A 51,734-nucleotide genomic window follows, 5' to 3' on the forward strand; every position below is an offset into this window, starting at 1 on the left:
AGTGGTGGAACCATAATAAAACGGTAGGGGTAATTTAAGAAAAATAGTGATGAAGGAAAAATATAGACATACATAATATATTTTTTAGGGAAATGTTAACCAGGGGCACTAGTTAAGGACATTAAATGGTAACTTATCATGAAAATATGTTTTATCAATGTATCGAAAATCGAAATATTTGTTTTTTTTTTATAAAATAATTTCTTCTTTTGGAATCCTTAAAGAGTGCCCCGGGAGTACTCGTTAACAAGACCCTATTTTTTTATCTTCTATTTTTTGTTTCATATGAAGTTATATATTTTATCATTTTCTACTCACTCAATTGGTAGTGATGCAGCTATCCAACATTGACTTGGCCAGCACACACCTTGCTTACCAGTTTTAATCAGTATAAGATTTTTTTTATTTTTTTAAGAATAAGAAGAAAATAAATTTATTATAATTAAAAAAGTAAGAAATATGATATTTATGGACAGACTTTCTATTTTTCATAAAAAAAAAATTAAAATATATTTTAATTATAAATTGATTTTTTTACTAAAAGTAGTAAAGATTCACGTTTAAAACTTTTTTGGAAGGTATATATTTTCTTTAAATTTACCAAAAGTGATAGAAGTTTGCCTTTGAACAACTGTTTAAAGGTCCATACCACATGGACCCCAATGTTCAAATGTTTAGATGTTGAAAATGTTAGCACTTTTTTTTTGAATAAGAAAATGTTAGCACATGTTAATCAATATATACCTTAATAGTTATCATCGATCTATTAGGCTACCTCTGAGAGTTTAGATAATATTGATTTTGTGACTAAACTATTGATGTTAAATATTCATTAACTTTGTCGATAACAGATCTTTGTTGGAGAACTTAATTGGTTGTAAGATTTAAACCCGATACATTGTTTGAGATATATGAGTCAAGTTCTACTTGAACCAATATAATTTTGGTAGTTTCAATTGGCAACACATAAACAAGACCACCTAACAGCGTACAAAAGAACTACTCCCTCCATTCCTTTTCTTTTGATGTTTTAGCTCTTGACACAAGTTTTAAGGAGTAATTAAAGTATATAAATATTCATGTGTTTTTGACTAAAATGTCCTTATTTATCATTAAATTCACATGTGATAAACAAAAGGTCACAACTACTTTAATAGTTTATGGTGTTTTCCAACAAGAGTAAACTTGAGAAAACGATAATAAATTCACTAAAACATCAAAATTTTTGAAATATAATTGAAACTCTAAAACATCAAAAGAAAAGGAATGAAGGGAGTACTAAATTAGAAGGTTAGCAACATGCCAAATTAAGCCTTCAGCTGTCATACAAACATGGTCAATAATAGAGTGAAATCGTACCGCCAATATTAATGAGATTAATTCTTGAGTATATATAGGATAGGATAGGATAAATCATTTTTTCTTGCTTAATAAGCATATATGATAAATCACTTAAACCATATCTTATTTTATAAAAAAACATTTTATAAATTTAGTTCTACATCCTGGATAAAAATAAAAGAAGAAAATTAAATATAATGTATTACTTAAATTTATTAAAAATAATATAGTCCATTTTTAAACTAATTTCATATTAGATGACCCTTAGTGTGTGTTTGGTTTGGCGGCGGCGAGAATTGATTTTGATAGAATTGAGTTTGACATAATTGATTTTAGTTAAAAGTGAGTTGAATGTAAATTGATTTATGTATCTATACACTAATTTAAATGTGATTCTTATGAGTTGATATTGTTTGGACTTTGGTTAGTTTGGATCAAAATTAATTTTAAATGTGAAATGACCAAATTATCCTTTTAATTGTATTTAACTAAATATTCCATTCACATTTTAGATAATTATTTCAACTTATGTAAAATTATTAATGGATTTCAACTTCTATATAAATTCTTTTCCCTCCAAAAAAAAAACTTCTATCTAAATTATAACCCTTTTTTAACATTATTTTATTTCTTTTTTCATGATTTTTTTTTTTAAAGAATTCATTAAGTTAATCTATGTTTTGTAACAATGATAATAAAAATAAAGATCCTCTCAACAAAAGTAAAATAAATAATAGAAATGGTACTCCCAGCAACACAGAAAGAACATGAGCGACCGCCATAAGAGAGTAACGAGAAGTTCAAATGTCTCTGATACATTTTATATGGTTCTACTTCTTTGATTAAATTCAATGTATTATGATTTTTTTCATCTTCTCTCTGTTTCAATTTATTATGATTTATAGTTGGTTTTGGAGGGGCAAATTTGTGAAATTAGGATATATCTGCTTTATCTCTTTATTTATAAAAAGTGTTTTGTGGAGAATCAATTTTGACCACCGCAGAAGCTACAAGGAGCAGCTTCGGATAGAATCGAGTTTGTGTGCCATAATTGATTTTGAATATAGTTACCCAAGCACTCCCTTTTTAGCATAATCGCGTTTAACGTACTCAAACTGGCGTTTGTACTTTGTAGCTTGCCACCGCACAACAAAACAAGTACTTAATTAAACTTTTTTTTTAAAGGAGAGTACTTAATTAATCTTGTTTTGAGGAAAGATGCCCCCGCATAACTTCTTGAAGTATTTCCCATATAATCGGTTCTTTTTCCCGTATTTTACTCTTAGCAACTCCTATGTTGATGAGCCCTTAGTCTTGTAGTTGCCAAATAAGGAAAAGGAAACTCTAGATTCATATAGAGCTATAGTACAAACAATTTGCGCCACTTAGATATATTCTTAAAATAGTATGGAAACACTCATTCAAAAAGAAGTATTTGGAAAGCCATTATAATAATCAATAATAAATAGGCAAGTAGCACCACTTGCCTCTTTAAGTTCTTGGAAGTTTACTATAAATATCCACTTTTTAGCCCAACATTCCCAACTCAAAACCTTAGAGTTGAAGAAAGAGAGCCACCTATAACTCTATTAATTAATTTCAAGCATGGCTCCCAAATCTGACTTGCATAGAAATGTTGCAGATTATAAACCTAGCGTTTGGGGAGATTATTTCCTTCGATATGCTTCAGAATCTATGGTACGTAAACATTTATAGATTTATATATGGTACACAAATATATTTCTATTTTGCGTGCATTTTATTATGTTTTGACCATGCATGCAAATATTGAACCATAAACATATAAAAGTAAGACCTTACTACTTTTGAAGAATCGTTGATAATTTATCCAACAATTAATAAGAAGTAACAACATGAGTAAATTTGTAAGTGACACTTACAAATTAAATTTTAATCTATTGGTTGTTGAGTAAATTATACACAATTCTTCTTGATATAAATAAGTTGATCGATCAACTTTTTACTTATATTTCGTATAAAAAATAAAAAATAACTATTCATTTATGCTTATGCACCTCAACACAACTTGAACAACGATTAGCACACCTCAATTTATTTTCACCATTCTTTTAGTTACTTGGTTAACTCTTTGTTCAACACTTTGCAGGAAGTTGATCAAAGTATTGCAGCACAAATTGAAACACTAAAAAACAATGTGAGGGACATGCTTGTCTCAAAGACTGAGAATCCCTTAGAAAAAGTGCACTTAATTGATTCAATATGTCGTTTGGGTGTGAGCTATCATTTTGAAAATGAGATTGAAGAGGTTTTGCAACATATTCATAAGAATTATGTTGAAAATGGAGAAATAATTATTTTTGAAGACAACCTTTGCTCTCTTGCTGTGCTATTTAGGTTGTTGAGGCAACAAGGACTTCACGTTTCTCCAAGTATGTCATCAACTTATTTACACTGATTTCTCTTTATACCAGTCTTCAAGTAATCTTATGTTTAATACAATTATTAGAAAATAAATTATCATATGCATTGATATATTGTAAATAGTTTTATACAGTCATCTAATCAAATCTCACCATAGGAAATAATTTTAGGGTATGATAAATCTTAATTGCTATATCTATAATTGGGCATATGTGTAAGTGCATACTAATCAAACACAAATAAGAGTTAAAAATGAGTCCAAAAGATTGTATGAGTGATTTTAGATAAATCGTACAAATTATTAACAAATTTAAACGTATATATAATATGGACTTGAAAAATATTAAAGGTAGATCCTTATTACCATTTTTCTTAAATTTGAATAAAATATTACATCTCTAGCTCAGTTTTTATTATTAAAAAATATAGCATTTTATTAAAAATGGTAAGAGTTTATCTTTGCAACTTTTTGAGAGGTTCAAATTAGACATTGATGTGCCTTTATCTATATTTTCTTAATGCCTACGGATTATTTAAAAGAGTTTAATAGTAGAAATAATCAAAGGAAGCTTAGTAGAGGACGATATGAACATCATGACAAAAGACTTGAATGTGCCTATATATGTATTTTTCTTGAACGAAGACCATAATTGGCCTCCATCATGACAAAAGACAAAAATACATTGAATTATTATGTTCATCGAAAGGTTACGTTCTTGCTTTAATTTTTTTAAAACCTATATCGATCTCTAAGAGTTTGTTCAATATCCTGGTTTACTAAAAAAAACACTAGATATATTCAACAAGTTCAAGGATGAGCAAGGAAAATTTAGTAAAAGAATCATTGTTGATGTTGAGGGGATGTTAAGCTTGTATGAAGCTACACATCTCATGGTTCGTGGAGAGGATATTTTGGAAGATGCCTTGGCTTTCACTACCACTCACCTGGACTTTGTTGCCAACGAATTGAGCCATCCTCGAGCAATACAAGTCAAACATAGCTTAAGGCAGGCTCTGCGCAAGAACTTGCCTAGGTTGGAGGCACGAAGCTACATTTCCATATACGAGAAGGATCCTTCGCATAATGAAAACTTACTTATTTTGGCGAAACTAGATTTCAACATGCTACAAAGTGTACATCAAAAGGAATTCGGCAACCTTTTCAAGTAAGGGCTTCAATCATACGTACACCGTAACTAGGAAAAAAAATTAATGAGATTTAATATAAATAGACTACTCCTTCTGATTATTATTTTTGTTTTTGGTCTTTGTAGATGGTGGAAGGAATTGGATGCAGCTAATAAACTACCGTTTGCAAGAGATAGGATGGTGGAAGGTAGTTTTTGGGCTATGGGGCTATTTTTTGAGCCTCAATATTCTGTCGGAAGAAAATTTATGTCGAAATTAATCATCATAATAACAGCCATTGATGATGCTTATGATGCATATGGAACAATTGATGAATTGGAACTTTTTACTAAAGCAATTGAAAGGTCAGTTAGCACATCATTTATATAAATATAAATATATACACCCTCTGGTCACTAATATAAGCAAAAATATACTATTTAGATACATTCAATTAATGATATATGTGGTCTTTATTATATGTCACATATATCATTAATTGAATGTATCTAAAAATTGAATTTTTGCTTATATTAGTGACCGGAGGGTGTATATGTGTATATATTTCATTTAAATTTTAATGAAAGTGGTTTTCAGGTGGGATATTAGCTGCTTGGATGATCTTCCAGATTATATGAAGTTTCTCTACAGAATAACCTTAGATCTTTACGAAGAAATAGAGCATGAAATGCAGAAAAGTGGAAGAGCATATGCCCTAAACTACTATAAAAATGCAGTATGGATTTTTGTCTTTTTTATTTATATAATTATTTTAAAGCTCCTACGTACGGTTCAATTGCTTTAGCCAAATTTTAATTTATATATATTTTTTTGAAAACTTATTTGTTAGAATTTAAAAGGTTAATTATAATTTTTTTGAAAATTTACTTGTGATTTGTGCATAATTTTGATGTATTCTATTACGTACTATTTATTATATCATTTTCAATACCAAATGTAGAAATATAGTATTTGAAGTTGTGCATTTAACATCTAAAAAGTTAAAAAAAAAAAATAGAAGGAAAAAAGTTTAAAAATTTATTTTCTCAATGCAAACTTTATTTTTCATTTCCTTTTTTAATTCTTAACTTATGCCTTAGAACACAAGTTAGCATGACCTTTTTTTACTCTAAGTTCAGTTGCCTATATAAAAAAAAAAAAAAAAAAAACTCCCTTAACATTAAATCCATTCAAAAACTACTAAACACTAAATGCTAATACAAATATATACTCCAAAATATAAAGAAAATTACTTATAATTATATTGCATTATGGTGGCAGTTCATACAATTCATTCAAGCTTATATGACTGAGGCCAGATGGTTAAACAATAATTATAAACCAACATTGGAAGAGTACATTTACCTATCAACAGAAACATGTGGTTACACATTGTTGATATGTACCAGTTTCATTGGTATGGGAGATATAACCACAGAGGAGATCATCAAATGGGTATCAAATGAAACAAAAATTGTCAATGCCGCTATCGTTATTGGCAGGATAATGGATGATATTGCGTCCAATGAGGTATAAATATAAAATTTTAATTTTTTCTTCAATATATTTGTTTTAATTCAATAGAAGTAAATACTTACTTGAATTATTATTCTTTGTATATAGTTTGAACAGAAAAGAGAACATATGTCCTCATTCTTGGAATGCTATATGAAGAAGTATAATGTCTCTAGGGAAGCTTCAATTCAAGAAGGTAGAAAGAGGATTGCCAATGCTTGGAAAGATATGAATAAGGAATGTCTTAGGCCAACGGAAATTCCAATGCCTTTTCTTACACGTATTTTAAACCTCTCACGTGTTATTGATGTGTTTTATAAAGATGAAGATAATTACACGAATCCTGAAGGAGAAATGAAAACATTCATTAAAGCTTTGCTTGTAGATCCAGTGGTGGTTTGAGCATTAACTTTAATCTTTCTATGCATTATTGTATTTCTAATTTGAATAAAGAAAACATGTCATGTGTGAACTTTCTTTTTTGTTGAATTGAAATTTCGTTTGAAGTTGTAAGCATATTGTTATGTATCTCTAAAAATTGATAAATTTTAATTGGAGTTAATTGTATATTTATTGCTTCTTGAATATGTAAACATATGTCACCATGACCATAACAGAGTTGGTAAAGTTTTTGCAATATATAACGGCCGAGGTTTAAACAGGAAGAAGTTCCTTTATGTGATGTTTTCTCTTGTTTTCATCTAAACCCTTAAATTTCTTTTAAAAAATAATAATATAAACCCTTAAATTATTTAAATGTCATGTTTTGAATATTAAATCTTGTAACTTAAATGACTAAGATCCAACTAGACCTTTTCATTTACTAACGAGGATCACGTTTCGGGTTTAAACTCAGAATTCTTCACTTATTCACCTTAACGCGTGAAATTCTAGTTACTAGGTTATTTGATAAAAAATGTAAATATCTATCTTTATATTTACCATATTTAGGTAAATCCATTTCTTTATAAGTGTAGTATTAGAATAATAATACCAAATTAAGAAAGTGGATGTTTGAAAAAAAATTCTTCCTATTCTACACTTATTTTAATCAACCAATAAAATTCATATTCTTTTGCACACATTTGTTTTATTTCCGATAAATTTAATGTGTTATCTTTCTCTTATAAAAATAATCGTTAGTGACTCTCTCTCTCTCTCTCTCTCTCTCTCTCTCTCTCTCTCTCTCTCTCTCTCTCTCTCTCTCTCCCCCCTCTCTCTCTCTCTAGCTCTACATAATTCCCAGTATCTCATGTAGAGACATGCTGCTTCTGAAAGAATACTCTAGTTCTATCTATCGACAAACAACTCTTGTCATAGAGGGTGATGTAGAATCATGTTTTATCTTGGTTTTTCGGGTGTCAAACATTGATTAAGTTTGAACCTTATTAACCTTTGATATCTCATTTTTTCTTGGGAAGGGAAAAATAAGAAAAACCCTTGAGAATCGAGGTCCGGGAGTTGTTTTCGTTACGGGAAGGTGTTAGGCACCCATAACGACTATAGTATCCTATAGGAACCGTCTTTATTTTCTACGCGCGCGCTTTATTTTTAAATGCTATTTGAAAATGTTATTCACACCTAAGAGTTTGCTAGGTTAAGAATTGGAGGGATAAGGATGTGTTTGAATTTTTTTTTATTGGACTTGGAGAAGTTTTGACTTCTTGCCTACATACCCTTTTAAGGGATCAAACTCCATGTAGTTCTCTTCCAAAAAAATGTTTTTGTTTTTGTTGGTTGATTTTAATTTTGAAAATGGAATTTTGAAGAATAAGAGAGAGAGGCCTCAAGGGCATAAGATTTGGAAAATGTGAGGTGAAAGGTTATTTGGCAAAATGAAGTCTAAGTATGATTAAAAATTCATTAAGGTTTTTGTTTAAGAAAATAAAGGGAAAATTCAATGGGATTTTGATCCCAAGGTTTCTTTGGAAAATTATTTGAATGAAGCTGTTCATGTTTTTTGGAAAAGAGAATTTTTCTAAGTATCGTGATTCCTAAGCATACATCTAAAGCGTACATTCCCAAAGCATTCATCTAAGGTATCCATGTGATGTGTGTGCATGTGTCGGTGGTTGTGTCGGTGTACATCATTAGAGTTCATTGTCCTTTACATATGCCCTAGTTTACATGCTATGGTCTTGCAAGAATTTAAATTGCATAAAAGAAATTACAAAGTCCCTAAGTTTTACATGCTAAGCCTTGGCAAAACTTAAAGTGCAAGAAACAAGAAACTAAAAATATAAGACGGAGGATGAGATGCTCATGGATGAATGGAACATGAAATGAAAGGGTTAGTAGCATAAGACATAATAGGAATTGAAATAGAAGCAAGTAAAATAGCATAGTAAAGCAATGAAACTTGACAAAGAAGTAACAAGTTCTTAGCACATAAAAGTGGTGAAATGTGCCTAAACTTTGTCATAAAACATAAGGCCTATAATTTTCATGCCATGACAATTTTCAAAGTATTTTATTTCAACTATGACATGAAAGTTATAAGACAATATCAAACCAAGAATTATGACACATTTCAAGCACATTTCACACTTTGTTTTCACATAGAAATATTCACATGACTTGTAAAACAAGAAACTAACAAATCAAACCTCAAAACAGTAAAGAATAGCACCAAATCAGAGGCATACACATTGTAAACTCACATATCAAGGATCAATAGATCATAGTGAGATTTTAGGATCAAGAACATGCAAAAAAAATCACAAAAAACTAACAAAAAGTAACACAAAAATCACAAGAAAGCTACACATATATTTTTATCAATTTTAACATGCCAAAATATCATAAGAAACAAGTTTTAAGTGTCAAAACTAATTGCAAGGAAATTCACAAAATTTTAGAAGTTTTTAACAAAATTTTTATCAAGAAATGAAAAAGAATTGAATCAACAAGGAACAAATTATTTTCATGTATTTTTTATCAAGATTAACATGTAAAACACATCAAAAATTATTGAAAATATCAAGAAAACATTGAACAAAATTTTTAGGAATTTTATAGTACAAAAACAAGCATGCAGGGGTTCAAACAGCAAGAAAACAAGTGTACATAGCAAGAAACCCAAGAAAAACAAAGAAACAGGCCCAAGCCCAAGGGAAAACGAATCCAAATCACCAGGGAACTACAGGAGCCGTCAGATCGATCCAGATGGGTCAGACCTAGATCTGACGGTGAAGATTGAGAGAAGAGTGAACCAGGAGTGAACCAGACCGGTCCACTGGTTATATAAAGGCTTGAAACCGGTCTGGTTTCATTTCCCTTTCTCTTTTCTCTCTCTAAGTGTTTTTAGAGAGAGAAGCTCTGCAACTTCTCTCTTCTTCTCCGTTCATCTTCACCGCCGGTTTCTGGAATGAAACGGCTGGAGAAGATGAAGATTCATCAGAATCTTCATCGTCATCGCCGTGAATTCTAGATTCCGGCGAGACCTTGCCAACTCCGATCTACATGGATCTAAACCCTAACTTGCTCTATTTTTCATGCTGATTACGAATCTGAACTTAGTTTTACAAAGTAAACGGTGAATCTTCGTAGATCTACATTTTAGGGTTCGGTTTTCAAATCTTTTTCAATCCTTTTCAATCTTTGAAAGAACAAGTCTCAGTACTTGTTAATCTGCTTTGATTCACCGTTTATTTGTGTTAATAGACCTTCGTTGAGCTTTTGCAATGAAAACGAAGAAGTTTTTGTGAAGTTACCTGAGTTAATCGGAGATTCGAACAAAGATTTCGCTAGAGAATTTCGTAACTGCTTCTGATTCTTCTGGTAAGTTTGAACCGAAAATAAATCGGTGTTCTTCTCTTCTTCTTCACTGGTTCAAAACTTGCTTTGATTCTTTCTTCTTCTCACTTCTCTCACTGTGATCGTACAAATTCGTTGAATTTGTGCTTGAATTGCAGTTATTCCAGTTCAATGATGAAGATTCACCTTCGAATCTCTGAGAACTGCAATGAATTTGCTTCAATTCGATTCAATTTTTGGTTCTGGAAATCTAGGGTTTGATGAATGTTCTTGGTGATTTTCTGAAACGGTTAGGGTTTTGATCTAACTGAATGGAGAGAGAAAGCTTCCTTCTGTTTCTATGATTTGATGAGTTGGCGTGTAATGAATGGTGTTGTTGGCACTGTGCATTGATGATGTGTCGTATTTATAGCTGACATGTGTGATATCTGAACCAATAGCTTGCTGACACCTGTACTGGACTTTTTTGGCTCGGCCTTGGACTAATTTTGGACTTGGGACCTTTTTGCAATTTTTGAAAGTTAAGGGACCAATCTGCAATTAACAAAAAATGGACTGGACTGCAATTTTTAAGACGAAAGGACTAAAATGTAAATTGAAAAAGACTTTAAAAGGAAAATAAAATGGAAGAAAGGACTAAAGTGCAATTTTTTAAAATCTTGAAGGACTGAAATGCAATTAATAATAAAATTGGAATAAAATTGGTAAATTGGAAAAAACGTAAAGTGAAACCAATAAAAAACACAAAAAGGACTAAAATGAACCAACTAGATAAATGAGGTACTTCAAAGTAACCTCTCTCTGTCAAAATTTTGTGTGAAATGACCAAAATGCCCCTAGGGACTAAAACGACATCAAAATGACTCAAATGCAATTTTTAAAATGGTCTTTAACAGGGAATTAAAGCAAGAGTTTATACAAGCAAATTAAAAAGACTCAGAGACAATTTTTTAGGGATTAAAAGGAGTTTTAACACAGGAAATGACTAAAATGCCCTCAGGGACTAAATTGGCCCAAAATGACTCTGATGCAATCTTTGAAATGGATTTTAACATGGAATAGAAACAAGGACTTATGCAAACAAATTAAAAAAACTCAGAGACAAACTTCAAGGACTAGAATAAGTTTGAATGTAGGAAATGACTAAAATACCCTTTTTATGAATTTTGCAAATAACATTGAAATAAAATGCAGAGAAAGATGCAATTGATCATAGACAATTTCAAATAACTTGGAATGCAAGAAAGACCCTTTGGATGGTTTAAAATGCAAGAAACAATAGACAAAGTTACAATTGAAATTTTTCAAAACAAAGGCAATAAAACATGCAGCTAAAACATAGTAAAGTATCAGGGTAAACAATATCAAATTGGCAATCTCTCAAGAGTAATAGACACATATCAGAGATGGAAAAATATTTTGAGCAAGTATTTTTAGGTCCAAAATTAGGGTATAACAAATCAATATCCTTTAGGTTCTTTTAGGGTACCATCACAAATATACATTCATCCAATTTGAAATTAAGTTTATCTAATAAAGTCAAACTTAGTTCCTATTACCTCCATATCAAATATGATGTTTTTATTATTACTTCAATTGGAATTTTGTTGTAGGTAATGAATAACTGTAATTTAAGTAATTACTTGAAAGTCATAGAGTTATAATCGAACTATTTTAGATCAAAACATGTTAAACACGACGAGATATAAATAATAAATAATTATTATAATCTTTGCTCTAGTAGTTACCATCATGACCCATTCATATGGTTTTTATACCTTTTAGATCGTGTTACATGTTCTTCTAATGTTTATGTGCACCATTTAGTTAAATTTGATTTAAATTCTGTAGACTAGATCGGGATTGAAGATTGTCCTCCTTGTATTGTCTATTTTCTTTCGGTCGATAAGATTTTCCTCAAAAAATTAACTAGCAAGCAAGCAAAGATATGAAACACTTCTCCTTGAAAGAGTAAAAAGGATAATAAACTCTTAATATTACTATTGAGAAATCACACATTTTTTTCCCTTTAAAAATCTTAAAAAGTTACAACCCAATCAAGAAAGACAAAAACAACAAGTAATCCCAATTGACCTTGGTACAATTATGGACCTTGAAACATCACAAAAAGAAATACAATCTATATGGTAAGTATTTATAAAGAGCAATAATTGAGTAACATAATTGAGTGACATATAATTTAGGATTAATGATGCTTTTATTTTAGCATTGAGGTAGATCTGGTGGTGGAGGTATCACTGACTGTAATGGGCCAACTCCATTTTCTACCAAAAGTGCTGTTGCCAAACCCCAATTGAGATGTGAATCTATGTGACAATGCAAGAACCAAATTCCTGATTCACAACAATGAATTCAAAAATCAACATTTGGTTAGTATACATACAATGCTAAGAGCCTAGTATAAATTATGCAAGAGAGAGATATCGGACACCGCGACCATGATTTAAAAACATTCACATGACCTATAAAACACTGACACAAACATCGGACATGATACTGATACGTTGACATCAGTAATAATTTAAAAAAAATATGAATTAATTGAACGTTATCACATATGCCAGTGTCGTATCGGTTCTATAGCTAGAGCACATGGCATCTTTGTATATGAGTAACATAAATGCATTATACCTGGATTATCGGCCTTGAAACGAATGGCGACCCATCCACCAGGAGGTGTTCCAATAGTATTCCTCACAGGTGGATCGACAAGGTTGAACGTAGCAGGATCAGTTCTTGGATTAAAATTTCCAAAACCTGAACCAACTATAAAGAAATGGAACCCATGAACATGCATAGGGTGATCCTCAATTGTTACTATACTAGTATCCTGCAAAACAATTTGAACATTGGAACCATATTTCAACTTGAACAACTTTGTTCCTTTTCTAGGTGTCCACAAACCCCTAGGAACATTTCCTGTGTAATTGAACTGTATAGGAGGAACAGGAGGAAAATCTGTGGTAAAAACACCAGGAACACCATTGTAGTAAGCTTGCATTAAGGAAGTTGTTCTAGGAAGAACAAAAGAGTTGTTGTTTATACTAGCTGCAAATCTTGTTCCATTTGGTCCTTGACACCTTGGACTATTAGGATTTGTGCAGTTTATTAATCCTAACCCTACAGTGAACAATAAACTCACATCAACATTTCGAAACACTTTAATTTTGGAAAGTCCTCTAATCCTTGATGTGAATGCAGTTGCAGTGGCCGTGTCGTTAAAAAATGGTAAAGCCGGCAAAATAGGTCTCGAAGGTGGTCTATTTTGGTATTCAAGAATTGCAGTTGTCGTCGTGTTGTCAAATGCAGCATTCATGGCGGTTTGGTAAGCGCGTGCTGCCATGTAGTATTGGCCAGGTGGTTGATCGGCTGTGACAAGGACATTGATTGTTTGACCTGGTCCTATCATGAGGACTCTAGTGTTGGAAGGTTTTGTGTAAGCAGCATCCGTAGCAACAACAGTCATTCTGTGGTTAGCAATTGAAAAGAAGAGTTCTTGATTGAGTGCACTGTTGATGATTCTTAAGAGAATTGTTTCTCCGACATATACTTGAAAACGTACGGTTCCTGCATTGTAATTGTTTTTATACCTTTAGTCACTTTTTTATCAACGAGTACGAAAAATGAGTTCTAAATTATTGTCTGCAACCGTAATATAAAGGATTGAGTTTTTTGCAACAATATCGCAATCATAATTTTGACAGCATCATCTATATTTTTCTGTAATATAAAGGTTTGCAGTGTAACTGCGACTCCAGCTGCAATTTAAAACGATGTATGGAAGTAATGGCGATTTAGAATGATTTCAAACCTTGGCTGGAACATCTATAGAGATCTCCTGGTTGACCGTTCATGGTGTATGCAACAGATACATTTGGAGGTGCTCCTGTGAACTGTGTTTGTCTTAAGAGAGCCATTGGATCTCTATCAAACCATTCCCCTATGCATCATAAAAACATATTCTGTCAATATGGCTCTGTCTTTGTTGCATAAAAATTTAAGAGCAACTTTTGAAGTGTTTATTAAGAAGTTAAACTAGAGGGGTTCTAAAAAGTTAATATGCAAAAGCTAATTTTTACTTATACAAAAAGCTATTGTTAGAAAAGTTCATAATCATATAGCAGTCACAATGCTATATGATCACGCAGTGAGCCAAATCAATGGCCATTGATAAAGATTGAATGGTCCATATTTCAAACTTGGTATTTAGTTTCTGAAAGAAAAAAAAATCCAAATCCAAATCGAAATTCGGACCGTCCAATCTTGATCCAATCGACCATGGATGTGGCTAACTGTGTGGCCGCATGAGATTGTTACTGCAAACATTTCAAATCCTATTTCGAACAGTTTATCAAACTAGCTCTCTTTAAGTATAATAAAGTGATGATAGTTTTGAAGATTACCAAGAAGAACGGGAAATTCTCTAGTTGGCTTAGAGAAAGGATAAGCAGAACCCATTTTTGGATAAATAATGAAAGCTCCATAGACAGTGGCTCTTAGGAAACCAGTATGAGCATGCCACCATAGTGTTCCTTCTTGGTTTTGAATTGTAAATCGGTATGTGTAACTTCCTCCTGGTTGGATTGGACATTGTGTCACATAACTAGGTCCATCTGCCCATGGATTTCTCAACATCCTAAGCCCATGCCTGTTGCACAAAGACACATAAGAAGATTGTCAGGAACATAGTGAATGTTTGGATAAACGGGTTAATTAAGCGCTTATCATACAAGTATTTAAGACCATAATGAGGACGAGTGACGATGATAGTTACCAGTGGATGGAGATGTTGTAAGGTCCAGCATTTGTTACTTGGATCACCATAAAATCTCCATCCCTCGCTTCGATCGTTGGGCCAGGAAACTGTCCATTTACGGTGAGTATCCTTCGTGTTTTGCACAGCCTCTTCACTGTTGCAGTTTGAATCTATTTCCAGCAATCATTAAAGTTAGTTAATACAGTTGCAAATTGGTACAAACATATATGTAAATGTGATCATCAAACAAACACTTACAACAAACTGATGGTAATGCTCCTCTGCTGCAGCAAATGAAACAATGATAGTAAGTAAGCCAAGTAAGTAGCATAAAATAGTCTTCATTGTTGTCTCAGATTTTGTTGAATGTGAGTTACTTGAGTTATGTTCCATTTAATCTAAATTGGATCTATTTATAGTGTGATAAAGTGGGAATAGAAATCCAAAACATTTGTTGTTTTGGTATTTTGACATTATTTAATAAGTCAGGGTCCAATGATATTTTAGGATAGTTAGTCTAACCATTCAGGGGATTTGGTGCACCCACTAGCGCAATCAGCTGTGTACCAAATGTTAGATTATGTGGTTTAGATACATGGCAGTGCAATTCACCAAAAGAAAAGTACTATATTATTGTTTGTTAAGATACTAATCATTTACCTAAGTCTTGCATTGAATATTTTGGGAACTAAGAATGTATAGCTTTAAGGGGAAAATGTTTCCCTGTTAATTTGGGAAGTTAATAATGAGAAACAAAATTATGATAAGCCTTCTAAATTATAGTTTTTTTTTTTTTTTCACCCAAGAGCGTTTAGATTGGATTACACGAGTCTTTTCTAACTTAATCGTTCTGGTTCAGATCCAGCCTTGGGCATACAACAACGTTAAAACTCTAAGAGAGTTTGCCGTTCGTTTGAGCCTTGTGACTTGAGTGATTAGTCTCTGCAGTTGCAAGCGCGAAAGATACCCTGTTTATAAAAAAAATATAGGTAATTTCTTTCCTTTCAAAATACCATTACTTAAAAGTCAAGGGACGAGATTAATACACTTCGAGTTTATAGACAAATGCAAGTGGTATATGTTAGTGGTTACTTTATTAGGAGAGATATGAATTATTGGAAGCAGAGAAGAAAGCAACTATTAGATGCAATGATCAAATTTTAACCCCTTCTTAATACTTCAATTCAATTCAATGTCCCAACATGTACCATTGAGCTACACCTTCGAGATCAATCCTAATATTTTTTTTTTTTTATGAAATTGCTAACTACTTCATAATTATTTACCTAGGATAACTACTTCATAATTGGTTAATGAAATCAAAGTTCTGTTCAACAATTCAAACGGCAATATCATCTACCTAGGATAACCATAACAGAAAAGAAATATAAATAATTGGGCAGTTAATGTCAGATTCAATTTTGGTGTGGTTCGGTTGGCATGAGAGTAGTAGTTTCAACTTTAGTTGACTACTAAATTTAGTAGATGAAACAGTGCCATTCATAATAAACCTGCTTTTGCACATTATGAAAGTGGAATTGCTTACAAAAATAATACTCACTAACAATGTAATCGGGCTTTCGGTTTTTCTAAGTAGAAAAAAAAAATGTCCAAATGTCTAAATGCTTGTTTGTAAATAAAAATCAAGCAAAATTCGATTTAGATCAATTAAAATCATTTCCTCTTTTTAGAAAATTAGATTTAGATCAATTAAAATCATTTCCTCTTTTTAGAAAATTCGATTTAGATCAATTAATCAATTAAATTAGATAAAAAAAATTTATGTTACGTTATAAACCAAACCAAACAAAAAAGACATCTATATTTCATTCAACAAATAAAAAAGAGACATATATTGGTTTGAGTATAGCTTTTACGTCATTCAAAATCCATTATATGTGACGTGAATAGAATTATTGTATTTTATTTTAATTTACACTATATTATTAGTGTTATTTAAAAAAAAAAAAGTTTTTCAAATGTTCTATTAATATTTCATATATATTTTAAGAGTTTTTTTAGTTACACCCCAAAAACATCCGGTTACATCCAAAATTAATTAGTATTTTCTCGTTTTACCGAAGTTGCCCTTTGTCACATAAATTAACACTTACGTGATCTGGTTTAACTTATAAATTATATATAATTTTAACGTGAACTCAATTTACGTTGGTGTAAGTGAATTTAGTTCACGTAGTAAATTTTTCAATTGCAATCTTTTTTTTTTAACTTCAATAAACTTCCTAGAATTCATGTATGCTATGAATCGGTGAAATTTGTCTAAATTGCTCTTCGATATGTTCCTAGATTTCGGACTGATCCATTCTAAGTCTAAGTGAAACCAAGGTGCAGAAGAAAAATCACTTAAGTAACTAATTCATGTGAATTAAGTAACACTTCAATTTCTTTTCATGTTTTTAATTGCCCTAAGTATTGAATGTGTTGCAGTGATTATGTTTCACGTACACTACCAAATTTAGGTAAAACCAAGATGAATTGTAAAAGTTTAATTATGTTCAACAGTGAAAATTGAGTGCAATTGTTTTTCTTGAATGTAGTAGAAGATGAAGAGGAGGAAAAAGGAAGAGGGTAATTGCTGAAAATTTAAAAAGGATTGAAGGGTATTTTTGTCAAATAGGGGTGTAACTTAAATTTCATGGGGTGTAACTAAAATAAGTCATATTTTAATCATTATACGTTACATTTTTGATTTTTTCACTATAGCTTATATTATTTAAAAATCATTTTTATTAAAAAAAGAATTAAATCACTTTTTTAGATTTTTAAAAGTATCAACTCAATTGAACCGAACCAAAATAATTTGTTCTTAATCTTCTTGGTTTGGTTCGTATGTCGATAAAAAATTGCAAAAATCAAACCAGCCTAACCATTTTTTATTGATTCATATTTTTTTTCTCCTTAAAATTTGAGTATACCGACTTGTTACACTCATACATGTACAAACACCAAACCTATTCTCTTCACTTAAAGATTAGGGTTAACTTGTCTCATTTGTTTCATAGGCAAACTTTCAATTGAAGAGATTGGGTTTTGCCATTAAAAGAGGGTTATTATGATGTTGTGACTTGTGAGAACAACATACATCAAAATAGAAGGGAAAAGATAAAGTCAACTCGCATATTCACCTAATAGTCGCCTAGAAATTGGGTTTGAGGAATTATTTACCCGTGGGTTGAAATTTGACATGCAAAATTAGAATTGAAATTCTTTTAGGTGGTGGCCGGGGTTTGAACCTTGGACCTTAGCATCATTAATTCCTACCAATTGAGCTAAGCTCATGAGTACAATCAGTAATGAAATTAAACACGGGATATATGGTTCACACGATAGCTGCATTTTAAAATCATTTCCTCTTTTTATCTAATTTTAAGATACATTCGACATTTTTGTGTCTCTTATACATTGTGTTGTTATGTTTATTGTCAAGTAAATATTTTTTTTCTTCTATTAATTCTTGATCCACTAGGTTTGAGGAAAATTTATATATTATTTGTTGGGATTAAGTGATTAGTCTCATATTAACTATTCATAAAGAAATTGTTGAATAGTTAAGGGACTTAACTCGTATCTTCAATACTTTAAAATATTGCATGAAGATGGAGTATTTTCTTTTCCTTCTTTTTTTTAAAGTATCCCGCTCTTTTTTGACTATTGTTGCTCCCGTCACTCTGTGGGTCTCTAGCAGCATTATTGTAATATGTTGTTGCATTTTCATCCCAATGCCTTATTCAGAAAGAAGATAATTAATTAAAGGAGGATGCCAATAAGTGTCATTGAGGTATTGGTAAAAGTACTAAAATAAGTAATTTGACAACAAAAAGTTGTGTAATTATTGTTAAGACAAAGGTAAAAACTTGCATTTTTAAAACAAAATTTCTACTAATGGATTCCTTAACCATTTCCCTTAGGACACTGGTTAGCAAAACCCTTAATTAAAAGAGTACTAAATAAAGTTGTAATCCAGCTATATGAATGGGAGACAGAAACATGATCTTAATTGGTTGAAAAGTATAAAACAACTTAATTAGTAAGCTTTTTTTTCAACAACTAGTTATTATATAATCATCAATCAAGGCACTGATATTTTCTTTTTAGTGAAATCAAGGCACTTATAATTCATGTAAATTTTTTAAATTATTTAATACTATTTCAATGAAGCAGGTTTGATTCGTTTTACTTTCTATATCTCCCTTCTACATACATGGGACTCATAATATCAAAAATATATTAATTGATTGTTTGTTCACCTTGTTTTCCATGTATTAGGTAGGTTTCCAGTTCCACCTGACTTTAGAGTGATACCATCAATTTTTTATTTGTTATGCTCTAACTAACCATAGCCCATTTTTTGAATAACACGTGTTTATCACAATTATGTAGAGCTGAAAATTAACCTTGAATTTCTTGATGCTTAAGCCACATCCCTAATTGGTGTCAAAGTACTGCATGGGATTACATAACTTTGTCAACCTCGGAATTGACAAAAATAAGCATCTCTTGCCGGTCTAGCTTATCTGCTGTATGATATTTTGAATAAGTCTAGTAAAAAGAACCCAATCTAACTTTGAAAAACAACGATGGAAAGTGGAAATAAAGGTGTGATTGTTTGAAAAAATATACTACCTCCGTCCCTAATTATAAGACCCTTTTGAGAAATTTTTTTGTCCCTATTTATAAGACTCTTTTGCTATTTCTAACTACATTAATTTTTTCTTTACATAAATGCCTCTATTTATTATACATCTTTTTCTTCAATCAACAATAAATAACATGTTGAAAACATAAACCAACCCTCTTTCTTAAAGGATAAAATTGTAAAACCAATAGTAATTACAAACATATTTAATATAAATATCCACTATCTTAATTCCCGTTATTTTTTCAAAAGGGCCCTATAATTAGGGACGGAGGTAGTATCTTGTTTTTATTCTTTAGAACATGTGTTTATTGTGGAGTTAATAGAAGATGAGAAGTTTTTCAAGTGAGTCGTTGTGGTGGATAGAAGATATGTCAATTAGAAATTGTGCATTTTTAAAAATGGTCATGCTAACTTGTACATGTTAAGAAATCATAAATAAAATATTATAATTTCACTAACGAAAGGGTCATGGTAACTTGTGCGGTATTATAATTAAAATCTAATAGTTGATATAATAATTTATTATTTTAATTATTGATTAAGTTTAATCCATAAAATCCGACATATAGAAGTGAATAATAAAATTTAGAGCTATGTTTCAGCTCATTCAAATTTTAAAATCAAATTATTCTTAATGATAATGGTGATGAATTTCTTATATCTCATATTTTTAGTCTTCTTTAGGTATTATACATCAATGATCAAGCAAGCTGTGTTGAATTCCTCAACCAAACTTAATTGTTGAGAAGAAATATAGACCCCTATTATATGTAACAAGAGTTTTACTATAACATTCTAAATTTCCAATGAAAGTACTGTTTCACACGAGGATTGTGTTTGTGCCAGGAAATGTTATTTTCTATGAATGTACGATTTTTCCTCCCATTATTGATTTTCATGTTGCATCTCACAATTCATGTAACAGTTGAACATGATTTCATAAGTTTTTTTTTTTTTTTTTTTAACATGGTTTCATAAGGTATTCAAAACCTATAAAACCTCCTACGTACTTACAAAGTTTCCAATGCAATTTCCAATTCAAAATCAGCAAAACCATCATTGGGCTGAGATTTTTTTTCCCTCACCAACATTCATGGACCTCTCGCCAGGATTAGATGATTGACTATGATGTTGCAAACACATAATTTTTGTTAGAGTGGGAACCTTGCAAAAGTCCTAAATGTTTGAAAAAGAGGGTCGTAATTAATATTTTATAGGTCTTAGACCAAGGTTTAGAAAAGGACTCCTTACATAATACATTGTATTTTTTTTTTTATAAACGATAAATGTGATATACATTAATTATGGGAGTTGACATCTCAACTATGTTGCCACCAAGTCACCATAATACGATGTTTTAAAATTTCAGTTATGCTGACACCCCAAAACATTGTTTGTCGAATATACCTCATCGTATTATAAAAGAATAACAACAAAAGAAGTTGGGGGGACAAACCAAACCGAACGAACCTAAGTAGATATGTGGGCATATCAAATGTATCTAAAAAAATCAGTCCTAATAAAACTAGGATATATAGACCACCATTGTGAATTTACAATTGTTTAAAAAAAAACTTCAATTTTATCTGAAAGTCATAAGATTGCATTATTTCTTAGAGCATTTTACAATGCAAAATCATTTCAAATGTCATTAATTCTTCAATATTTTTCAAAGAAGTAATTGTCGTATCAACAACAATAAGAAAATAATCAATTATTATGAATTCTTGATCAAATAATTTGTTGTAATAAACATTATGTTAATGTAAATGTATTACAAATTCTTGATCAAATAATAAAATGTGTCCAATTCTTGACAATTTGTATTATGTCTCTTTAAATTGTCACTTTCATTTATATCATTTTAATAATTTGTGTCACTGTTTTGAAAAAATTAGTTAATCACATTTTGGATTATAAAATATGAAATTCACAAAATACACATCAAATCATAAAATCCGAACATTATAAAATTGTAAATTTGGAGGATGTTTGAGAAGTGAGTAGGGTGAGAAAAGAAATTCCTAAAAAAAAAGTTGAAAGATTGTTAGTGTTTGAGGCCTTTTGAATTAGTTTTGCAAAAAAAAAAAGGTGAAGGTTGTTGGGCCTTTTTTATACATTTTACTATCTATACCCCCTTATAATAAAACCTTGCTATATACATCCACTCTACAAATTTTTTCCTAGGTCCCCTACAGGGCTGGGCCCTAGGCCGTCACACCCCGACTTATGCCTAGGGACAGCCCTGTGAAGAATTAATTTATACATGCATGAAATCTGATTGGCTTCATGATGGGGAGAATTTGTCGAAAGTCTCCTCCAAAGATAATAACATTTCTACCAAATATTTTCGTAGAGTTGGAAGTTGAGGACAAAGAAATTTATACCTTGTTGACAAAGTAAAGCTATTAACCTTTTTACTAATAAGTTTATTCACTAGTTGAGACAGTTTCATCAAAGGTAAAGTTTAAGAGCAATGATAATTAGACACAGTATTTTGAACACAATACAAACACCATGGATAATTTGGACATTTCATAGTTAAAACGGGGCTAGTTTTGTAAAAACCATACACCTTCTCTTCTTTCTCTCTACTGTGTGTGTATCTTATCTCTCTACCCATCCACCATCATATGTCCTCACCACCACCATCCTCTCCAACCACAGTCCTCACCACCGCGCCCTCCGTCGTCATCATATACCACCATCATCGTCTCTGTCCCTTCAAACCTATTTAGAGTTGGAACTCACAATGCCGACAACCTGCTCTTCTCCCTCCCTTCTTCCATGAGCGTTGACGTTGCTATTTCCAGTCAAATCTCTTCAGATCCGAACAGTCTAAATGCTTGAACAGTTGCAGAGTGGTGGAGGTGGTTGTAAAACAGTGAGAAAGCTCATGACTAAGATAGGAAGAGGTTGTGGCGAGGTGGAAGGAAAGATGTCTTGAAGATTACCAAGAAGAATTGGAAATTCTCTAGTTGGCATAGAGAAAGGATGATGAGAACCCATTTTCGGATAAATAATGAAGGCTCCATAGACAGTGGCTCTTAGAAAACTAGTATGAGCATGCCACCATAGTGTTCCTTCTTGGTTTTGAATTGTAAAGTGTTATGTGTAAATTCCACCTGATTGGATTGGACATGAAAATTGCTTTTCTGACATAGAATACTTCTTATTGACACAAGTAAATGACGTTAATACCCCCAGCGGCAGTTAACAACTGCTACATGATACGCCGGCAGTTAACAGCAGCTGGAACTCAGCGGTTGTTAACAACCGCTGAAGCTGAAGTCATCGGTTGTTAACTACCGCTACGTGCTTGACCATTTTCCAGAAGGTCTTTCCTAACCAATTTTCATTTTCATATTCATTTGCATCTAAGATTGTCATCAAATAACCACTTGAAAATTCTTCTAAAATTTTCATATAATAACCAATTGATACCTAAACATATTCATCCAATATTTTAACAGGAAAATGGTAAAATTAAAACGCAAGAAATAATATAAAACGAACGTACGTATATGTCATAGAAATAGAAAAATGTACGGAACATGTCATAATAATACATCATGATCATTAATTGTCAAAAAATACATCAAAAAATCCTAATAATAATCAGCCCTGCCTACCCTGCCTCTGCTGCTCCCTGCGCCGCCTGGCAATCTGATAAGTAGCACTAGCTATCCGCATTACCTCCTGGACAATCTCCTCTTTGCTCATCTCGGCTTGCCTGGCCACAATATCATCAGCTATGTGCGCCACATCCCGGACGATCGTCAGTGTGTCAGGCATCTCCTTGGCATGCTCCTCCTCTATGATCTGCTCCACGTTCGCCGGCCTGGGAGAGGATTCTTCATCAGGTGGGAGAATGCGAGGGTGAGAGACTCTGGCATACCAAGCCATGTAGCCAGGAGCATGCTGCCATGGTCTCTCACACCCATCTCCCCAAACAGTGAATAACCATGTCTGAGCGTCCATCAACACAGTGGTCAACATCTGTATAGGCACCGGAGGGACATCTGACGGATGTTTGGGAACGTCCTGCACAAAGGATAACTGCCTCTTTTCCCGCTCAGGTACACCCTCTCCTTCCCGCACATGAGTCATCCCGAGTAAGTGCACAAGATCTGAGTCTTAGGGACATATGGGTCTTCAGCCCTCTTTTCTCTCCGAGCACTAGCGGTACTCACCTCTTTACCTTTCCGCTTCTTATCCTCTCTAATAACCCGCTGCCGCTTATCCGTATCCATAGCCATATCTGTTCAAAACAAATTTAAAAAACATAAATACGTGGACAATGTATTTACGCTTTTCAAAAGAACGTAAAGGTATACAAATATGGTATACAAATATAAAGGATACATATTCTAAGCATATATGAGTTTGATTGATATTTGATAAATATATACATTATAACACACAAATCCAAACTAATCAAACTAATCAAAATATGGACAATATGCACTATATCAATATGCTCAAAATATGGTTATTATACCATTATGGCCAAACTAATCAAACTTGTCAAAAAAAGCAAAAATGAAAACTTATCATCATTATAACATACATACATTATAAAATTGAACATATTTGCAAAAAATTACACAAAAAAAGCAAGATTTCCTCACTTATGCCTTTTACCAAACACCTTATGTGCATTCTAAATTAGGAGCATAAGTAGTGTTATTTGAACATCTAAAGGGCTACATTGTACCTACATTGTCTCTAAACACAATTACAACATAAACAATCCATCAAACAGTCTAAATCACGCATAATTTTCAATTTTCTAACCTAACCTAAAACTACCTAAAACTAACATTTTGCTCAAAATTATCAAAACTAACACCCTAAACAAACTACATTGCATGTAAATAAGAAGAAGAGAACTTACTTGTAATCTAATTGAAGAAATTGGGCTCAAATTCGTGCAATTGAAGTTTGAAGAAATTTGAAAGAGAGTTGGATGTGTTTATGTTTCTGGAAAATTAAAAAAATGAGGGTTCTGTACTTGTTAAATCGCAGAACTCAGCGGTAGTTAACTGCCGCTGTAAGACAGCGGTAGTTAACTGCCGGCGCTTTAACCAGCGGTAGTTAACTACCGCTTGGGGTAAAAGCGTCATTTACTTGTGTCAATTGGAAGTATTCATTGTCAAAAAAGCAATTTTCATTGGACATTGAGTCACATAACTAGGTCCATCAGCCCATGGATTTCTCAACATCCTAAGCCCATGCCTGTTGCACAAAGACACATAAGAAGATTGCGAGGAACATAGTGAATGTTTGGATAAACAGGTTAATTAAGCGCGTATCATACAAGTGTTTAAGACCATAATGAGGATGAGTGTCCAAGAGGCAGCTTGATAACTACGATTGGGAAGATTGGAAGAAAGAGAAAACTAGTTTAACTTTGTCTTTGTTGTCCTTAGAAATTACATAGTTAAAAGGCTTTTTCAGTACAAGTTAAAAGGCTAGGCCCATTTGACATATAATATTGAGGGGGACCACATTGTTGACTTTGGTGAAATAACATAGAAAACCATAGTATATTACAAGTAGGAAAAAAATTTTGCAAAAAGTGGGGGGGACCACGGCCTCCCTTGGCCCCTGTGGTACCTCCGCCACTGATGATAGTTACCAGTGGATGGAGATGTTGTAGGGTCCAGCATTTGTTACTTTGATCACCATAGAATCTCCGTCTCTAGCTTCGATTGTTGGACCAGGAAACTGTCCATTTACCGTGAGTATCCTTCGCGTTTTGCACAGCCTCTTCACTGTTGCAGTTTGAATCTATTTCCACAACCATTGAAGTTAGTTAATACAGTTGCAAATTGGTACAAACATATATGTAAATGTGATCATCAAACAAACACTTACAACAAACTGATGGTAATGATTCTCTGCAGCTGAAGCAAATGAAACAATGATAGTAAGTAAACCAAGTAAGTAGCATAATATAGTCTTCATTGTTGTGATAAAATTTGTTGAATGTGAGTTACTTGGGTTATGTTACATTTAGTCTAAATTGGATCTATTTATAGTGTGATAAAGTGGGAATGGAAATCCAAAACATTGTTGTTTTGGTATTTTGACATTATTTAATAAGTCAAATAGGGTCCAATGATATTTTAGGATAGTTAGTCTAACCATTCAGGGGATTTGGTGCACCCACTAGCGCAATCAGCTGTGTACCAAATGTTAGATTATGTGGTTTAGATGTATGGCAGTGCAATTCACCCAAATAAAAGTATATTAGTCTACTAAGTAAAGCTGAATTAACAAATCTTAATCATAAAGTGCTTGTTAAGATACTAATTATTTATTCTTCAAAAAAAAAGATACTAATTATTTACTTAAGTCTTGCATTGAATTTTTTGGGATGCTAAGAATGTATAGCTTAAAAAGGGAAATGTTACCTTGTTAATTTAGGAAGCAAATAATGAGAAAGAAAATTATGATAAGCCTTCTAAATTATGGATAATGCTATATCTCCCAACTGATTTTGTCCCGAGAACTTCCCGAAAACAATTTCAGCCAATTAAAAAGGGCTTTGCACGGAAAACAAGGAGGGTGTGGTGTGTGATGTGGGTCACACCTTTTATAGCAATGCCATCGTGATTCCCTCGCGAAGCAAGATTTCGGGCTTATTATAGGGGGAGGAAAGAATTATTAGAAGTAGGGATCGAACTTTGAACATCTACCTTAATATTTAGATTTAGTGCCAACTAGGGGTGGGTATGATTCGGTTAACCATAAAAACCGAACCGAACCAAATTGTTAAAGTGGTTCAGAAAAATCAAACCAAACCGTTTAAAGTTTGGAAGTAATCAAACTGAACAAAAGTTATGGTTCGGTTAACCATTTGCTTACCTATGAACCAAATCGAACCGAACCAAAACCAATATTTTGCATAAAATAAACTGTTTTTTAAAAAGCGATCGTAATAAGTTGTTATGCATAAGATAAGCTGTTTTGAATAAGTTGTTTTTTAAAAAAGATATTGTAATAAGTTGTTTTTTATAAAATAAGTTGTTTTTAAAAAAGCTTATTCGGTTTTTTCAATAGAGAACAAGTAAAAAGAGAAATTATAAAACAATTTTTATTCGGTTTTTTCGTTGCAAAGTTTTTTCATTCGGTTCTCTGAACATGACAGAGAAATAGGAGGTGTTGTGTTATGAAAATTACGTAAGATATGGTTAAAGGTTCGGTTCGATTCGGTTTGGATAATTGAGGTTATTAACGGTTCAGTTTGGTTAGTGAATCGTTATCAAAATAATGGTTCGGTTCGAGAATTTGTGAAATGGTTCAATTAATTTTGATACGGTTCAGTTCAGTTAACCGGTTGGCTTTGGTTTTTGGTTAATTTTGCCCACCCCTAATGCCAACTTATACCATTGTACTAGACCTTCGAGAAGAATCCTAATACTTCATTATGAAATCAATAACTAGTTCATAGTTATTTACTTTTCTTAGAACAATGCAATGATCTAATTTATTATTGTTAATTTTTTATTACTCACATTTTTTATTATAGCTCCACCATTAATCTTATATATGTGATGTTAACGAGCATTACAGCAACTAAATTTTTCAAGTAAAAAAAAAAAATATGATGTAAGCATTGGTTAATGAAATCAAATTTCTGTTCAACAATTCAAACAAAAATATCATCCCAAATGTGACAGGATTATGTATTTTTTTTCAAACCACATAGGTGTACATTATAGAGATATCATAAACTGAAACAAATATCATCCCAAATGTGACAGGATTATGTATTTTTTTTCAAACCACATAGGTGTACATTATAGAGATATCATAAACTGAAACATATGATGATCTTTTCCACCTAGGATGGAACCATAACAGAAAAGAAATATAAATAATAGGGCAGTTAATGTCAGATTCGATTTTGGTGTGGTTCGGTGGGCATGAGAGTAGTAGTTTCAACTTTAGTTGACTGCTAAATTTAGTAGATAAAACAGTGCTATTATATAAACCTACTTTTGAACAATATGAAAGTGGAATTGCTTACAAAAATAATAGGGGAATGAGTGGATTTAAAACATTCGCTCACTAATATTTCCTAACTAGTAAGGATGGCAATTCGATCCATCAAATCCATAACGAGTCGGACATAAATAAAAAAAAATATCTTATTTGTTGGTAGGCCAAAAAATATCTTAACTGTGTACGTACATAAATGTGTTTGGAAAATATAAAAGTCAAGCAACATAATATGGTTCGAGTATTTAAAATGCATCACCCAACACTTGATCCATTTCTTCGTTAACATTTTTCAAAAAATATTGGAAAAATCGAACTAAACTAACTACTTTTGATTAGTTCAGATTTTTTTAATTTCTCCCTAAAACTAGATTATACAGACCCATACATACATGCACAAAGACCGAACTTCATCTCTTCACTTAAAGTTTAGTGATCACTAGCCTCAATTGTTTAAGACACAAACTTTAAAAGTGAAGAGATTAAGTTCGGCCATTAAGAGAGGGTGACTATGATCTTGTTAAACAACGTACATCAAAATAGAACAAAAAATGAAAAGTCAACTTGCATATTCAATTAATAGTCACCACAAAATTGAGATTAATAAATTATTTACCATTTGATGTGGTTGAAATTTGACAAGCATTCTCACGACTGAAACTTAACACGGGACATAGTGCAAGATATATAGTTCACACAATAGCTACATTTGAGTCATTTCATCTTTTTATTTTGCTTTGAGATGTTTTCCACAGTTTTGTGTCTGTTATACATTGTGTTGTTATGTTTTATTGTCAAATATAATTTTTGCTCCCCTCAAAAAAAAAAAATATATATATATATATATAATTTTTTATTGCTTATATTAATTCTTTGCAACAACAATAACCAATTCTTATTCCACTAGATTAAAAAAAACTATTTATTGAATTTATATGAGTAATTATTCTCACATCGACTATGAATGAAAAAATTGAGGTAGCCCATATTCACGATTCCTTGATATTTTGAGTGGAGATGCAGTATTTTTCTCTTCTATTGACCCGTTGTTGCTTCCGACACTCGCGGATCTCTCCACATTGGTTTTTTGTTGTTGTTGCATTTTTATCCCAATGCCTTGGTCAAAATGAAAGTACTCCCTCCGGTCTCAAATATAAGAAAATATTCCTTTTTTAGGTTCATTGAGTAGTTAATGTATCTGGACTACATTGTAAAGCAGATACATTAATTATTCAATGAATCTAAAAAAGGAATCTTTTCTTATATTTGAGACCGGAGGGAGTAATTATTTAAAGGAAAATGTTAACTTGTGCCCTTGGGACATAAGTTAAGGAATCAAAAGTAGAAGTTTTTTTCTTGGAAATTGTGCATTCAATGTCTTGAAAGTTTCAAAAGTTATATTTTCAACATAAAATTTATTACTTAATTCTATTTTAAGTTCCTTAACTTGTGCCCTAAGAGCACAAGTTAACATGACCCTTATTTAAAATAGCAACTAAAGTTGTAATTCAGCTATATGGATGGGAAACAGAAACATGATCTTAATTGGTTGAAAAGTAAAACAACTTAATACGGACATGCCCCATTTTTTCAACAAAACCAGTTATTGTGTAGGGGTGTGTGTGTGTGTCTCTCTCTCTATGTGTGTGTGTGTGAAGTGGTTAATATTATTTTAATGAAGCAGGTTTGATTCGTGTTACTTATATTTCCCTTGTACATACATACATAGTACTCTCATAATGTCAAAAGTATATTAATTGATTGTTTAATTGATCACATTGTTTTTCATGCATTAGGTTGGTTTCCACCTGACTTTAGAGTGATGCCAGCAATTTTAATTCGTTATACTCTAACTAACCATAGCCCATTTTTGAATAACACGTGTTTATCACAATTGTGTGAGTTTGAAATATTAACCTTGATTTTCTTTATGCTTAAGCCCATTTTTGAACAACATACCTGGATTTTCTGATTTTGTAAAGGTAAACCTCCCTGCCGGCCTAGTTTAGCTCGTATGTATATTTATGGTCACGTTGATTATAAAACATGAAAACATATTATAATATGAGAAATGATATTTGAACAACCAATTTTTTGACAACTTTTGCAACAACTTTCTCACTCATACTCACATTGTCCTTTTACTGTCTCTCTCTATTGCTTTGATTTTTGTGCCATTAACTAAATTTCTTTGTATAATTTGGTTGTCCAACAAGTTATCACACAAAATGGTTGTTCAAATAACATTGCTCTTATAATATTGGTTGCGAATCTGGATGGACTTTACTTCAAGAAAAATATCCAATCCAATAATAAAAGTGATTAAATCAACTCACACGAACCAAATCCTGAGTTTGAAAAACAACAGCTGTGGAAAATGGAAACCAAGGCTTTGTAAGTTTGGAGGGGCGACGGGGTTTTTGGAAGGTGAGAAATATATGAAAAAATGGAGAAATTTTTCACTTATTTTAAAAGAGTATTTTTTAGAGAATGATAAATCAGCCTAAAACATTTATCAATACAATTTTTTAGTTCCCCCAAACTTGGAGGATTTTGTATATGAAGAAAAATGAACCCTCAAACCAATCCCCTTCTAAGGTCATCTATTTCTTCCACTTAATCAATCATTATTTCAAATCTCTCCCCTCATTTTCCTTCGAAACTCGCAAACAACGCTAAGATTTTTATACTTTGTTAAAATATTTGTGTTTTTTAAAATTTCGTCCAACATATTTTTATTTTTATTTGCTAAGAAAAAATGAGAGGTTTTTGAAATGAGATTTTAGAATTTGTGGTTAGGTTTATCACATCTGTACAAAACTGGCTTGTAAGGTCTGAATTGCTCCCACTTATAAACAATGGTGAGGCTTTTCATCATGGCCAAGAGTTGTATCATAGCCTCCTTCAATGGTTGTTGTGTCACCTACCATCATGTTTGCACTATCCGACCACCTACATTTATATCTATGCATAGAGTCCAATAGTGATGGGTGTGAGGAGTGTGGGTTACGAGTACCACATTGGATGAGAGATGATATGAACAAGTGTTTATAAGTCTGGACAATCCTTACGTCACAAGCCGTTTTGTGGGGGTTATGCTAGATTCAATAATAAATTCTTATATTTTATCATAGTCTCCTCGAAGATCCACTAGACCACCTATCATCAGATTTTCGCTATCAATTCTCCCACCGTTTATATCAACGCACCAAGCACAATAGCGCTATGCATGAGGGGGTGTTTTAAGAATCCCACATTAAATTAGAGAAGACCCGAAGATATGTTTATAAATGAGAACAATCATCACCTCACATATCAGCTTTATTGTGATAAAGAGAAGATAAAACACTAAATATGGATGATCCGTTCTATAAAACATTAAACAATAGTTTTTTTGTTTACTTTTCATTGTTTTAAAAAACGCAAAACAATTTTTGCTTAAAAAGTTTTTTTTAATAGACGAAATGACAATAGTCATAGTAAAATCACACACATAAGTGGAGAAGCCTAAGTTCAACCCCAATTACAACATTCAATCTAAGAATTTTGATATTTTTGTCAATTGAACTAGGACTTATGGATAAGTCTTATTTTATTTTTTTGTACAATGGATAAGTCTTTTTTTATTCTTATTAATTAATCTCATTAATGATAAATTCTTATCGATTAGAGTCGAGTTCAGATAAGTTCGATTTGACTCGACTCATTTTCAACCCTATTTCAATCAATAAAAATATTGCACAATGAAGAAGATAAGAAAGAAAAACATAACATGAGAGATAGCTTGCAGGACAAGTGTTTTTTTTTTTTTTAAGAAGCTAAATTAGCCCACTTAAATTGACACTTGAGAGAATCGAACCTGAGACCTCGAGGAGGAGCACACTCCCAGGTCCCAAACCAATACCACCAAGACAACCCAAGTGGGTTGAAAACCTGAATGAGTTTGCCGGGAGTTGAACCCGGGTATATTGCTTTGAAGGCAATTATCCTAACCATTGGACTATAAACGCATCCTTAAAAGAACGAGGAATTTTGGCAAAAAGGGAGGTGCAACACAAGGAATAAAATAAAACACAAGGAATTTTGGCAGCACAAGTGTTAGTACCAAAAATAAAATATTATTTGTGGTTATTTATTTGAAGTGCTTAATGAACATTTAAAGGGAGAAAGCAAGATTTCGACAAGTCAAATGAGTTATTTTGACATGCTGCAAAGTGAAAAGGGAATTCGACCAAGAGCATACAGACTTCGACATGCCTAGAGATGGATTCCAATCACCTTTTACATTCCCTACAATTTAATATTGCTTTGTTCTTGCTTTATTTTCCTTTTTCTTTTGCAATTTACATTTCATTTAATCTTTCTTTATTTTCCTTTCTTTTTAATATGCTCACTTGAGTATTTTTCTACTATGTTGTCATGAGACAACTTGTTATTAAAAGTTGTTGGATGCAATTCTAACATTAATAAGAACAATAGTTTTGTTCTTAAAGAACACATGAAGTGATATCATAAATCGCGAAACTTGAACGTACACTATAAAAAGACATTTATCCAGTCCTAAAGCGTTGATGGATAACGAAGTTTACATTATCAAAAATCAGTGTAAACAACAAGCAAGACAGTTAGAAGGCATTTTAGACATTTATCTTTTCTATTTTGTGAGAGTTTGTACTCTTTCATTCATTAACATGATTTTTCCCGATTTTGTTCATTTCATATTATGGTATCATTTTCTTCTCTCTCTAATGAGAGGACGTTTGTTACGATTTAGTTACGTTTCCTCCATTGAAGCTTCTCCTTCAAGCTTCTTTGTTTCTCATTTTTCTCTATTGTTTGTGAAGATTCTCTGTATTCTTCATCATTTCTTCTTGTTCTTGATCCATTTGTTTTGATAATCTCGCTTCTTCTTTGTTAAGCTTCGCAGTTTTATCTCTTCGTATGTTTTCTATTCCATCCTTGATTCTTCATCTGTTTCACGATGTCTCCTCGAATTGTTCTTGTAATTGTTCAACCACCACAACAGAACACTGATTCTGAGTTTTACGTTCATCCTAGTGAAGGACTAAATTTTGTTGTTGTTACTCCTCTTCTCACTGGTTCTAACTACCTTGCATGGAACCGTTCAATGAAGCGTGCCCTTGGAGCTAAGAACAAACTTGCTTTTGTTGATGGATCCATTCCAATTCCTGCACTATATGTTCTGAATCGTGGTGCTTGGGAGCTTTGCAATTACTTGATTCATTCTTGGATTATAAATTCAATTTCACAGTAGAATATTCTTTATCCAATTTTATATCTCATGTTAATTTGTATAAATCTCCTTCTCTTTTTGCTTTGTCTATTGTCACTCATACTGAACCAAAATCATATGTTGAGGCTATCAAACATGATTGTTGTAAGCAAGCTATGCAAATTGAATTTAATGCTCTTGATCAAACTGGTACTTGTCAAATAGTGGATCTCTCTCCAGAAGTTAAACCTATAGGATGCATATGAATTTTTAAGATAAAGCACAATGTTGATGGTTCAATAGAGAGGTATAAGGCACATTTTGTAGCTAAAGGTTACAACAAAATTGAGGGTTTGGATTAATTTGATACTTATTCTCCTGTAGCCAAGCTCACTAAAGTTAGATTCATCATAGCTTTAGCTAATATTAATCATTGGTTCTTGCATCAACTCTATGTCAACAATGCCTTCTTACATGGAGAGCTGCAAGAAGATGTGTATATGCTTATACCCCCTGGTGTTCCTACTACTAAGCCAAATCAAGTTTGCAAGTCATCGAAATCCTTATATTGTCTTAAACATGCAAGCATGAAATGGTGTGAAAAGCTTACCAGCATTCTCATCCAATGGTTATAAGCAAGCAACATTTGATGCTTCTCTTTTCAGCAAAAGAACCACTACTTCTTTCACCTTATTGTTGGTTTGTGTTGATGATGTCATTTTAGCTAGTAACAACCTATCTGAATTTACCTCCATTAAAATTGTGCTACATGAAGCTTTCAAGATCCATAACCTTTCAATCTCTTACTATCCACGTTAGGGATGTTATATATCTACCCAACCTCCAACTTGTGGGGGTATATTGCACAATGAAGAAGATAAGAAAGAAAAACATAACATGAGAGATAGCGTACAACACAAGCAAGACAATTAGAGGGAATTTTAGAAATTTATTTTTCTTAGTTTGTGACAGTTATAGTTAGTTAACTCTCATATATATATATATATATTCATCAACAAGTACACTTTTTGGTATCATCGCCTTTCCCGTTTTGTACATCCAGGTAACACTCTTCCACCACTCTAATTGAATGACAATTAGAGGCTAAACTTTTGTTATGACTTAGCTAATTACTTAGTAATTTTTTTTGGTATACCAAACATTGTCATGATCATATTAACTTCTATTTCAAAAATAAAAGAATTTTGGGACGGACCTGGTGTTTCTTGTTCCAGACAAAAAATCTCGTTTTCCCGGGGAGGGAGTTTTAGAGATCTTTGATTTGTCTGTGTTAACTTGAATTTTTTGTCAGGTTACTGCGTTCGATGTCTCGCTAAGAGCTTTGCTCTTCTATCCCTGAGGGTTGATAGGTTTAGAGACTTTTATGAAGTTTTTAGTTTTTAAAATATCTGGTAATATGATCATGAGAAAGTAGATTATACCTAGAGTTACTTTGTTATTTTGCTATGTCATAACACTGTTCGCCATCTGTTTTCTTTATGGAAGAACCAGATCAAAATGATCTTACCACCAATCAAGAATTGGTCGAATACCCAAACAATTTGGAAAAATTAAACAAATGGGTAATACCATCTGTCCCTAAAAAAGAAATTTATAATTTTGGGATGTTTGACTTTAAGTCTAGAATGGCTGTTAAGATCATTGAACAAAATGTTAGAATCTCAAAAGATTCTCAAGATATTTTTATGTTATGCAAAAAGGATTTAGAATCCTTTAAAGAGTACAAATATATACATGTTGGGTTAATACAAATTGCTATTAGACCTTTAACTCTGCTTGGCTTAAATACTAGTATAATGGCCTACGTTAGAGATGGCAGATGTAATGATTTTAAACAATCTCTAGCTGCTGTTATTGAGACCAGTTTATGTCATGGTCCAGTCTATTTTGATATAGCACCCAATTTAAGTTTATCTTTGTCTGATAAACATTTATTTGAAGCTTTACAAATGAATATTCATACTAATGGTTATGATTTTAAAGCTGGAAGTCAAATTATGACTGTTTGTTATAGGATATATTTTAAGGTGTTAAATACCCTTAATCCTAAGGCTAGACAAATAAGTCATCCTGGAACCACTACGTTGGTTAATACTAATTTGTTGACCTCTAAGGTTGCTACCAATAGACTAATAAGATGGGATGAATTAGAATTCCCTGAAAATTGGAATCTTCCTCAAATCGTGAATCCTGAACCTATTATGAATAGGGATGTTGAACAAATAGTTCAAACCACTGATGGAGATGTCGAAATTCGATTTACTCCTCAGAGAATTTGTAAAATACCTAGAAGTATATCTTCTAGATATTCTTCCAACAATTTTTATTCTGTACCTAGTAATATTTCTAGGAATTCCTTTTCAGAAGCTTCATCATCTAAGACAAAAGATGATTCTGAAACTGTTGATCACATAATGATAAGTGATAACAAAATTCCTTATGGAGTTTATGAGACTAATGATAGTCAAAAGGAACATAAAACGTCCCCAACTGAATCAGATTTTTAATGGATCTTACGCCTAATAGTTTGTGGAGAAAATTCATCAATGATGAATTTATGATGGATAAATATTCTGATTTTAGAGATTGGTTTTTTAAAAAATTTCCTGATTAGGAACGTAAAAAAATCAAGGATGATTATTACGAACATCTTAGGATAACTCAAGAGTTCATTAGATTTGTTGAATGGTTTATAACCTATTTTCTTGATCAAAATGAGAAAGAAATTTTGACTCTAAAATCTAGGTCTTGGTATATTATTGGGCAAAATGAGCCTATTCAATCTCCTTTTCCTCCTGAAAAAAGTTTGACTTTGGGAACTGACGTTGAAGCTGTTGCGTATTCGCACACTAACATAGGACCTAAAGTAGGTAATACCTTAAATAGCCTTAATGAGTTAAACTCTATAATCAAAGCGCAAAATTTTTCTAATGCTTATTTGACTCGAATAGGAGATCAACTTTTGTCTTTAGATAAAGATATCGCGTTTTTAAAATTTTTGGTTGAAAAGAACCTTGATAATCAAAAGATTATTATTGACCATTTTGAGAAAAAGGATATTCCTTCAACTTCTAAAGGTTTTTATGAACAAATTAGTGAGACTCCTATAATTCAGCCTCCCACTAAAATTGAGAATTTCAAAATTGGTGATAATTCGAATGAATTTATGAATACCTTGCAAGAAAAGCTTAAGAAATTAAATCTTAATGTTATTTCGAAAGATGAAGATTCAGATAATGAATCTAAAAATTCTAATAAGGATTTTGAAAATGTGGATGAACTGGATACCATGTTCAATGATTTTAGTCTTAATGAAAAGGCTGATATTAATACCGTTTATACTAAACGCGGAGTTGATAAAATTTATTACGATAGACCTTCTCCTCAAGATTTGCTTTTTGAAGAAAATGAGGACATTGTTCAAAACTCGTACTCGGGTAGATCCATTTATGAATGGAATATTGACGGTCTAAATGATAGACAAATTGTCACGGTTATTCAAAAAATGCTTATGTATTCTACCATTTGTAAACAGCAAGGAAATTCTGATAGAAATATTGCTAGTTTCATAACCGTTGGTTTTGTCGGTCAATTTAGAGGTTGGTGGGATTAGTATCTCACAGCTGCTCAAAGAGAAGAAATTCTTTCTCATAAAAAGACCATTAAAAATGAAGCCACAGGATCTGTGACTAATACAAATGAAGAAGACGCTGTTTATACCCTAAGTCTTTCTATCATAAACAATTTTGTTGGTACTAGAATACCTGTTGGAGAACGTATTTGCACTCTTTTACAAAATTTACGTTGTCCTTCTTTGACACATTTTAGATGGTACAAAGATACCTTTCTATCAAGACTTTTTATGATTGAAAATCCTAATGACAGTCACTGGAAAGCTAAATTTGTTGATGGCTTACCTCATCTTTTTGCCGAAAAAATTAGGCAATCTTTAAGAAATAGAAATGATGGGATAAATATTAATTACCCGGAATTAACTTATGGTCAAATTACGAATACTTGTATTCAAGAAGGCCTTTCTTTATGCAATGACATAAAGTTAAAAAATCAGCTTAAAAAGCAGAGATTAACTGAGAAACACCAATTAGGTGAATTTTGTGAACAGTTTGCCTTCGACTTAGGTAAACCTGCTGTTGAAAGAAAGAATAAGAAGAAAATTAGTTCTTCTAATGATACTTCTCAAATTAAGAGAAAGAACCATCATAAGTCTTCTAATAGGAAGAAGCATAGAGAAAATTTCTCTAAGAAGTCTAGGGAAAATTTTCCTAGTTCTAAAAACAAAAGGAAAGCTGATAAGTTTTCCAAAACTATTACTTGCCATAAATGTGGCAAAACTGGTCATTATGACACTCAATGCTGGACTAAAAAACAGCTTAATGACATAGAAGATGATAATCTTCGATCTCAACTTGAGAAAGTTTTATTTAAATATTCTGATAATGAATCAGATGATAATAATGATGTTATAGATCAAATTGATGATTCTTCAAGTGATAACGAGTCTAATAAAAGTTCAGACTCTGATTGCCTTTGTAATGACGAAATAGACTATTGGAAACAAATAGTCGAAATGAATGGTTTAAATGTTCTAACTGCAGAACATGATGAAGCTTTAAAAGCTATTGATAATATTTCAGACAATAATCTGAAAAGAAAAATGTTAGAATTCCTTATTAAAGATGGTTCTAATAAGGATAAAGGTCCTCAAATTATTGAGACACCGTATAGAATTAGTGAAGTCTTATCTAGATTTCGTGAAACCAATATTAAAGAAACACCTGTTTCTACTAATGACTTAAGAAGAGAAATTAATCTCTTAAAAGCTGAAATATCTCAGATAAAAAGAGATAATAATATATTATCTCAGCGAGTTTCTAAATTAGAAACTTTAAAGATTGAGGAAATTATTCAGGACATTCCCAAGATCGAAAATGCTGAACCTTCTACTTCCGAAGAAAAATCTGAAAATACTTTTTTAACTACTCTTCAAAGAGTTACTTCACAAAAATGGTTTGTGAAAATTACTTTAGTTATTAATAAAGAATATATTCTTAAAAATGAAATTGCTTTGGTTGATAGTGGTGCAGATTTGAACTGCATTCAGGAAGGAATTATTCCTACAAAATATTTTTCTAAAACTACTCAATCTCTAACCCAAGCTGGAGGAGATAAACTTCAAGTTAATTATAAACTTTCTAATACTTATATTTGCAATCAAAATATTTGTTTACCAACTAATTTTATTTTGGTAAAAAATTTAACGCATAGAGTTATTTTAGGAACTCCCTTTTTGCATAATATTATGCCCATCAAAAATATTGATCAAAAGGGAATTACTACTTTGATTGATAATCAAGAAATTACTTTTGAGTTTATCACTAATCCTCATACTAGGATGCTTAATGAAGTTAAGGATATTCTTAGTAAAAAAGAAAAACAAATATGTTTTCTTAAGGAAGAAATAAATCTGCTTAATATAGAAGAACAGCTAAAAAAAGCTGATATACAAAGACAAATTAAGTCTTTAGAACTTCAATTTAAAAATGAAGTTTGCAATGATCTTCCGAATGCTTTTTGGGATAGAAAGAAACATACTGTTTCTCTTCCTTATGTTGATGACTTTAATGAAAGTCAAATTCCTACCAAGGCCAGACCGGCACAAATGAATGATAACTATCAAAATTTGTGTAGAAAAGAGATTCAATCTCTTCTTGACAAAGGATTAATTAGAAAATCTAAATCTCCTTGGAGTTGTACTGCTTTTTATGTTGATAACGCGGCAGAAAAGGAACGTGGTGTTCCTAGATTAGTGATTAATTATAAACCTCTTAATAAGGTCTTAAAGTGGGTTAGGTATCCTATTCCTAACAAAAAAGATTTGTTAGACAGATTAGTTAATGCAACTATCTTTTCTAAATTTGATATGAAATCTGGTTATTGGCAGATCCAAATCAAGGAATCTGATAGATATAAAACTGCTTTTACTGTTCCGTTTGGACAGTTTGAATGGCTTGTGATGGCTTTTGGTTTGAAAAATGCGCCATCAGAATTTCAAAAAATTATGAATGACATTTTTGAGAAATACTCAGAGTTTATTATTGTTTACATTGATGATGTTTTAGTTTTTTCAAAAACTATAGATCAACATGTTAAACATTTAAAGATCTTTAAAGAAGTGATTAAAAGAAGTGGGCTTGCTGTCTCAGCGCCCAAAATGAAATTATTCCAATCTAAAATTAGATTTCTGGGTCACACCATTGTTAAGGGAACCATAATTCCTATTGATAGGAGTATCGAATTTGCTTCTAAGTTTCCCGATATTATTCTGGATAAAACTCAATTACAAAGGTTTTTAGGTAGTCTTAATTATGTCTCAGACTACTATGAATATTTATCTAAAGATACAGCTATTCTGTATAATAGGTTAAAATCTAAACCTAAACCCTGGACAGATGAACATACTCAAACTGTTCAAAGGATTAAGAGTAAAGTCAAGTGTTTACCCTGTCTTTCTCTAGCTAATCCTAATTATTTCAAAATTGTTGAAACTGATGCTTCCAATTTAGGTTATGGGGGAATTCTTAAACAAGTTAACCCTACTTCTAATAAAGAAGTGTTAGTTAGATTTACTTCGGGAAAGTGGAATCCTACTCAATCCAAGTACTCTACGGTTAAGAAAGAAATGCTTTCCATAATAAAATGTATCTCTAAGTTTCAAAGTGATTTACTTAATCAAAAGTTTCTGCTTAGAATTGATTGTAGTTCTGCTAAACCTATTATAGAAAAGGATGTTAAAAATCTTGTAGCAAAACAGATTTTTGCTAACTGGCAAGCTCAATTATCTGCCTTTGAATTTGATATTCAATATATAAAAGGAGAAAATAACTCTCTTGCTGATTTCTTGACTCGTGAATTTTTGCAGGGATATGACAACCCCTTATAGGGGAAGAGGAGGCCGTGGCCAATATGGTCGTGGCTATCAAGGGAGCAATAATATGTTGCCCCAAGCTCATTCCACTCCTAATGTTCCGGTAATAGGAGATTGGTCTGTTGTGCAATACAACAAAGGAAGACCCACCTTTTCAAATGTGAAAAAGGAAAAAGAAGAAGCATCTTCTTCTTCGACTTCTAAGAGTAAGAATATTTCTTACAAACAAATAACTCTGGAAGAATCTTCTCAAGAGTACTTTGAAAATCCTATTGTTGAAACCATCATGTATATTGATGATGAAGATCTCTCGCTAAATAATAGTGATGGTTGGTCTATTAAAGACAGGTATTTGGATACTAGAGGCTATCCAGGAATGGCTGGAAAATCTAGACCTCATCTTGAGATGCTTTTGATTGGATCAGGATCAGTTACCATTACGCATAATCACCATAATGGTAATACTAAAGACTTTATAAGTTTCTCTAAATGTCATATTAATAAAATTCTTCTTCCTAAAGACTGGGGAATTAACCCAAATAATGAAAAGGCTATAATAGATAGTCAAAACAATCCTATTAATTTCAACTATTGGGATTATGTTAACGCTTTTACCCAAATGTTTTATTACCAGAACCCTAAGAACAAGCATTCTTGGTTCTTTTCTATTAACCCAGAAATTGTGGAAAAATCTATCCCAAACTGGTTCTTTTCTTGGTGGCAAAAATTTGGTCCATCTTTAGAAATTCTTCCTGAAGAAATACAAAATTTGTACACCTCTTGGTGTAATACTAGCCCTTTAATTGAAAAGGTTGCATCTAGTAAACTTTTTTCTGTAAATTTCAAATTCCATGGATTTGGAAATGGAATATCACTATCTCTAAAGACAGGTTTAATGTTCCTACTCTCCAAAGAAATTTCTTTTATAAATTTTGGACTAATATGAGTCCAGACGACCTTAAAATTTTGGTTGATAAAATAAAGGCTTCTATCTCATCAGATAAAGTCAAGAGTGCTAAAAATTCCAACACTCAAAACTTCTCTATGAATGAAGTGAAAACTTATTTTCAGAGGAAATATCCTCAAGAGACTAATGATCAAATTAAGGTCAGAGTTCTTGATTTCATGAAAGATCAGTTTTTCTGCTCTTTCCCAGAAGATAACATGTCAGTATCATCAAAAGGATCCAAAGAAATTGATGAAGACGAAGATGTTCTCCCTGGTGAATCTCAACCAGATCCAACAATGGAAGATATTTGGGACTCTATGATTGAAATTGTCGCTAGCAAAGCCAAATAATTTCCCTCAGGAATTATCTCACAGAATCTTTTGTCGGACAAATGGTCCTTTTCAGCTTTTGCTTTAGTCGTAATCAGCTTTAGCTTTAGCTTTTTCTTTATCTTTTGACAACTTTGTTAAAGTTGTTTGTATTTTTGTGTTTATTGTGAAAGTGACGATGGGGCCCAATGAGCACCCGACTTCTGCAATAATGTTGTTTTGTCGTTTGTAACCGGCCACCGTTTGCCTAGGTCGCCTTTTACCGGTTCAAATAGTGAACCCTTTTTCCCTTTATAAGGGACTCTTGTTGTTTGTTGGAGGCACGCTTTGCTTCCGCCTTGTAATCTCTTGTAATCTTCTCTCAGTTTATATAAAAACTTTGTGAATTCTTGTCTTTACTTAAGATCTTCATCAACAAGTACACTTTTATATATATATAGTGGCGGAGCCAGGATTTATATAGAGCCTGGGCAAAAATTTTATCGCAAATTTTACCTCGGATTATTGGACTATCTTCCATTCGGTCTAACCACCTTATGCACCATTTTACTTAATAGATCTTCTCATTATGGGCGGTGAGTCCTAGAAGGTTAGGTGGTTTGAACTTCACAACTGAAAATGTTGGTGATGTTCTTATTTATACAAAACATTAGTTATTTAATCAGGTTTGAACTAATCTAGCAGTTACTCAACTGCTCCAACAGCTATCTAACAAATCTCATAACATTCTAGATAACATACCAGAAGCTATCAAATATATTAATAGAACAAAATTATATCCTCTATCATTACCCTCAAAAACTCTCACAACAGTTGAGAAAAATGAGCTCTATGAGTTTGTCTCTGAGACGTGGAGTTCTAATTCTCATAATTTCATATAATTTTCTACTGATCACAAAATGCACAATTCTAATAGAGAAGCAAAGAGCAGAGAGTCAGTGAACCTGAAGGAGAAGAGTGAGAGATGGAGAAGCAAAGAGCAGAGAGTCAGAGGAAAGTGAGAGATGGGGAAGCAAAGAGCAGAGAGTCAGTGAACCTAAAGGAGCAGAGAGTCAAGATAGAATGAAATTAGTATCTTCAAAACTAAACCAGGAATTAGAACTAAACCAGCTTCTACATTACAAACATCAACTTCCAATTTCTTATATGATTCATCACATTAACAACACTCTTTCCACTTATCATTTCAGATGCTTTATGGCACGATATGAGCAACTCATGTTGAAAAACATTGTCTTCTAACTCTTACCAAAAACATGTGACGCTAAACACCAAATTTTACTCATAGGCATTTTATCAAACAACTACAATGCATTTTATTCCCATTGTGGAGAAGATAGAAATCTATGAGAACTGATATGGTTGAGGCTTCCAAAGAATAAGGAATAGCAAATGGAAGAACAAACACAAAATTAAAAAACAGCAGTAATTTAATAAAAGTTAACTCATCCTAACCTTAATTCTCCATAAGTCCATCTTGGAATGGTAATGGTTTACTACCACAACAACATAATGGGAAGATGGAGGAAAAACACACACACAAAGCGAGCTTAAATACAATCTGGAAGCTTCACACATGAACAACCTGACAAAACTGCAATCAATTTGTAAAGCTTCGCACAGTAAACTCTTTGTTGTAAAGAGTATAGATTTGCCCAATTTGTCCAATTTTTTTTTGTTTTTGAAGTGTGTAAATGGAGGGTCTAATGTGAGGAACTTACGTATCGAGCCCGGGCGACCGCCCGGGGTCGCCGGGCGCTGTCTCCGCCCTTGTATATATATATATATATATATATATATATATATATATATATATATATATATATATATATATATATAGAGGGCATATCAAATGAGAGCACCACTTATTATGAGAGATGAGAGGAAGTAATCACAACCACTCAGTTAACATAAACGGCTGAGATCAAAATGTTCATTAAAAATCACACACCATCTTAATTTCTTAACCTTCATCTTCTCTTTCGTACACCGCTTCTTCTTTGTTCTGAGATTTCAGATCCCAGTCCTGCACAACTATTAATTCTTAAGTTTATTTCACTTGACATCCTTCTTTATCTCGTGGCTACTATTATCATTGTCAAAAATTGTATGTTCCTGTGCTTTTCTTCCACAATCGTTAAATCATTAGAAACACCCACATTTGTTCATTTGTTCATTTTATGTGGTTATAGTTATTTTCCCTCATTTGTTCATTTTATATTAAAAAAATGCATGCGATGGGAGTGTAGCACCCTTGTTCCTTAGTCTTTGTAAGTTTCCTTCTTTTACGGAAAAAAATATACGAGAGAGTTACGGGAAATGTTAAAGTTTTTAATAATTTCGAAGTGACAATGTGTAGAATCTGGATAGGATGCTCTGACATCCGTCACCATGAAAAATACAAGTATATTCATACATTTTTTGGTGGTGTTCATAATTATAGAGAAATTATATTTGTACAACTATTTTTGAATAACTTTTATGACAACTTTTTCGGATAGCACTTTTGTACCATAATGGTATATAACATTGTCCAATTAGAATGTGCCACGTGGCACGCCTTTTCCTTAAAAAATATATCAAATAAAACATTTATAAAGTAACATTGGTAGGTGACACACTCTAATTGACCAATGGTATATACCATTGGTACCTTAATGGTACACAAGTGGAATCCCAACTTTCTCTATCATATTCACATTATGTTTTTACTTTCCCCTACTATTGCTTTGATTTTTGTGTCAATACATTTTTTTCCTTGTAAATTTATGGTTGCCATAAAAGTTGTCATCTAAATAGTTGTTCAAATAACAAAACTCTAATCATATACATCATATCCACATTATAACTACTCCCTCCATTCCTTTTCTTTTGATGCCTTGTTAACCTTGTGTGTGTTTTACTTAAATGTCCTTATTTATCATTAAATTCACATGTGATAAACCAAAGGTCACAACTACTTTAATACTCCCTCCGTTTCAAAATGAGTGTCGTTTTAGGTGTTTACACACATATTAAGAAATGCAATGATTAAGAGAAAGAGAATGGTTATTTTACCAAATTATCCTTATTAACTATTGGTTAGTTTTAAAAGTAATACTTTGGAAGTAGTGTGCAGAGTATTAATTGGAGGGTACAATTGAAAAGAAAAAATTATTATTGCATTGGAAACTGAAAGCGACACTCATTTTGAAACAAATTTTTTTGGCTAAAGCGACACTCATTTTGAAACGGAGGGAGTAGTTTATTGTGTTTTCCAACAAGGGTAAACTTGAGAAAACAATAATAAATTCACTAAAACATCAAAAGTTTTGGAATATAGTTGAAGTTCTAAAACATCAAAAGAAAAGGAATGGAGGGAGTAAAATAAATCAACAAATAAACAACATCATTGATTGTAACTCGATTAAAAAATATTCAAATGTTCCGCCAAAAAATAATTATTCAAACTAGACTCTTGACCCGTGCTACCGCACGGGTCCTACCGCTTAAAAGTTAATCGAATAAGTTACAACAATGTAATCATATATAGTTAATAGAAGTTTTATAAATTAAACATTTAAAAGACCCGTGCTCAAATAGACCCGTACAATATAATTGGCAACGCAACATCACTTTTTGAAATTCAGATGAATATCGAGAAAAAAAGGATAACACCTTGAAATATATTACAACTTTTATTATTGCGGTTGCATTCTCACTATATTAAGGAAACCATTCTTAGAATTTTTTAAAAAAAATTGTAGGCATAAACTTTGTGTTAAAAAAAAGGTAGAATAATAAATTGCATCAATAAGGTAGCAATATTATGACTTTCCTTATTGCGGATGTATTGTCACTATATTAAGTACACCATTCTATGAAGCTTAAAAAAAAACATTTTGTAGGCATGTTGTTTGTGTTAAAAAAAAAAGGAAGAATAATGGCTTGCATTAATAAGATAGAAGTTTAGTCACAATAGCCTAAACGATAATAGTTGACTTAAGATTTAACATGATTGATTTACAGGATCTTCTGGCTGTTTAGTATTTTGATATGAAAATCTGCAACTAAATTATAAGGAGACGACATCAATATATAGAAAGTATTACATGTGAATGACCATTCACTTCTTGCAGTAATAATTCCTATTCATTGCAGCCATAAAATCAATTACTTTCAAATGCTTTGTAATGCATTATGACGTTTCCAATTCCAAAAGTTGTTAGTGTCAATCAAAAATATACATTTGGCGTGGCCATTGGATAGTATTAATGAACTATCTATTGATTGAAATAATTTGACCTCTGCAATAATAAGTATTAATTTATCTTTTATTCACAATTGCATATCATTAAGTTCCATAAATATTTGAAATTTTAATCGTAGGTCTTTAAATGTATTTTCAAATTTGTTTGGTGTCGCCTATAAACTATAACTAATATCATTAAGTTCCACTAAGTTCTATATGAATGGCGTGATTGAAGAAGGTTTAGTACTTGCAAATGATATTTGAAAAATGTTAGACTTGATGAACACCATATGTATGGAAATAAACTAATTATCCTTTCCTAACCATACTTAATTGTTATATGCTATTTCAAACTGTTTTATGTTGACATAAACTTTTTGACATGCTAATACGTTGACAGTATATTTAAATTAAAAATGTTAGACTTCAGGCACATCTAAGAAGTGAAAGTATATACAAAGCCTTAGTTGTCGAGTCGAAATAACCACTGAAATAAGTTTTGAATAATATTGGTTTTCAGAGTTTTAGCCTAATTGTAAATACACATGTGATTAGCCATCGTTGACTTCAGAACAGATCACACATATTACTCGAAATTTTTTATCAAATAGAACTTGAAACAGAAGTGCAGAATTATAAATTGTATCCATAGATGTTGTTTGGATTACAAAACCATCAACATAGAAGATAAATACTCAAACTAAATAGGAAAACGCAGAAAAGAAAGCAATTAAAAATGAGTCGTTGATGAATATCACATCTGCATCATACATGCCAATAACCCCTTGATCACGTTTATTTCAAATTCATTGAATGCAAAAAACCAAACAAAGAACAAAATGAATAACAATGAATTATTCAATATTAGAAATGAGGAATACAAAAGCTGAAATTAACAATTAACCTTGCAAAGTAAAAGAAGCATCCGAGAGCGACCCTGACACAATGAAGAGCGAATTCCGACGTGGTGTACAACGGCGGTGGTTCAACTCCGGCGTGGTGGAAAGAGAGTGGGTTTGTAGATGACGAAGAGATGAAGGCATTGATGTTTTTACTTTAGTGGGAGAAGGACGAAAAATGATCAAAATGAAGGTAGAAGATGAAGGGTTGGTGTGTGTTTTTGAAGAAGGAGAAGAGAAGGGTTTGTGTTGTTACGCGTGAGAGAGAAAGTGGGTTGTTAATCGAATTGGCATTAACTACGTTTTCAATTGCCATTAAAAGTGCGTTATTCGTTTTCAATTGCATTAAAAGTGTGTTATTCGTTTTCAATTATCATTAACTAAGTTTTATGAGAGAAAATGAGGAGTTTGAGAATAGAGATCGAATCAACGGGTGAGATTAGATTAACATGTTTAGGAGGGAAAAATGCTAGGGATTAGGGCAAATTAGGGCAACATGTTTGCTAACCAAGTCTAGCTTTTATAATAAAGGATCATAACCTATTACAAATCAAAGCTTAATTGCCTAAAAGTCCACTAATTCTCAAATCAAACACATCAAGAAATCAATTAAATAAATATAATAAATAAATAAATAAATAATCTTAGCAAAAATCAGGATGTTGCAGATACTTTCTTATATAGTCTAAGTTCTCAGATTGTATACTCTATATTCTTTGAGGTAGTAGAGTATCAAAGAAGATTCCCTTTTTTGGCTTATTCAAATTTTCCAAGGTTGTCCTTGTAATTAGGGATATAGCAATAACACCGAAAAATATGGAATTAAGAAATATTTGATTTTTGTCTTTCCAAAGTTCGTATAGGGTTTTGTTCAAAATCTTTTTGGTAGAAATCTTATCGTTTGACGCAGGACACTTTAGACATTTTGATGGACATCAATTTTAATTATTATTAGTAGTAGATAATTTTTTTTATTTAGGGATAGTAGTAGTTAATTTTGTAGAGGGGAGAAAAATTCTAGTAGATAATTTTGTAGAGGGAAGAGAAAATAACTATAAAAAAATGTAGATAATCTCTTTTATACAGTAGTATCCAAACAAAGTAAATTGTTTTTTTTAAAGAATTGATTTTTATTTCGATAAACCAACACAAAATTGATTCTTCTTTTTTATAAAATCTTGTAAAAAAAATCTTCAAATTAACGAATGTCAAAATCATTTTTTTTAATCTGTGACAAACAAGTCTTGTATTTAATTTGCATTTACTAAAAATAAGTTTTATGATGTTCAAGTGCTTTTATCTCACCTTAGTTCTATTTGATGCAATAGAACCATCTTTCTATGATTTATTTTTTTGGTAATCCATTGAAAATGACAATTGCTTCAATATCTATAAAATATACAAAGAAAATACATGAATTTAGGCTAAATTTTCCCTTTCTAATTTTACCCACCGTTTAAAGTATTTTATTTACTATTTTACTCTTTTTATAATATTACTTAAATTATTAATTAAAAAAATAGTTACATACTATTAAAATAGAACACCTCACAATAATAGTAATAATATTATCTATAACAAAAATGATTAGAATTTAAATGTCACAGAAATTTGTACATATAATTTTAATTATAATCTAACCAATTTTAATGAAAATCTAAAATTTATACATAAGAATTGAGTATTTTTCTTTTACTACACTTCACAATTTACAGAAGCTCTGATGCAATTGTGATTGGGATGGTGACCTCTCGTTAGGGTTTCGTTTTTCGGTGGCTAGGGTTCTATCTCCGGTGGCTATGGTTTTCTTTTTCTGGCTGCGGCTTTAGATTTCTATTTGACAGCACTTCTGCTCCTTCTTCCTATTCCTGTCGCAGGTCTCTAGGACTATTTCTTCCTCTTGAGCAAGCGCAGTCACACAATACCCATACCTAGAAACAGTTCTGGTGACAAAAGGCAGGTCGAGCCCTTGGTTGTGTGTGTCGAACACCACCGTAACTTCAACAATTGTGACAACACCTACAAAGTCTTTTGCAATGGTTTTGGGAGGCAAAAATTCAACAGATGACAATTTGTTCCCGACTTCTTGCATCAAAGGAGATGCTTTGTGGATTCGCATTGGCCATGATGAATATCAACGAGGTGTAGCGGAGTGCAAGAATGCTCTAAGGGCAAGGGTTACTATGGGCACCAAATTTGGTTTGTGATATCCATCTCAATCAGTCATCCTCTGTTCCAAACTTTCATCCATATTATGGATCTATGATGATATATCCATCTCAAACACCCCAGTTTAATGGTTATATTCCCATGGGCAAAGTTTAGAATGTTTCGTGATTGAAGATGATTTGTATCGTACTAATTAAGTTACTTGTGTGTTGTGTGCTTAATTTGTTATCTTGCATTTTAAGTTATTTGTGTGCCACATGCTTAGTTTGTTGTCTTGCATTTTAATTTATTTGTGTGCCGCATGCTTAGTTTGTTGCATTGCATTTTAAGTTATTTGCATGTCGCGTGCTTATTTTGTTGTATTGCATTTTAAGTTAAGAAAATAAAAATAAATTATTTAAATAAATTTTGTTTTTTCCAAAAAAACTAAAAAATAAATTGTTAAGTGTTTATTATTTTAATTTAATTATAATCGATAATTGTAATTTTATGTAATTAAAAAAACAAAAATATAATATTAAATAAGAATATAAAATAAAAAGTGGTGGGGTAGAGTGTTGAAAGAAAAACCCATTGAAGAGGGTAAAAGTTAAATGGATGTTGAATTATTAGGGGAAAGAGAGAGAAAATGATGTTGAGTGTTGAAAATTGAAAAGGTTGGTGTTGAAAGATTTTGCCATTGTAAATGATCTGAGCGCTTGTTTATTGCGATTGTTAGTTGTTGGTTGATAGTTGAAAGCTATAAGTCAACCAACATAGGCAGTTCAGTTGGGCGTCACTATGCACCTGCCATATAACAGCAGTCTTTTCAATAATATCATATTAACATGCTATGTTTCCAATATTAGGCGGTCAATTGTTATGCATCTATCGTATTAATATGCTATGTTGCCAAAATTAGGCGGTCAATTGTTATGCATCTACACCCTCCGGTCACTATTATAAGCTAAAATCAACATTTTAGGTTCATTCATTAAATGATGTATGTAGTCTTTATTATAGACTACATACTTCCTCCGGTCACATTTATAAGCAAAAAACAACTTTTTAAGTACATTCAATAAGTAATGTATCCAGTCACATTTATAAGTCAAACCCATTAATTATTTGATGTATCTAAAAAGTTGTTTTTTGCTTATAAATGTGACCGGATGGAGTACATCATTTAATGAATGAACCTAAAATGTTGATTTTTGCTTATAATAGTGACCGAAGGGTGTATCGTATTAATAATATGCTATGTTGCCAAAATTGGGCAGTCAATTATTAAGCATTCTTTAAGAGCATCTACAACAAGATAACTATTTTTTGGTACTTAAATAAATCTTGAGTAATGCTAGCAACACTCTCTTTCGAGCACTCTCTCTAGCACTCACTCTTTTATTGGGTGAAATCAATGTATGTCCCACCACTTTATGTGGGTTCCATTTCCAAAATGTAGGTCCTACATTGATTTTACCCAATAAAAGAATGAGTACTAGAGAGAGTGCTCAAAAGAGAGTGTTGCTAGCATTTCTCATAAATCTTATATGAATACGTCATTCATTTATAATATTTTATTGATAGTATTTAATAAACATTAAATCTCTCCAATCTAGCACGTCACACAAATGCCTTAATCGAGATCCGTTAATCACCCGTCAATAACTCTATATTATTACTTTTCAATATTCTAATATCAATTTTTCAACCAACGTCATCAAAACATACCTAATTTTGGTTTTGCACCAAATTTCAATGAGTCATCCTATGTTCCAAACTTTCATCCATATTATGGATCTATGATGAGATATCCATTTCAAACACCCCAGTTTAATGGTTATATTCCCATGGGCAAAGTTTGGAATGTTTCGTGATTGAAGATGATTTGTATCGTACTAATTAAGTTACTTGTGTGTTGTGTGCTTAATTTGTTGTCTTGCATTTTAAGTTATTTGTGTGTCACGTGCTTAGTTTGTTGTCTTGCATTTTAATTTATTTGTGTGCCGCGTGCTTAGTTTTTTGCATTGCATTTTATGTCATTTGTGTGCCGCGTGCTTAGTTTGTTGTATTGCATTTTAAGTTAAGAAAAAAAATTATTTAAATAAATTTTGCTTTTCCAAAAAAACTAAAAAATATATTGTTAAGGGTTTATTATTTTAGTTTAATTATAATCAATAATTGTAATTTTATGTAATTAAAAAAACAAAAATATAAAATTAAATAAGAATATAAAATAAAAAGTGGTGGGGTAGAGTGTTGAAAGAAAAACTCATTGAAGAGGATAAAAGTTGAATGGATGTTGAATTATTAGGTGGAAGGGAGAAAAAATGATGTTGAGTGTTGAAAATTGAAAAGGTTGGTGTTGAAAGATTTTGCCATTGTAAATGATCTGAGCACTTGTTTATTGCGATTGTTAGTTGTTGGTTGATAGTTGAAAGCTATAAGTCAACCAACATAGGCAGTTCAGTTGGGCGTCACTATGCACCTGCCATATAGCAGCCGTCTTTTCAATAATATCATATTAACATGCTATGTTTCCAAAATTAGGCGGTTAATTGTAATGTATCTATCGTATTAATATGCTATGTTGCCAAAATTGGGCGGTCAATTATTAAGCATTTTTTAAGAGCATCTTCAATAAAGACAAGTATTTTTTAGTACTTAAATACTCCTTCTGTCCCTTTTTAATTATCATATTTTGACTTTTTACACAAACCAAGACAACAAATATTTTTACTACTTTTGATACAACAAATTATCTTTTCCCTATAATAACCTTAATAATTTAATACTTCATTTCATATATTTCTCTCTCTGCAATAAATATATAAAGGTAGGTAAAGTCACATTTAACGATACATTGAACTTTGAAAACGACAGTTAATTAGAAACAAATTTTTTATGCAAAAGTGACAATTATAAAGGAACGGAGGTAGTAGTTTTTATATGAATTCATCATTTATTTATAATTTTCTACTACTAGAATAAGAAAATTAATTACTACCAAATTTCCTTCATTACCCTTCAATGATCTCTTAAAATCACTAATATAATGGACTGATTTGTCATGTTAACAAGTTAATTGTCCATGCTATTAATTAATCTGGTCAGTTTAGTTCCTCAATGTTCTTAATAATTACTCTCATGTCTCACTATTAATTACATTACACTCCTCCCAAGTCTCACTATTGGGAGTAGTTGGCCAATATATAATGATTTATTGGAAAAATAAATTGAGTATATATTGAGTTGATTTTTTTTTGAGGGAGTATTGAGTATATATCTTTCCTGAAATTGTAAAACAATATCAATTGTTAATAAAATTAAAGCTCACATTTATTTATACGAGACATTTAGGTTAACAAAAGTTGATGTACGTGGTTCA

The 51,734-nt window shown here is 31.8% G+C and overlaps 4 protein-coding genes across 4 annotated transcripts; 1 reads left to right on the forward strand and 3 right to left on the reverse strand.

Annotated features, from left to right (window-relative positions):
- Positions 1-2,881: 2,881 nt before the first annotated feature.
- LOC146923361 (putative terpene synthase 2) lies at positions 2,882-6,954 on the forward strand. The gene is made up of 7 exons (XM_085708540.1): positions 2,882-3,039; positions 3,470-3,752; positions 4,538-4,910; positions 5,019-5,237; positions 5,470-5,608; positions 6,154-6,402; positions 6,496-6,954. Exons 1-7 carry the CDS (start codon positions 2,947-2,949, stop codon positions 6,787-6,789), a joined length of 1,650 nt encoding a protein of 549 aa, XP_085564666.1. The 5' UTR covers positions 2,882-2,946; the 3' UTR covers positions 6,790-6,954.
- Positions 6,955-12,106: 5,152 nt separating this feature from the next.
- Positions 12,107-15,306, reverse strand: LOC146923362 (laccase-3-like). The gene is made up of 6 exons (XM_085708541.1): positions 15,179-15,306; positions 14,939-15,090; positions 14,568-14,812; positions 13,976-14,104; positions 12,796-13,731; positions 12,107-12,497 (listed from the first exon to the last, which is right to left on the reverse strand). Exons 1-6 carry the CDS (start codon positions 15,263-15,265, stop codon positions 12,367-12,369), a joined length of 1,680 nt encoding a protein of 559 aa, XP_085564667.1. The 5' UTR covers positions 15,266-15,306; the 3' UTR covers positions 12,107-12,366.
- A 7,892-nt stretch (positions 15,307-23,198) lies between these two features.
- Positions 23,199-23,690, reverse strand: LOC146923363 (uncharacterized). Its single transcript, XM_085711695.1, has one exon. The coding sequence runs from the start codon at positions 23,688-23,690 to the stop codon at positions 23,199-23,201; it is 492 nt and encodes a 163-aa protein (XP_085567821.1).
- Positions 23,691-24,477: 787 nt separating this feature from the next.
- On the reverse strand, positions 24,478-25,591 carry LOC146923364 (laccase-13-like). The gene is made up of 3 exons (XM_085708542.1): positions 25,461-25,591; positions 25,222-25,373; positions 24,478-24,818 (listed from the first exon to the last, which is right to left on the reverse strand). The coding sequence occupies exons 1-3, from the start codon at positions 25,548-25,550 to the stop codon at positions 24,716-24,718; spliced, it is 345 nt and encodes a 114-aa protein (XP_085564668.1). The 5' UTR covers positions 25,551-25,591; the 3' UTR covers positions 24,478-24,715.
- Positions 25,592-51,734: the final 26,143 nt, after the last annotated feature.

Source organism: Medicago sativa, chromosome 5 (genome assembly GCF_051527215.1).
Source record: "Medicago sativa cultivar Bolivia chromosome 5, Bolivia_mono, whole genome shotgun sequence".
In the NCBI taxonomy this organism is placed as follows: Eukaryota; Viridiplantae; Streptophyta; class Magnoliopsida; order Fabales; family Fabaceae; genus Medicago; species Medicago sativa.

Excerpts from the sequence above, each read along its gene's own strand:
- LOC146923361 (XM_085708540.1), top strand. The coding sequence starts at position 2,947 with ATGGCTCCCAAATCTGACTTGCATAGAAATGTTGCAGATTATAAACCT. Across the intron at positions 3,753-4,537 it reads AGGACTTCACGTTTCTCCAA|ATATATTCAACAAGTTCAAG; the intron begins GTATGTCATCAA and ends AAAAAACACTAG. Across the intron at positions 6,403-6,495 it reads ATGATATTGCGTCCAATGAG|TTTGAACAGAAAAGAGAACA; the intron begins GTATAAATATAA and ends CTTTGTATATAG.
- LOC146923362 (XM_085708541.1), bottom strand. The coding sequence starts at position 15,265 with ATGAAGACTATTTTATGCTACTTACTTGGCTTACTTACTATCATTGTT. Across the intron at positions 15,091-15,178 it reads AGCATTACCATCAGTTTGTT|ATTCAAACTGCAACAGTGAA; the intron begins GTAAGTGTTTGT and ends TGCTGGAAATAG. Across the intron at positions 14,105-14,567 it reads AGAATTTCCCGTTCTTCTTG|GGGAATGGTTTGATAGAGAT; the intron begins GTAATCTTCAAA and ends TATGATGCATAG.
- LOC146923363 (XM_085711695.1), bottom strand. The coding sequence starts at position 23,690 with ATGACTCATGTGCGGGAAGGAGAGGGTGTACCTGAGCGGGAAAAGAGG.
- LOC146923364 (XM_085708542.1), bottom strand. The coding sequence starts at position 25,550 with ATGAAGACTATATTATGCTACTTACTTGGTTTACTTACTATCATTGTT. Across the intron at positions 25,374-25,460 it reads ATCATTACCATCAGTTTGTT|ATTCAAACTGCAACAGTGAA; the intron begins GTAAGTGTTTGT and ends TTGTGGAAATAG. Across the intron at positions 24,819-25,221 it reads TACAACATCTCCATCCACTG|GCATGGGCTTAGGATGTTGA; the intron begins GTAACTATCATC and ends TTTGTGCAACAG.